Raw genomic sequence first — 60,948 nt, forward strand, 5'->3', positions numbered from 1 at the left:
TTTAAAAAATCCCCTTTTCTCTCTTCCCAGCAGCTTCTGCTGTTCTTAACAATGTTGTTTACTGATCATAGAATCATAGAATCATAGAGTTGGAAGAGACCACAAGGGCCATCGAGTCCAACCCCCTGCCAAGCAGGAAACACCATCAGAGCACTCCTGACATATGGTTGTCAAGCCTCTGCTTAAAGACCTCCAAAGGAGGAGACTCCACCACACTCCTTGGCAGCAAATTCCACTGTCAAACAGCTCTTACTGTCAGGAAGTTCTTCCTAATGTTTAGGTGGAATCTTCTTTCTTGTAGTTTGGATCCATTGCTCCGTGTACGCTTGTCTGGAGCAGCAGAAAACAACCTTTCTCCCTCCTCTAGGTGACATCCTTTTCTATATTGAACATGGCTATCATATCACCCCTTAACCTCCTCTTCTCCAGGCTAAACATGCCCAGCTCCCTTAGCCGTTCCTCATAAGGCATCGTTTCCAGGCCTTTGACCATTTTGGTTGCCCTCCTCTGGACACGTTCACTGATTATAGCTCGGCTTTTAATACCATTCTTCTGGACATTCTTATCAAAAAGCTGATGGAACTAGACCTTTCTTCTACCATCTGTGACTGGATTAAAGACTTTCTGAGGGATCGGACACAAACAGTGAGGATTGAGCCTGTAACATCTACCTCCCTGAAGCTCAGCACTGGCGCCCCACAGGGATGTGCGCTGAGTCCCTGCCTGTACTCGTTGTATACATATGGCTGTATTTCATCTGATCCATCCACTGCAATTATTAAGTTTGCAAAGGATACTACCATAATGGGACTAATTAGAGGTGGAAATGAATCAGTGTACAGGGGGGAGGTTCAAAAAGTATCTACACGGTGCTTAGAGAATAACTTGCACCTAAATATTAGCAAGACAAAGGTTGGACTTTCAGAGGAAGAGAGGGGAACTAGCCCCATTATATGGGGGGAGGGGGTTGTGTGGGGAGAGTCTCTTCCTTTAAATTCCTGGGAGTTTACCTTAGGGAAGACCTCACTCTGAAAAACAGTATAACTCAGGTGGTAGAGACTCCATTTCCTCAGGGTCTTGCGAAAGAACAATGCTAAACAACAATTGATGACCTCCTTTTACTGGTCCACACTAGAAAGTGTCCTTTCATATTGTATCACAGTGTGGTACATTGGCTTGACAGCCACAGACAGAAAGTCTCTACAGAGGGTGGTGAACACAGCACATGATATCATGGGCTGTCCCCTGAGCCCGCTAGATGACATCACAAGGGATCGTGGCCTTAGGAGAGCAAGAAAAATTCTCAGGGACGATTCTCACCCTGGCCAGCACCTCTTTAATCTTCTATCCTCGGGCAGGAGATACAGAAGTAGAATCAGTCATAGGTAAAGGTAAAGGGACCCCTGACCATTAGGTCCAGTCGTGGCTGACTCTGGGGTTGTGGCGCTCATCTCGCTTTACTGGCTGAGGAAACCGGCGTACAGCTTCCGGGTCATGTGGCCAGCAGGACTAAGCCGCTTCTGGCAAACCAGAGCAGCGCACGGAAACGCCGTCGACCTTCCCGCCGGAGCGGTACCTATTTATCTACTTGCACTTTGACGTGCTTTTGAACTGCTAGATTGGCAGGAGCAGGGACTGAGCAACAGGAGCTCACCCCGTCGCGGGGATTCGAACCGCCGACCTTCTGATCGGCAAGTCCTAGGCTCTGTGGTTTAACCCACAGCACCACTCGCATCCCATAATCAGACGTACCAGCAGGCTAAAAAACAGTTTCTATCCGTGGACTGTTAGGCTGCTGGACGCAAAATAATATAGTGCAACTGACTTTCGGGGTTGGTGTGTTGTGCGACAAGTGCACAGAGTGCAATGAGATTGAGTGTTTGTGTGGTGGGGAGGGAGGCTCGGTTAATTTCATTGTACACAAGTTGCACATTGGCAATAAGGGTATTATTATTATTATTATTATTATTATTATTATTATTAAAGTTGTGGTTTGGGAAAGGCTCCTAGGGCTGGATGGTGGGGCAAGGCAACTGGAAAAAGCCATTGCCTGATGAGCAGCACAAAGTCTCTCTCCCCTCACAGTTCTTCCTCTGGAAACAGCTCCCTTGGGAAGCCTCCTAGGGCTGGAAGGTGGGGCTTCTGAATCCTAGTTTCTGAAAGCTACAGGAGAGGAGAGGGCCACTCTTGGGCTCAGATCCTGTTGGGAATTTGACAACATGCAATTCTGTGCAGCTGCACACAGAGTCAATTAAGAGTTGGCCAACAGCCAAGGATGACTGAGCAGAAAGGAGAATTTCTGCCTGGAGAGATAGGAGCCTGGAAACAGCTCTACCGTTGGTCAAGGTCTCACACAGGCATAATGATTTATGACCTACTGACTGGAAGGTGTTTGTGAACTCTGCGCATGCTCTGCTAAGGTCCTGCAACAGGTCAAAGTTGCAGAACACCAACAGATCCTGCTTGGGGGCTTCTCCACTGGGGCATCTGGTTGGCCATTGTGAGGATTCTGGACCAGATGGGCCACTGGCCTCATCCAGCAGGCTATTCTTAGGTTCTTATTTTTAATGCCCATTTCCTGGGCAGTCACTGCCACTTCAGACCCCATTACTCCCCATGTAAAGTTAGAATTTCCGCCCCCAATATGCATCATTTTACACTTCCTCATGCTGAACTGCATTTTTATTTTAGCCAGGCCAAACATTTCTCTCTCTCAGCAGCAAATTTGGCTACTTCGCCGCTCACTGTTCACTCTGAACCATTTATGAACAAGTTTAAAAGGAAAAATTTCAAAGTTGCTGCCCAAGGGACCATCTGGAAAACTCCCCATTCATTCCCACTCGCTGCTTCTTGCCATGTGGCCGAGTTCTGATCCATCGGGGGACCTCTCTCCTCTTACTACATGACTGCTAAATTTATCCGAGTCTCTCTCTTATAAAGCCACCCCAAGGAGTTTCTTAGATCAAGAGCAACTAACAATGACCATCGCCTCAAAGGCTGTGGGCCATCACTGCCTCCAGAGGAAGGGAGTCCCACAGTTTAACTATGTGTTTCATGAAGAAGGGTTTCCTTTCATGCGTCCTGAACCTTCCAGCATTCAGCTTCAGGATGTCTGTGAGTTCTGGTGTCAGGAGAGAGGGAGAAAACCTTTCTCCTTTGCCGCTGCCTGTCATATCAAACCCAGAAGCCCCTCAGCGCCTTCTCCTGACTGCGTTTCCCTTGGCAAATCAGTGCTGGGGTTTCCAGCAATTGCTTTTCAGAAGCATTGCCAGTATCTTATTGGGGGGGGGGGACACAGAAGGATATTGTGCAAATATTCTCTTTTGCACTCTTTCTTTGAACAACGAGGATTCCCTAAGCAAGAACGATTCCGTTTCTGCCTGGAATGATTCTGGAATGGAAATGCGGGGAAGGAGAATTTCTGCAAGCACCAACCTTGTTCGCCCCACCCACCCGAAAAGCAGAATCAGCACTCACCCTGTGCCCTGTGCTTCATCATTTTGGCAGAACTGGGCTCCACTTGGAAGGCCAAGAGCCCCAGAAGGAGGAGAACGGCAAGGTGGGCTCTCATGGCTGGAGCTGGCAGTGCCTCTGCCAGGGTGGGCGAGGCTGGAATATAAACCCCCCAGGCTGGACCTGACTGTTCTGCTTGTGACACACACAGCTACCTGCCCACCTCTTGGTCAGCTGGTGACAATTCCCAGAATCCTGTGTGCGGGTCACTCTGCCAGGGTGTGTCAACAGCCTTATCTAGTGGCCCAGCAAATCTGCTTGGGGCAGGTCAGCATGACTCTGGCAGGAAGGCAAATGTTGTGAGCTTTGCAAAAACTGCCTGCTTGGGTCTTTCACCTCGCCACCCTTAGCAGCCACCCGGCCAGCCTGGCTGACTCTGGTCTGCAGGGCCCCATGAAGGTGGCCTCACCCCTTGAGAAGCATCTTTTCAGCCACCACCCGGAGGTGGCTCCGTCTCAGATGGGCCGACAGCAGCACATCCCAAGCTGGACCTTCCTTGGGCCACACATGGACATTTGCCTGATGCTATGCATCTTCTGCTTCTTGGGAGAAAAGCAACGACAAACCTAGACAGCATCTTAAAAAGCAGAGACATCACCTTGCCAACAAAGTTCTGTATAATTAAAGCTATGGTTTTCCCAGTAGTGATGTATGGAAGTGAGAGCTGGACCATAAAGAAGGCTGATCGCCGAAGAATTGATGCTTTTGAATTATGGTGCTGGAGGAGACTCTTGAGAGTCCCATGGACTGCAAGAAGATCAAACCTATTCACTCTTAAGCAAATCAGCCCTGAGTGCTCACTGGAAGGACAGATCCTGAAGCTGAGGCTCCAATACTTTGGCCACCTCATGAGAAGACTCCCTGTAAAAGACCCTGATGTTGGGAAAGATGGAGGGCACAAGGAGAAGGGGATGACAGAGGACGAGATGGTTGGATAGTGTTCTCGAAGCTACCAGCATGAGTTTGACCAAACTGTGGGAGGCAGTGGAAGACAGGAGTGCCTGGCGTGCTCTGGTCCAGGGGGTCACGAAGAGGCGGACACGACTCAATGACTAAACAGCAACAAACATGCATCTTCCAAGCCCTCTCCAGGATCCTGGAGCAGTTGGACCCAAAGACATTGCACAACCGGAGTTTCTGCTCCTCTGTTCCCCCTTGCAGAAGTTACTTTATACAATAAGGAACATTTCCATGATAAGATTCTGGCCTCATTTATTCCGAAGGGAAGAAGAGCTCGGAATCGCATTCAAGCCAGCCTCACAGTCAGACTGCAGCATGAATCAAGACAGTCAAGTTTCACACAGGCAAAATGAGGCCTGGGTTACCCGCGGCACCAATCCAGTTTTGTCCTATATATACTGGGCTATTTTCCAAATAGCTGGTGTAGCAGCAGCGCTTAATCCTAGCTCTGACTCCAGTTAATTCTACATTTCCAGGTTTTGCTGTTCTTTATTGCATTAAAAGAACAACAACCACACATGATATTAAATATTGAACTTTATTTGTTCCCTTCAGTTTCAGCATAACAGTGTCAACAGTTAAAATAAGAGTGTTAGGTTCCAGGTGAAATATTTACTTCATTTTAAGCAGCCTATGGGTTCTACTGGTTATTTATGAACACTGTAGACAGAGGCCTTCTTGGTCATCACACCTGTAAAAGATAATGCACACAAGTGACAGGTGAATAGGAAATTTTTAGTGAATCATAGCCTCAGACACATTAAGGCTGGGATTTCTGGGCCAATGCCTCCTTAGTTCCATAATCTCATCCCCAATTTTTGCAGAACTGGAAGGGGCACAAAGGGTAATCTAGTCCAACCCCTTGCAACACCTGTGAAACAGCTTGTGAGCCAAGAGCTTGGCCCTCTTCCCATTATGGCCTTTCATTATTATTATTTTTAAAATGGGTAAAACATTCTTTTCAACGCTGCTTCACTTTACTGCAAACTTTTTCTTAACACGGAGTTCATAACCGTGTAAGTAGAAAATGGCTTGAAAATTATGACCACCTATTTTGTCCTGGTTACACATATTTAGAAATGGCTCTACAAGACTGCAGCATCTTCTGATTCATCAAATGCTTTTTTTAGAGTCGAAACAAAATAAAAAAATTCTTTCCAGTAGCACCTTAGAGACCAGCTAAGTTTGTTATTGGTATGAGCTTTCATGTGCATGCACACTTCTTCAGAGACACTTTGCATTCACACTTCTTCAGATAGTGCATGCACACGAAAGCTCATACCAATAACAAACTTAGTTGGTCTCTAAGGTGCTACTGGAAGGAATTTATTATTATTATTATTATTTTGTTTCGACCACAGCAGACCAACACGGCTAACTACCTGTAACTTTTTTTGGAGTGTGTGGGTAATCAGAAAAGGACAGTATTGTCAGCTGGCTGAGCAGATTGTGCTAAATATGGTCTTGCCACAATTCACCATGGGAAGACCCCAGACTGCTGACCTCAGGTTCAAGACTGATGCAGGAGCCCACAGGTGAAGTTGGTGCTTCAGAACTATGGATAGCTCCAAGCGAGCCACTTGCTCCCAAAAATGATGAGCGCAGATTGATGTTTTTGAAACCTCTATCTCCTGACCCCCTATTCTAGACTCCACCCCCTTGCAGAGACTTCTCTAGATTCATACAGGACCAATACTGCAGGAAATGCAGCTCACTGGGTTTAAGCAGCTTGGAAGTTTCCTAGACCTTCTCATGTATAAAAAAAGGATATGGACAAGCTGGATGGGGTACAGAGGAGGGCAGCCAAGACAATCAAGGGTCTGGAAACCAAGCCTTAGGAGGAACAGTTGAGGGAGTTGGGAATGTTTAGCCAGAAGAAGAGGAGACTGAGAAGCGATAGGATAGCCATCTTCAAATACAGTGGTGCCTCGCAAGACGAAAAGAATCCGTTCTGTGATTCTCTTCGTCTAGCGGTTTTTTCGTCTTGCGAAGCAAGCCCATTGATGGATTAGCTGATTAGCGCTATTAGCGGCTTTTAGCGGCTTATCTGCTGATCGGATCAGCTGATAAGCGGCTTAGCGGCTTAGAAAAAGGGGGGGAGGGAAAAAACCCAGCAGGAACTCGCAAGACATTGTCGTCTTGCGAAGCAAGCCCATAGGAGATTCGTTTTGCGAAGCACCTCCAAAACGGAAAACTCTTTCGTCTAGCGAGTTTTCCGTCTTGCGAGGCATTCGTCTTGCGGGGCACCACTGTATCTGAAGTCACCTGGATGAGGAAGCAAGCTTGCTTTCTGACGCTCCAGAGGGGAGGACTCAAACCCATGGATTTGAATGATAAGAAAGGAGATTCTGACTCAAAATTAGGAAGAACCTTTTGATGGCAAGAGCTGCCTGATGATGGGAAAGACCACCTTGGAAGGTGGTGGACTCTCCTTCAATGATGGTTTTTAAACAGAGGTTAAATAGCCCCCCCGCCCCCCGTTTGATTTGATTTATTGTGTTTCCTTGCTGCTTTTCATTGAAATGAATCTTAAAGCAGCTTACAAACATTAAATAACAATAATGTAATAAAACAGAATGGAAAAAACACCCATGATTTAACTGGGTCACTCGTTTCATGATCCTGGAGGACCAGGGGACCCGTGTTGCATTTGGGTGAGCTGTCTTAACAACGGGCATTATGAGTATTTTATGTGTAGTGAACTGAATAGAAAGATTATGAATCACGGGGGGCATGGAGAGAGTGCATATGAACTTAACAATGCTCAGCTTATTTTTTTAGTTGCTGTTTTGTTAATGCTCTTTTATAGATTATAGAGTGGCTGGGGAAACTCAGCCAGATGGGCAGGGTATAAATAAAGTATTATTATTATTATTATTATTATTATTATTATTATTATTATTATTGCCATATCAATCTTATAGAGCGAATCATGTGAGCGAATCATGTGAGCGAATCATGTGATACGCCTTTTGCTGTAATTGTGATGTTTGGCTTATTTTTTTTAGTTGCTGCTGTGTTAATAGCGTTTTATAGATTGCGGTTGTTTCATGCATGCTATTAAATAGCCATTTGTTGGGGATTTTGATGCTGTGATGCCACCACTGCAGGGGGTTGGACTAGATGACCCCCCCCGGGGGGCCCCTTCCATTTCTGCAGTTCTATGATTCTATGAATTCTGGCCTCCACAATCCCTTTGGTGCGTTGCAACTCATCACGGTGAAGAGCATTTTGTCCAGAGCAGCTGGAATTGTGGGTGTTGAGCAAAGGCTCCTGTTGCAAAGGGATAAAGCTGAGTGACCTCCTCTTGCCAGGCAGAAGGTGGGGGGTGGGGGGGGTCTGACTGCCCTTACCTGGCTCCACACACTTCCAGGAGCAGCCACTCAGGCAGCACTTCATGGTCCCACTGCAGCTGCTGTCGCTCTTGCATTCATGGGTGAGCATGGTCTTCCCACACTTGTATGCTGACTCCCTGCAATGGCCTGGTTTTCCTGTGCAAACAGAAAGACACCTGAGAAAGAATCATAGAATCATAGAATAGAATCATAGAATCCTAGAGTTGGAAGAGACCACAAGGGCCATCGAGTCCAACCCCCTGCCAAGCAGGAAACACCATCAGAGCACTCCTGACATATGGTTGTCAAGCCTCTGCTTAAAGACCTCCAAAGTAGGAGACTCCACCACACTCCTTGGCAGCAAATTCCACTGTCCAACAGCTCTTACTGTCAGGAAGTTCTTCCTAATGTTTAGGTGGAATCTTCTTTCTTGTAGTTTGGATCCATTGCTCCGTGTCCACTTCTCTGGAGCAGCAGAAAACAACCTTTCTCCCTCCTCTATGTGACATCCTTTTATATATTTGAACATGGCTAACATATCACCCCTTAACCTCCTCTTCTCCAGGCTAAACATGCCCAGCTCCCTTAGCCGTTCCTCATAAGGCATCGTTTCCAGGCCTTTGACCATTTTGGTTGCCCTCCTCTGGACACGTTCCAGTTTGTCAGTGTCCTTCTTGAACTGTGGTGCCCAGAACTGGACACACAATGGAAAGGCTTGAGTCCCCTGGCCAAAAGCTCTGGGCTCAGGCTGACTCCACATTGCCTCAGATGCTGGGATGGGAGCCTCTGGCGTGGGAGAAGCAGAAATTACACCCCCCCACACACACACCCAATGTTCTCCCCCAATGCCTTCCTCAGCACAGTTGATTGGGCTGGGGCTGCTGGGAGTTGTATATACTTATATTCAGGTCATTTATGAACCGCTACGTCTTTCTTTCTTTCTTTCTTTCTTTCTTTCTTTCTTTCTTTCTTTCTTTCTTTCTTTCTTTCTTTTTTTTTCATTGTTCGTGCTCAATGTTTTTTATTTTTATCCTACCTGTTTCTCCAAGGAGATCCAAGTGGCATTTAAAAAAAAAATCAATGCAAAATTACAACAAAAATTACAAACATTGAATCCAAAACAAAACAGTACTAACAAGCAAAAAGAAAAAAACAAAACACAAAAGAAAAAAAAGAAAAACCCCCAAAAAACATAAAGCAAAAACACACATCTACAAATAAAACCATAGCATCATTTTAATCTAGTCATTACCTACATATACACATGTTGACTTCCTTCCTTTGTTCTAAGACCTCGAAATTTTTACTCTTTCTAAGTTGTTGTGTCTAATGTAGATTACCTCTATCTTTATACTTTTCGCACCATTTTTCTCTTTCTTTAACCCTGCAAAGCATCATTCTAATGAATGAACTGCTACATATTTCAAGGAAAATCTCCTAAGCGTTTACAACATCCTAAAAAATATTATAGATAGAAGTCCAATACAACAAGTACAGTTTTTTAAAATAAATAAATAAACCACATTTTAGAGCAGCTTAGATAACAGGCAAGAGATCGTTAATCATCAACATGAACTGAAACAACTAGCATGCGGGGACTAGAATGAGTATTAGGAGATCAAAAATTGAGAAATACAGGGAAGAAAAACAATCCCATCCGCCAGTTAAATGACTTTATAGGTGGAAGAAGCACTCTCGCTTCTGATGTTTTAAGGAACTCAAAAATCTGCATTTTTGAAGAGCGGGGCACTTCTCAAAACCTGATTTTCCAAAAACTGGACCTACAAATCATTTGTTGCCAGGATTATCTGGTGTAGGGAGACCTCGTTGGTCTATTGCTTAATGGTTTTCTGCAAGTGGATGGTTTTATATTTCACTGATCTTTATATGAAGAATGCATGAAGTTTCACTTTTGGGGGGGCAGCAGGTGAAGGTCCTTCAGCAAGGTTGTGCCTTTCTAACCCCCCCCCCCCGAGACGAGAGCTACCTGAGCAACCAGCTATGGCCCCTTATTGGTCAGAAAAGGTTGCAGTCCATCATGTCTAGCTGGTGCCACGTTGGTGAAGGCTCTCCTCTCCTCTCGTCCTCCTTACCTGCTGATATCGGTGACTCTGTTGGCTTCTCTGTTTTCCTCAGAAGAGGCGTCAGAGTTGGAGTCCCTGGGGAAAAGCACCATGAAAGAAACAAGAAGCTGTAGATGGGCACCTTAACCCTTGATATTTAATTGGTTCTTGGAATTTGGGCAATTTTCTGGGTGTACCGGACTGCCTCTCTCTAGCAAGAAATACCAACAATAGAAGATTGGCAGATGAAGATGTTGGGTTTTTTGGAGCTGGCTGACCTGACTGGAAGAATCCGCGACCAGAAAGAAGAGGAGACACAAGAGGATTGGAAGAAATTTAAAGAATATTTAAAGAATATTTGTAATATAAGATTAAATAGAAAATTCTTGGAAGTAACAAATAGGCTTAGGGGTAGAATAAGAATATGTGGTAGTAAATATTAATGATTGGAATAATAATAAAGGAGAAGAGATTAGTCAATGAAAGGAGCTAATATTATTAGAAATATGAAATTGGAGAACTGTTATACAGGTGATAAAATGAAATTCAGATAGAGGGGATTTGAGGAAGTCAGTTACCAATGTTAAGAGATTTAGGTATTTGAAGTAATAATTTTATTTTGTGTTTATTGTCTTTGTTGTGTGTTTTGTCATGTTTTTGTCATGTGTGAAAAATCTGGAAAATAAAATAATTTTTTTTGGGGGAAAAGACTGCCTCTCTTTAAAGAGTCTCCAATGGCAGAGTTTCTGACAGAAGAGGGAAGGGTTTCAGTGGGAAGGGATAAAAGCTGGCATGGTGTGATGGTCAGAGAGTCAAACTAGGACCTGGGAGAGAGCAGGGTTCAAATCTCCCCCTCAGCCATGAAGTTCCCTGGGTGACCGTCTCTCAGCCTTGCCTTCCTCCCAAGGTTGTGGTGGGGTTTCCTTGAGGAAGCAGGGAAGGATGTACGTTACCTTGAGGTCCTTGGAGGAAAAGGTGGGGTATAAAGGTGAGAATAAAATGGGACCCTTGATATCCTGGGCACATAGGGGTCCTTTTATAAGTCCACAGGGGGAGAGAAAAGGACCAGCCCCCTCCCCTCTTCCTTCTGTTCCTTCTCTCTACCAACCTGTGGCTCCAAGTTCCGTCTGGGCTTCAGCGCTGAATGTCGGCAGTTCCATAGCTGGACTATCTAAGAGAAGAGCATTATCAACAGCTTGGCATTAATGTTGCCTGGAGGCAGCAATGGGCCACAGGAAAGCGAACCAATGGCAGCTTAATCCAGACCAGACAAAGGTGCCCCTCATCATCATCATCATCATCATCATTTATTACTTAAACCCCACCCATCTAGCTGAGTTTCCCCAGCGGCTTCCAACCGAGTGTTAAAAACAATACAGCATTGAACATCCATCATAACATGGATCCAGCCTGTTTTGGATGGGTATAATAATAATAATAATAATAATATCTTTATTGTCATTGCCCCCTCTCGGGGACAACGAAATTACTTGGCTGCTCCATCCACCCAGGTAGGGCACTCCACACAAAATCAAATCAACTATAAAAACACTAATTAAAACAATACAGTATAAAACAGCAAGGAAGATTAGATGACTTTCAAAGTCCAGGCTTCCCATTCAGGGCCGAGATCACTCTGGGGAAGAAGCTGTTCTTAAGACGGCTCCCATTCAGTGGTACAGATTACAGTCTAGGGGTGTTCCTGGACTTAACCTCATTCATTCATTCATTCATTCATTCATTCATTCATTCATTCATTCCCTATACCACCCTTCACCAGCAGTTCACAGGGTGGTTCATAATATATATAAAAAACAAAAATACATACCATAATAGCAAACAAAAACAAGAACCATACCATTTAAAAAGCCATAGATTGATTAATCAGCCAAAGTTCTTGTTATAGAGAAACCCCTGGCGTTTAATAATAATAATAATAATAATAATAATAATAATAATAATAATTTTTATTTATACCTCACCCTCCTTGGCCAAAGCCAGGCTCGGGGCAGCTAACACCAGTAAAATTACAATGGAAACATAATGGGGGGAGGACCCCAATTTAAAATACAGGTTAAAATGCAATTTAAAAAGCAGCCTCATTTTAAAAGTAGCCCATAAATCAAAACCGTAAGGGGAATAATTAGTGGAGGTGCCACCCCCAAATGGGCAAAGGAACCTCCAGTCTTCAGCCCTGACTCCAGGATGTGCCCAGTTCATGTGCCACCCCCCCCCCGAGTATCTTCTGCCCTCCCCAGCCAATCCTCAGCCTCACCTGTGACAGCCAGGCAGACCCACCCGCAACTCAGCCAGCAGCACTTCTCGTTGGGCCCGGAGCAGTCGTTGTCTCTGACGCAGAAGGTCAAGGTGGAGCAGTCCGGCTCTTGGCTCTTTGCAGCTTGGAGGGGGCAGGTCCCAGGGCGCACTAAGGGGGGGGGGGAATCAGAGGGGAGGAGGGAGAAATTGGGGCCAGAGGGGGTGGCTGCAGTGGGCAGCCCCAGGACTCTCTTTTCTTGGCATGAACAGCGGATTTACTTCCAAAACGTGGCCAGAATTTGAATCTATACATATAAATTAGCATATGCAAGTTTTGTGCAAATTTGGGCCATAGGACTGCAAAACGAATCTCTTTAGGGCCTATAGCAATGCACCCAACTGTCCGGGCTCCCACCCAAAACACAATGGCAGAGGCTCTTACTTGTAGGTAAGAGTAGTAGAATTGCAAAGTTGGACAGGAACCTGGGGGTCATCTAGTCCAAACCCCCCAAATGCAGGAATCACAGTTGAAGATTCCCTGACAGATGGCCATCCAACCTATGTTTGAAAACCTCCACGGAAGAAGATTCCACGATCCTCCAAGGGAGTCAGTTCCGTTGTCAATCAGATTTTACCCTTTGGAAGTTCCTCCTAATGTTTAGGCAGAATCTCGTTTCTTGCAATTTGGAGCCATTGGTTCAGATCCTAGCTTCAGGAGGAGGGGAAAACGAGCTTGTTCCATCTGCCATGTGACAGCCCTTCAGATATTTGAAGATAGGACTGCCAATCGTCCATCAGAAATAGTGTCATGGCAGAATTTCTGAACATTCCCTCTTAAAAAATAGCTCAAAAAGGTGGTGCATTTTTGTCTTGTTTTTTGAGATTTTGCAAAAAAGCTCCACAACTTTGTCCAAAAAAGCTCCAGATGTTCACTTATTGAAATATGGCAACGCTATCTGAAGATTGCTCTCATATCTCCTCTCTCTCTCTCTCTCTCCAGGCCCTTTGTCATCTTGACCCCGTCCTCTGTGCACGCAAGGAAAATATCTTTTTTAAAGCAGAGTAATAGACTCAGCGGATGTAACCTTTGGTGAAAATGTAATCATACTTGGTGACACCGTATAGCAATCTGAATGCAGTACTTTATGGAAACGACCATAAAGAGTCAGGAGAGGAAGAAAATATAGACTAGAGCAGATCCCAGGGTTAAATGTGGCAGAGTTTGTTTAAGCCTTGAGCAGGACGCAGCCCTGTGGATCACCCAGTCTCTTTCCGCTCAGCTCCCCATTAACCTCCGTCTCCAAACTTGCTGGCCGCCCAGTGTGTGTTTCTGTGCAGACTCAGCTGTGGCCACCAAGAGCCCTCCTAGCCAGGCCCAGGAACTGGAAGGGAGGGGAAGAGACAGGATGGGTGTGTGTGGCCCCCAGAGCCTGGGGAGAAGCCGGGCAGCCTTACCTTCTTCCGCCTCCTTGCAGACATTGGTGCAGCTGATGGAGCAGCATTTCTTGGTGCCCTCGCAGTCAAAGTCATGGCTGCAGTTCTTCAGGGACGGTTCTGGGCAAGGCCCCATGGAGCCCCTGAGCTGCAAAGGACACGCTCCGGGCTTCACTGCAACACACAAAACCCATGGACCTCTGAGGCACAAAGGCAATGGTGGTGAGGATCCCACCAGAGCAGGCTGGAGAAGGGCCAGGGGACGAATGAAGCAGGAAAGCTTTCCAGCGTCCATCTGGCTGGACAGTGCAATTCCCAGAGAGAAGGAGCTGGGAGATGGTGACCAGGAGATAACCTAGGAAGCTACCATTGGATCATCTCACTCAGTAATGTCAGGGCCGTCTTCACCCACAAGGGGTGTGGGGCACCCGGGCACTGAATTCTGGGAGGCGCCAGGTGCGCGCTGCTGAAGCCCCTAAGCTCTTAACTATCTACCTATTATGAAATAATAAATAATTTTGATGAAGCTAGAAAAACAAAATACATATATAGCTAGGTATTACCGAAATGTATACCTACTGTTTCACTAAAGAACCTTTGACTTTGTGCGCTCATTTACCAAAGATGTGCCGCGCCAGCAGCGGCACTTGTCATTCTCAACGAAATTAACTCTTGCATCAAAATATTAAGTTACGTATTGTAATGAGCTGCTATGTGGCATCGGGGTCAGAGGCACCTTGGACACAGCTGATGTTTCTCCTAAGTAGGTGCCCAACAATACTTATAAGTTTAAGTGTGGTGTTGTATACTTAAGTACAGTGGTACCTCGGGTTAAGTACTTAATTCGTTCCAGAGGTCTGTTCTGACCTGAAACTGTTCTTAACCTGAAGCACCACTTTAGCTAATGGGGCCTCCTGCTGCCGCTGTGCCACCGGAGCACAATTTCTGTTCTCATCCTGAAGCAAAGTTCTTAACCTGAAGCACTATTTCTGGGTTAGCGGAGTCTGCAACCTGAAGCGTATGTAACCTGAAGCGTATGCAACCCGAGGTACCACTGTATAAGTGTATTGTATTGTATTAAGTATAAGTGTATTGTAAAGAAATGGGCAAATAAAAAAGTTTGTTTCTTTTTCCTCCCTTCTTTCGTAAACAAGAGATAAGGCATAAGCGTGGTGTCTGACATAAGCATAATAAATGTTAATTTGGGGGCTAAACTGAATTTGGGGGCGCTGGACACATCCTTACACCCCAGCGGTGCATATGCTCAAGACGGCCCTGAGTAATGTCCACACTGACCGGCCACAACTCTCTGGGGTTAAGGCACGGAGTCTCTCCCAGACCTACCTGAAGATCCTGGTGGGGACTGATACTAGTCAACCTCCTTGCAATGCAGGAAAAACAACTAGAGAATTTTGTGGATAGTTTTTGGGCAAGGACTACTTCTTAAATAAAGAGGAGGTTGGGGTTTGCATGCCACACTAAGCTACGGTTAATGTTAATGATGGTTTGTAAACCAACTACAAGCCTCTAGCCATACTTAATAAACCTCAAGTAAGCTCCTGAGCTGCGTTCACACACAGCAGTAAGCCACAGCTTACTGAACCATAGCTTAGCAAACCATGGTTTCGTGTTACGTGTGAACCAGGCTACTGTGGAAGATCCTGAACTAATGGACCAATGGTCTGACATTGGATAAGGCATCTCCCCATGTTTCTATGCAAAATACCATTAAGAACATCAGAATAACATCTGCTGGATGAGGCCAATGGCCCATCAAGTCCACCATCCTGTTCTCACAGTGGCTAATCAGACGCCCCAATGGAAACCTCACAAGCAGTTGTTCGGCGCGTAGCCTCCAGACTTGATTATTGTAACTCGCTCTACGTGGGGCTGCCCTTGAGACTGACCCAGAAACTCCAGCAGGTGCAGAATGCCACAGCAAGACTCCTTACGGGGTCCTCGCTGCGAGATCATATCCACCCGGTGCTATACCAGCTGCACTTGCTCCCGGTGGAGTACAGGATCAGGTTTAAGGTGCTGGTTTTAACATTTAAAGCCCTACAGGCCTAGGACCCACGTACCTACAGGACCACCTCTCCTGGTATGCCCCACAGAGGACATTATGGTCTTAGAACAAAAACATCTTGGAGGTCCCGGGCCACAGGGCGGTTAGGCTGGCCTCAACCAGAGCCAGGGCTTTTTTAGCTGTGGCCCTGATCTGGTGGAACGCTCTGTCACAAGAGACCAGGGCCCTGTGAGACTTGACATCTTTCCGCAGGGCCTGCGAGACAGAGCTGTTCCGTCTGACCTTTGGCCAAGGCACAGCCTGACCACCTCTCTCCTTCGATAATCCTCATAGCCCAATGGTTGCCATTAATTTGATTCTGAATTGATTTTAGAATGAATTGATTTTAGAATGCTGTGTTACTTTTATTGTTGTTAGCCATTCTGAGCACGGCTTCAGCTGGGGAGGGTGGGATATAAATAAAATATTATTATTATAGCCCTTTTCCACTCCTGCAGTTTCCAGCAACTGGGATTCAGAAGCATGACTGCCTCCATTCATGGAGTAATCATTGGCAGCCTCCTGCTCCTCTTCTTTCAAAGCCTGCTCAAAACCACATTAGTGCACCACAGCCGCCTCTGTTCTCGTGTGTCCTCTGAAAGCCACACTCCTCATGCGCATGATGCAGAATGAAGCATGTTTCTGCAGCATCCCTAATACCTGAAGGAGCGTCTCCACCCCCATCGTTTTGCCCGGACACTGAGGTCCAGCTCCGAGGGCCTTCTGGCAGTTCCCTTGCTGCAAGAAGCCAAGTTACAGGGAACCAGGCAGAGGGCCTTCTCGGTGGTGGCGCCCGCCCTGTGGAACGCCCTCCCACCAGATGTCAAAGAGATAAACAACTACCTGACATTTAGAAAACATCTGAAGGCAGCCCTGTATCAGGAAGTTTTTAATGTTTGATGTTTTATTGTGTTTTTACTATTCTGTTGGGAGCTGCCCAGAGTGGCTGGGGAAACCCATCCAGATGGGCGGGGTACAAATAGTAAATTATTATTATTATATTATTATACCTGACCTGTAACCCCCTCCAAGAGGCAACTTACCCAGGAGAGGCACCAAACAGACGCGGGCACAGCCATTCCAGCAACACTTCCTTGCTCCGGGGCACTCGCTGTCAGCCCTACACCCCTGCCAGCACCACCGTGGGGTATTTGGGGGCACGACAGGACAGGCTCCAGGCCGCTCTGCCTCTGACAGGAGAGGGAAGCAGAGGGGGAGAGTTTAGGAATTCCATTTGTTTCCACGATTAAAACTTATTCATTGGTTACCCCATAAATGCCCACTTTGCCTTTCTCTGTGTTTGACCGCTTTGAACACCAGAACAGGCACTGTTAGTGGTGCTGCACAAAACCCCTTCTGCATTTCTAAGACATTGATGTTCCAGCACCTGCACTTTGGAACTGCCTGCCTCTTGATATCAAGCGGCCGCCTTTACCTGCGCCGGCTGAAAGCACTCTTGTTTAATAAGCAAGCAAATTCTTATTAGGAATTTTAGGACAAGATTTGCCAAAAGATAAGAAGAATCTATTTATGTATACGACAACAGCAGCCAGAATTTTATTAGCTCAAAGATGGAAAAGTGATGAAATGCCATTGAAAGAATAATGGCAAGAAAAGTTGGTGGAATACGCTGAAATGGCAAAATTGCCTGAAAGACTTAAAGACAAGGACAGTGATGACTTCAGTAAAGACTGGGAAGCTTTTATGATGTATATACAGAAACAATGTACTGAAATGGACTCACTTGCAGGATTTGACTAAGGCACTTACAATTAACAAATAGAAAAAATGTACCGTATTTTTCGCCCTATAAGACACACTTTTCCCCCTCCAAAAATGAAGGGGAAATGTGTGTGCGTCCTATGGGGCGAATGCAGGCTTTCGCTGAAGCCTGGAGAGTGAGAGGGGTTGGTGCGCACCGACCCCTCTCGCTCTCCAGGCTTCAGGAAGACATCCGCAAGCTGTGAGAGAGCTGCGTGAAGTCGCTCTCCCACGGCTAGCGGATAGCAGCCTGTTCTGGTGCTAGGTGCGTCCTATGGGCTGGTGCGCCCTATGGGGCGAAAAATACGGTAATTATGTGGATAAAATGTTGAAAATAGAAAATGGATCAATAATGTATAACTTTAATCTTAGAAAATAAGGTGTATATCATAAGCAGAAGAAATAAATATGTGATAAGGAAAGGGAAGTTGGGAGAAGTCATGGGGGGGGTGTAATTATGAAATGTAAAATGTAATTTGAATTCTTGATTATGTTAAAATTTGCTGCAAATTTGTAATAAAAAAGAAGAGAAAAGAGAAAAGAAAGCATTCTTGTTTAGACCAGCCAGCACAGACGCATTGGGTGCCTGCTGGAGCACATTTAATCTGTATTTAGTTTATTGCAGAACTTATTTTTTGAATGTTTTCAAGAGTGGCTTTCAATGACCATTTTATTGTTTCATTCTCTTTGTGAACCACTTTGAGGGTTGTTTCTGGGGGTTTTCAACCATGAAACGGTGCACAGATTTCAAGACCCAACTGGCACAAAATACTCCGCACCCCCTCCTCCCCGCTCCAAGGGCTCAGAAAGAGGGAAGGACCTTGTTGCCATAGCTACATGCCTGAGTGAGGATTGGCTGAGCAGTGCAATAAGCTGACCAAGGAGGAGGAGGAGGAGGAGGAGGGGAAACTGGCAGAGATGCCCCTCTATGGGTTCCTTCACTGGTGCCTCACCCAGAGAGCATGGCAGTCTGGAGAAACCTCATTGTCCCCTGGGGAAAACCACTCTCTAGTGCTCAACGGGAGCAAGCAGGAATTTTCTCCGGGTGGCCATGGTTTCTAGGCTAGGCAAGGCACAAGAGAATTGCGAATGAGCCCCTACAAGGGATCTAAAAGGTGTGGGGAACAGGAAAGGTGTGTGGCTCTGAGATTTTGAGGAGGGTTTTTGGGGGAGGGGAAAGATTCTTGAGTTTTCATGGGAGGGCTGTGCCCTTGTAGCCCCAGTACTCCCTCCAGTTACTCACCTGCAGGTGGGGGGGTCAGGATGGGGCCCTTGCCCGGCTGGCCAGGTGCAGAAACGGTGGCTGAGGTGGGTCCCACGAGTCTTGGCACCGCTGTGTTTGTTTTGGTTGCAGCTGGGGGGGGGGGAATGGGGCAGAATCAAGAGCAAGAGAAGCGCTTCCCATTAAGACCAACTAGAACAGGGATGTCCAACCGGTCGATCGCAATCAACCGGTCGATCGCGGGGCCTTCCTGGTTGATTGTGTGATCCTGATTGATCGCCGCCGCCCCCCAAAAAAGCTCAACAACTTTGCTGAAGTCTCCCCAGAAGAAGCTGAACAACTGTGGGGGTTCCTCCCCCAAAAAACTCAACAAGCTCAACAGCTTGGCTCAATCCATTGGGCAGATCACTGCCAGTGTTTTCATAGTGGGAGTAGATCACAGTCTCCTGGGAGTTGGACATCCCTGAACTAGAACAATAGATCTAGTTACAGTCAGGTAGCAGTGTTGGTCTGCCATAGTCGAAAAAAAAAATAAAATAAAAAAATTCCTTCCAGTAGCACCTTAGAGACCAACTAAGTTTGTTATATGCCTGTTGTCTTTGTCCATGGAGTTTTCTTGGCAGGGATACTGGAGTGGCTTGCCAGTTCCTGCTAGACAGCATCTTAAAGAGCAGAGACATCACATCACTAAATGACGAAGGTCCGTATAGTTAAAGCTATGGTTCTCCCAGTAGTGATGTATGGAAGTGAGAGCTGGACCATAAAGAAGGCCAATCACCAAAGAATCAATGCTTTTGAATTATGGTGCTGGAGGAGACTCTTGAGAGTCCCATGGACTGCAAGAAGATGAAACCGATCCATTCTGAAGGAAATCAGTCCTGAGTGCTCACTGGAAGGACAGATCGTGAAGCTGAAGCTCCAAGACTTTGGCCACCTCATGAGAAGAGAAGACTCCCTGGAAAAGATCCTGATGTTGGGAAAGATGGAGGGCACAAGGAGAAGGGGACGACAGAGGGGGAGATGGCTGGACAGTGTTCTTGAAGCTACGGACATGAGTTTGACCAAACTGCGGGAGGCAGTGGAAGACAGGAGGGCCTGGTGTGCTCTGGTCCATGGGGTCATGAAGAGTCGGACATGACTAAACAACTAAACAACAAGTTTGTTATTGGTATGAGCTGTCATGTGCATGCAGGTATCTGAAGAAGTGTTCATGCACACGAAAGCTCATACCAATAACAAACTTAGTTGGTCTCTAAGGTGCTACTGGAAGGAATTTATTTTCGTTTATACTGGGTGTGTGTGTGTGTCACCTGACAGACTCCAGCCTTCCTGCGGTGGCTTGAGAAAGAAGTTGACCTTTCAGGAGTGCCACTAGGGGAAGACAAGGTACCTGGGTGAAGCGCTGAACACTTGAAGCCGCAGTCCGTGGAGATGCACTTCTCGCCTGCTGGGCAGTCAAAGTTATCCCTGCAGAAATCAATGCAGCTCTTTGGAGTGGTTTCGGCTGGTGCCTCTGAACACGGAGTGGGAGTTTCTGGGGGGGGGGGAGAGGGTTGTTCACAATCACAATCTTGCTCACTGCCTCCTGCAGGAGGGAGTTCCACAATTTAACCCTGCACCGCATGACGAGACCCCTGTCTTTTATCTGCCCAGAACGCAGCTTCATTTGATGCCCACAAGTTTTAATGTCCTTCGTTTATTTTATTTTTTAATCTGTGTATCAGGGCACTTCACAACATAAAAATACAAGGTAAAAACACACATAAGTAGTTAAAACTAAAACAACGAAACAATAGCACCCCCAGCTAAAAACAGAGTGCTTTTTCCCCCTTAAAAAATGCTTAGGGGTTACTCTCATTTTGACTCAAGAAAACCACCTTTTTATAGTTCAAATCGGGAAAAACACTGTAAATTGACAAAAGTACAAAGATTCACAAAATGTTTGGGGTATGTGTCCCCCCAGAGAAAAGCACTGTAAAATCACATTTGAAAAGCTGTAGAATATTAATCAGCCAAAGGCCTGGTTGTAGAGGAAAATATTTTAATTATGGATTTTGATATTTTAATGACTGTATACAGGGTTTCTATGCTTGGAAACTGCACGATAAGTAATAATAAGAGTTGGTTTAGCATTTTAAATCAAAAGGAAGAGAAGCATTAAAACCTGAGAGAAAGGGTCTGGCAACCCTTTAAATTGCACAAATAAATCACTGTACCAAAAAATACATTTGATTTGTCCCATGTCCCATTTGTCCCACGTGCCACATTTACTGTGTGATTAAAGAGACACATGTGCACAGGTGACCTGCCAGGGACTGCTTTTCTTTCAGGTCACACAAGCCCACGTATTTAAAACTTTTCCAATGATGTCTTTGGGTTGCTGTTTTCTCTGCTGCTTTTATTTCACTGTGTTTTATGTCATTGCGAACTGCCCTGGATAAATATTTCCTAAGTAAACATGATGGCAGAAAGTGAGGAGGAATTAAAAAACCTCTTTATGAGGGTGAAAGAGGAAAGAGCAAAACATGGTCTGAAGCTCAACATCAAAAAAACGAAGATCATGGCCACTGGTCCCATCACCTCCTGGCAATGTGGGAAGACCTGGGTGCACTTCTTCCAAATCCTTCATATTTTAACCCTATGCTTAAAGACACCCCTGTCCAGGAACAACCCTCTCCCACTCTCCAGGCTCCCTGGCCCACAGCCTCTCTGAGCTCAGCCCTATTCCTGGGAGACAGTTGGGAAAGGCAGAGGTTTGTTGTGTGAAGAGGCCTGAACTGGCTGCGGAGGATTTTCTCAGAGCCTTGGGAAACTGGCTCCTGGCCACCTTCTCTTAGATCCAGCAGCGAGTTTGGCAAACAAAACCTGCTGGTGCATTTCATTGAGCAAATAAGGTTAGCAGGAGGGTCACTGGCACAAAACTCCCTCCTCTCTCTGCTCTCTCCTACAACTGTTTTCCAGGTATCGCTGCCCCTCCTTCATCCCTGCCTTGTCATGTGACACAGATAACTGTAAGTGTCTGTGGGTCCATTTAGTTTAGCATTGCCCGCACGGACTGGCAGCAGCTCTCCAGGATTCCAGGCAGGGATTTCTCCCAGCCCTACCTGGAGAAGCTGCCAGTGGGGATTGAAGCTTGCATGCAAACCAGGCGCACTGCCACTGATCTGCGGCCCTGCTCTAGGGCTGCTTCATTCCAAACTTGCTTTCTGTGGGGACCAGAAACCAGGAAGGACATCGCCTGTCCAGGACTTTTCTGCCCAGGAAAGGGTATCCAGGTTGGAGAGTCTGTGAGTTTCCCTCTTTTCTCTTCTGGTACGATGTGGCTGGGCTTGCTTGCTTGAGCCACCTGCAACTATTTGCACTGTAAGCAGCTGACTGCTAAGGTCTGGGTGGCCGGGCTTGATCTATGAGAGGCCGGCTGGCTAGCAAGTTTGGTGTCATGGTGAAGAATCAGACGGGATGGCCATGCCTGCGTTTGCAACCTTTGGTTGGATGCACCTGAGAATTTAGAATCACAGAATGATAGAATTGTAGAGTTTGAAGGGACACGAGGGTCATCTAGTCCAACCCCCTGTGACGCAGAAAAGTGAAGCACCCGGAAACTCCCCACCCCCATGCTTTGTGCCCCAGAGATGCTCATGAGACGGCTCTGGTACCTGCAGAGAGGTTCAGGCATTCAAGGCCACAGCCAGCAAAGCAGCACTTCTGGTCCTCAGGGCAGTCTCTGTCATCTTCGCATTGGTTCTGGCAGGGGGTGCCATTCGGCCATGCCATCCTCCGTGGGCAAATGCCAGGCCTAACTGGGGCAGAAAGAAGCACAACGCCATTCAGTCGAAGCCTTTGTTCTCCTGCTCCAAGGTTGCTGCCCAAGAGCCTTTCAGTATGACATATATTGCAGTGTCTACACTTTGGGTTAGACCCAGAATGCAGATTTCTCAGAGGCCGGGGGTGCCCATACCTCCCCCTCCTCAGAAGCGACATTCCTGTCCTCTGGTGCTAGTTATGCAAGTTTATTGATTTGGAGTGTTTATTTTGCTCCCCGATCTCGGGACCGCCAGGCCTCTTCCTGCCTCTGCCCATCAACGCTGCCATTAATCTTCTGTCCCAGTGACCTGTTTCAGTCTGTTCCCTAAACATGAACACCATGATTTAGAAGAGGCAACACGGAGGGCACCTACCGTTTTCGCAGGCAGAGAGTGCCAGAATGTTGTCATTGTTGCCACCTGGAAAGCTCAACCCCTCGCAAGCGGAGAAGGAACGTTATGTGCCCATTACGGAGGTCAAAGCGGTTGGCGGGAGACTTAGATTGCGGGGGAAGGCGATTCTTGGACTGAACTGACTCTGAGCTCTGGAGGGCTTTATCTACTCAAAGGGAAGCCTTTGAATTTGGCCAGGTAACAAATTGGCAGCCAGGGCAGATCTTTGAAGAGGGAGGATTTCTTCATTCAGCACATCTGGGAATTAAGCCAGGTGCAAATAAATAATGTCTGGTATCAGCAGTGCTCCCCCCCCCCTAGAAAAATAGGTGCTGGCCATGAAGTTGTTGCAGTAAGTGCCACACTTTTTAACAACAACAAAAAGAGGTGCCAGACTACATACCCTTGAGTGCCCCCTGAAAAAAAGAACTGGGTATAAGCAACCTCACAATGCCTGCTTGAAATCACGGAGAGCTGCTACCAGTTTGTGTAAGCAGTGCTAAGCTAGGAGGCAGCAGCTGCTTGTGTTCCTAGGACCAGCTCTCAATTGCCTTCATTTGCTTCATGAATTTGTCCGATCCTCTTTTGTTGTTGTTGTTTAGTCGTTCAGTCATGTCCGACTCTTCGTGACCCCCTGGACCAGAGCATGCCAGGCCCTCCTGTCTTCCACTGCCTCCCGCAGTTTGGTCGAACTCATGCTGGTCGCTTCGAGAACACTGTCCCACCATCTCATCCTCTGTCTTCCCCTTCTCCTTGTGCCCTCCTTGTGACTCTCAAGAGTCTCCTCCAGCACCAGAATTCAAAAGCATCAGTTCGGCGATCAGCCTTCTTTATGGTTCAACTCTCACTTCCATGATCCTCTTTCAAAGCCATCTAAATGAATGGCCATCACTGTACCAGGTGGGAGCAAATTCCATAGTTTAGCTGCATGCAGAGTGAAGGATTCCTTCCTTTAGTGACTGGTCTGAATCTCCCATTTTCTGCTTCGTCTTATGCATGTGGCATAAGGTCTATTCTACCCTGGGTCCAGTTCTGGACAACAGAGAATGAGAACGACAGAGGATGAGAAGGTTGGACAGTGTTCTTGAAGCTACCAACATGAGGGAGGCAGTGGAAGACAGGAGTGCCTGGCGCACTCTGGTCCAGGGGGTCACGAAGAGTCGGACACAACTGAATGACTAAACAACAAAGCCTGGAAAAGAGGAGTCTGAGAGGAGATATGAAAGTCATCTTCAAATATCTCAAGGGCTGTCACATGGAACAGAGAGCAAGCATGTTCTCTCCTGCTCTGGAGGGTAGGACTCAACCAATGGATTCATGTTACAAGAAAGGAGATTATGACTAAGCATCAGGAAGAACATTTGGACAGTAAGAGTTGTTTGACAGTGGAACACACTTCCCTCAAAGGGTGTGTCTCTCCTTGGAGAGGTTGGAAGGCCACCTGTCAGGGCTTCTTCAGCTCTGATTCCTGCCTTGTAGTGGGTTGGGGATTCTTTCTGAATCTGCAGTTCTGTGATTCTTTGGTTAGGAAGACAGCCAAGAGCTTCCCTCTCCCAAGCTGAGATCTGCCAGCTCAAAGACCTCCGCTTACCTGGGGCAGCTGCCACACAGCGCATGTGGCAATCGTCAGGGCAGCACTTCTCCCCGGGGCCACACCAGGTGTCATCCAGACAGCTCACTTGGCAGGCCTCCTTCAGTCCAGAGCAGAGCTTCGGACAGTAGCCTGGGCTCACTGGGGAAGAAGAGGGATGGGGGCCAAAATCATTTCCAAACTCAAGTTCAGTTCCCCATATTGCCATGGATTTTCTTCATGAAAATTCACCATATGAACATAGAAGAGCTCTGCTGGATTAGACCAGTGGCCTATCTAGTCCTGCCTCCAGTTCTCCCAGTGGACAGCCAGGTGCTTCAACAGGAAACCCACAAGCCGGATCTGAGGGCAAGGTCACTTTCCCCTCCTGTGGTTTCTAGAAACTGGAATCTGGAAACATTTACTGTGTCTGACATGGAGGCAGAGTATAACCGTCATGGCTTGTCACCATTGGCAGACTCTTCTCCATGAAAATATACATGCTTGTCTATGCAGTTTGGCTGAACATATTAGTTTCACGTATGCATGCATTTTTATGCACACACTCCCCTGTTATTTGCACTCTTGTACACATTTCTCATACATATTTTTTTAAGTATTATTTTTTTATTTATTATTTTCAGTTATATACATTTCAATAATTTTACAATCATTCTCACATTTCAAAAACCGACTTCCTTCCTTCTCTTTCTGCGGTTCCTTAAATTATTATTATTATTATTTTACATTTCCTGCATATTCTAACTTATTAACTTATTCTTTCATCAGATTTCTCATGTGGGAAACTACGCTGTGCTGGAGAAGTGCAAAATTTGGAGGATGCCTGCATTTTTGGAAGGAGCAAATCGGGCAGGTTTGTCTGGAAGTGTGACCTGAACGGAATTTCACCCCATTGGCGAAGACTGCAGCGAGAGGCGAGTTTCTTCCAGAAATGTTCTTGATTTGAGGCCAAGCCAGGTGGGAGCAGGTCAGGGACTGAGTCAGCAGAGAGTGAGGAGGTCTTGTGGGTCTGTCCCAGCCAGGAGGAGACAGACCAGAAGGGATGCTATGTTCCCACAGCAGAAACCCCTTTGGCCAGGGAGCCTGTCCCTCAGAGTGGCCTCAGGACTTGTGCTGGTGACTCAGCGCTGAGGGAAGATTCATCCTGACCTTCTCCTCCCAACTCCAGCTTGATAGATAAAAAGTTGTGGTTGATTCACCTGCAGGAGGCATCAAAGTTCTGGACTGGATTCAGGAAGATCGGACGACTCAGGAGAGGTCAAAGAAAGAACACAATGCATAGATAAACTATGGAACTCCCTGCCACAGGAGACAGTGATGACCACCATCACTCACCATTAGAGGGCATAATAATAATAATAATAATAATAATAATAATAATAATAATAATAATAATAATAAATTATTTATAACCCCCCCCCCCATCTGGCTGGGTGGCTTCCAACAAAGTATTAAAATACAGTAGTCTGTTAAACTTTAAAAGCTTCCCTAAAGAGGGCTGCTTTCAGATGTCTTCTAAAAGTCTGGAAGTTGTTCTTCTCTTTGACATCTGGTGGGAGGCGTTCCACAGGGCGGGTGCCACCACCGAGAAGGCCCTCTGCCTGGTTCCCTGTAACTTGGCTTCTCGCAGGGAGGGAACCGCCAGAAGGCCCTTGGAGCTGGACCTCAGTGTCTGGGCGGAACGATGGAGGTGGAGACGCTCCTTTGGGTATACTGGGCCTTTGAGGCCGTTTAGGGCTTTAAAGGTCAGCACCAACACTTTGAACTGTGCTCAGAAAAATACTGGGAGCCAATGTAGGTCTTTCAGGACCACTGTTATGCGGCCTTGGCAGCCGCTCCCAGTCACCAGTCTAGCTGCCACGTTCTGGATTAGTTGTAGTTTCTGGGTCACCTTCAAAGGTAGCCCTACATAGAGTGCATTGCAGTAGTCCAAGCGGGAGATAACCAGAGCATGCACCACTCTGGTGAGACAGTCCGCGGGCAGGGAGGGTCTCAGCCTGCGTACCAGATGGAGCTGGTAAACAGCTGCCCTGGACACAGAATTGACCTGAGCCTCCATGGACAGCTGGGAGTCCAGAATGACTTTAAGAGAATTGGGCAGATTCATGGAGGAGGAAAGGACTATGGATGGCAGGGTGGCTCTGCTGTGCCTCAACAGATGGAGGCAGCAGTGCTTCTGAATCTCAGTGGCTGGAAAGCAAAGGAAGGGAGAAGGTTCTTGTGCTCAGGTCCTGCTGGAGGTTTTTCCACAAGAGGCATCTGATCAACCCTTGCGAGAAGAGGATGCTGGCCTGGATGGGGCCCCTTTGGCCTGATCCAGCTGCTACTGCAGGTCTTTGCTGAGGTTATTCCTGGAGCTGATTCTTTCACCCTGGTTTGACAGTCATCTTGCCAAGAAACCAAGCTAAATGAAAATCATGGCACCCTTACCACTGAAATTTTTTCTCTAAAATTTATGTACAACAGAAATAATGGTGCCTATCTACCGACTTCAATGTATGTGATTTTTGCATTGAAGAGAGTTGGATTAGATGAGTCCCTTCCATCTCTACAAATCTATGATTCTATGAAGGTTTGCTGCTGGAAAGGCAGAATCAGGAGGGATGTTTCAATATCTCTTTCCTGTTCACGGAATATAAGCATTTTATCTCTGAGCCACTTTTTGTTAGCATTTCAGAACAAAGTCTTTCCCCTCAAAACACTCAGAGTGTTTTTGAATATTCATGGCAGAAAGTTGGCTGAGCCAATGGCCAGGGGGGAGGGGAGGCTTGAGAAGATAAGAGGAGCCCTGGTGAATCAGGGCAATGCCCATCTAGTCAGAGAAGCATAGAAGCATAGAATTGTCGAGTTGGAAGGGGAGCCGAGGGTCATCTAGTCCAACCCCTGCAATGCAGGAGTCTCAGCTAAAACATCCATGAAAGGTGGCCACAGGCCCAGAATGGGGGGGGGGACATATGGCCCACTTCGCGTGAGCCTCAGATTCCATAGGGGGCCTCGGTCAGCATATTCACAAAACGAATTAAGTCTTTCTTTCGATCAACAATGGCTCAAGAATGCCTAAATGGTTTAGCAATGATAAACATAAACCACGATAAGGCGAAGTTGCTTGATTTTTCCTGCTTAATTCAAGAATTTGCAGAAAAGGAAGCTAGGAAAGCATTTTTAAATGTAGATACTTAAAATAATCCTTTTCCCTGTGTATTTTTAAAAAGCACTATTGTATATCTATATTTTCCATTTTGTCTTTATATGCAGATACAGTTCAAGCCTTGAAATAAAATTATTTGTCAGCATAACTTTTGTGAAAATTATTTATATACTTACTTATTTATAAGATAAGACCCCAGTTATCCCCAGGGTAAAAAAAAGGGGGGGCAGATTATCTACCTGGCCTGGGCCTCTGCCTGGCTCTGCAAGGCCCTGGATGGCCATCCAACCTCTGATTAAAAACCTCCAGTGATGGAGAGTCCACGACCTCCCGAGGGAGACCAGCATCCTGTTCTCACAGTGGCTCACCAGACACCCACTATGGGAAACCTGCCATCAGGACCTGAGGGCAAGAGCGACTCGCCCCTCCTGTATCTTCCAGCAGCTGGAGTTCAGAAGCAGAGCCATCCTGGTTACTAGCCACTGATATTCATCTCCTCCATGAACTTGCCTAATTCTCTTTTCAGGGCATCCAGACTGGTGGACATCACCTGCCTCTTGCGGGAGAGAGTTCCATAGTTTAACTCTGTGCTTCTAGAAAGTCAAACCATTTGGCCTCCCCTAAGCAGGTGGTTCTCACCACCGCTGCTCCCATCCTCTGTCTGCCCCACTTACCCATTGCAGGATGTGAACAGATCCTCAGAGTCCCCACATTGCAGCACTTCTCACTGCCAGGACAGGAAGCGTCGGAGAGGCAGAAGACCTTGGAGGGTTGGGCATCCGGATTCCTCCCTGGTGGGCACAGGCCAGCTTTCTCCAGGGTAGAGGCAGGAGTTGAGGGCACTGGGCTTCCCTTTCCAGCACCTGCTGTGGAAAAGAAGAGACCATTTGGGCAGCAGAGCCTCTCAGGGAAAAGTCACAGCCTCCCAGCCTCCTCTTGGTTGGCTGGCCTTTCCTGTGAATTCCTCTGCTCCAGAGGAAGGAGAGAAGGTGTTTTTCTGGAAAGGAATGTCTTCAGAAAAGCTGCCAGTGGGGGCTGCTGATCCCTCAGTGCCAGAGCAGCTGCCTTGCAAGCAGAAGGTCCCAATCCCCAAAGGCATCTGCAGGCAGGGCTGGCAGAGAGTCCTGCCTGGAGCTCTGGAGAGCCATTGTAGGCAACACTGGACTAGGTGGACCAACAGTCTGATTCAGGAGAAGACAGCCTCCTAGTGCGAGCCAGTACAGTGTAGCGGTTAGGGTGTCAGAGTAGGACCTGGGAGAGGCCAGGGTTCAAATCCAGCCCTGGCTATGAAGCTCACTGGGTGTGACCGTGGGGGGGGGGGAGATGGTGCCTCTTAGCCTAGCCTACCTCACAGGAGTGGGGATTAAATGAGGAAGGGGGGGGAACCACATACGCCACTTTGAGCTCCTGGGAGAGAAAAAGGTGAGATATAAATGCAATTAGTAAAATAAAAAATCAATAGTCCCTGAGCTGCAAATGCCTTCGTAGCAGCTCCTGGAGAGGAGAGGAGAGGAACTCCCTGCTTGTGCAGGAGAAGAGTCACATCTCTTTCTTGCGACTTGTACAAGATTATGATTCTAGCTGGAATGGCAGTGATTGCTCTGGGATGGAAAGAAAAGGCCAAATGGAATGTGGAAAAATAGATTGGTTATGTTTTTGAACACGTACAATCAGAAATATTCGCACAGATAGTGGCAGAGGATAGATGGGAAAATAAATGCCAAAGAATCACAAATAAATACACATTTTACAGGAACTGGATAGAAAGAGGGGAAGCCAACCCTAACATACAAGCTCGAATGAACAGACTGTGTACATGGATAAAAAGCCCTTTTTCAGAAACCATATATATTAATGCTATGTAGTTATGCATTGTAGCATGAATGAATGTTGTTTTGTATTCTTTGTTTTATAGACTATATATAATAATGTTATGTTACTAAGCAAATTTAATAAAATTAGAAAAAAAGAGAGATCTCTTTCTTGCAAACCCAAACACACACACACACAAACTCACACACGCGTTTCTGTTTGGCTCAGCTTGCACACCCTTCTCCACTAACCTCCCAGCCCTGGCTTGGCCACTGAGACGATCAGCCCCGCGAGAAGGCAGAGGGATGGGAGCTGCATGGCGCTGCATGGAAGCGTCTGGCCTGCCCAGAGTTGGACCGCCTTGGGCTATATATATACATTGGCCTGGCGGCCCTCCCTCCCTCGCCGCCTTCCCAGGAGAACAGGGGGCGCTTGCACGGGAGTTTCCCATCTGAGCCGGTGGTGGGTCCCTGCCAGCATGAAAGCAGCCTCTGCCCTCCTTCTCCAGGGTTTGGTTATCCTGGTTCCCGGCAAGCCACGATTTCTCATCTGCAGCTGTCACCATGACATGAGCAGAGCTGCTGGGTCAAGGCCTTGGAGCAGCGGAACACAGACCCAGGGAGGCCTGAGCACTGAGCCGTGGAAACACAAGAAGCGCTGGAGGAGATGACTCTGCCGTGCTTCTGAATTCCAGCTGCAGGAAACCGCAGGATGGAAGAGAGTTGCTCTTGTGCTCAGATTCTTCTTGCTGGTTTCTCATAATGGGCATCTGGTTGGCCACTGGGAGAACTGGACGCTGGACTCAGTCGGACTGGGAATCTCCCCTACCTAAGCCTGAAATGTTGCTGTCAGCCAGTGCAGACAATACCGAGGTGGATGGACCAACCCTCCAATTCAGTATAAAGCAGCTTCCTATGTATGTTTCTACACAGTAATACTAGAAATATGGCAAAAATGTAGAGTTCTGTTTTGTTGTAAACAAAATCTGCCCTTTTTCCCTTATGGGGTATCCAAGAGCCCATATAGAGTCCTTACGTAGGTTCCCTATTGGTAGGAAAAAATAACAGAGGCCAACCAGAGAATATTGAGAAGCAAAGCAGCTAGTTAGCCTCATCTTTATTGATCTGTTGCAACAGGGTGCTCCCCTCACATGCAGGAACGGAGGAGGACACAGAACCAAGGTGTGCCCGCCCTTATAGAGACATTTTAAATTCCCTGCCCTGGAGCTCCAGACCACCCCTCCATACATCATATCTGCATCACAGAAGGGATGTAACCCAAGACCACCCCCCACAAGCATCATACCTACATCACAGAAAAGGTGGTCTACAACAGAAATTTGAATGTTGTTGTTTTTGCTGTCTGCCAGGTTATCTGATAATACCTTACCTGATTGCCTTTCCTGGTAGTCTGCCTATTCCTTTGAGATGGTGATTTCCCAGTTCCTGAGACAATGGGAAGGTTCCCTCACCCCCTCCATCTTTGTAGAGAAACACTTGGTCAGCTTGGGAGTCAAAATGGTTTCCGGTTGGTCTTCCTGTGCTGATCTATGTCAGTGCTTGGTTGGTACATTTATGAACATTTATTATATATAAGACCTTAAAATTCTTATAACAGTTTCATTGGAGTTAAGCTGTCTTTGTTGACAGGAACTGGTGGTAAGGGGATGCAGTTAAAATTGAAGTGATTGGGAGGGTGAAGTGATTGCAAGAGATATTTTTCTGCTGCGCTGCTGCCTGGCTGTGTCCATTTGTCACCAGTTGCCTGTCCATTGTTCTCTGCAGTCAGTGAGGGGAGGACAAGGGGAATCAGAGTCGGGTTACGTTGCCAAGGACTGGGGGAGTCCAGAAGCAACAGAGGTTTCCTGCTTTGCCCATTGAATTCCAGGACAATGCAGCTCTGCTCCTCCAGCCAGAGGCCACAGAAGCACCTTGCCAAGTTTGCACAGCTGTTGCTCCTACAGTCATAGACTTGAATGATTAAGGCCTTAAATAATAATTTTAGTTTATATGTTAGTGACTAAGTTTTAATTTATATATTTTTTAACTGTTGCTATATCTGTAGTGTCCCTGTCACACCTAACTGCAAATTCAAATGTATCCCTATTGTGTTTTATGATTTCCTTGATATTGTAGGTGGGCTGGAACTGGTCTGTGACCGAAATAATAAATTCTTCTTCTTCATAGAATTGAAGAGTTGAAAGGGACCCGCAAGGGTCATCTAGTCCAACCCCCCTTCTGCAATGCAGGAAACACAGCTAGAAGCTTCCTGGCAGTTGGCCATCCAACCTCTGATGGAAAACCTCCAGTTAAGAGAGTCCAGCACCTTCTGAGGTGATCAGCTCTACTATCAAGCAGTTCTCGCTGTCAGAAGGTCTAGTTGGAAGCTTAATTCTCCTTTCTTGTTGTTGGAATCCATTGCTTTGGGTCTTCTGCTCCGGAGCAGCAGAAAACAAGCTTGCTCCATCTTCTGCAGGTCTGCCATTTCCTAATGAAGGGCTCTGGGCCTCTTGGGTGCCAGTCAGAGAGGCCGGCGAGGAGGAGATGGACTCAGATGCAACTATGGCAGAGTCCTCTGACACCTCATAGAATTGTAGAGTTGGAAGGGACCCTCGAGGTCGCGAGGAAGGAGATTCCAGCTGGACATCAGGAAGAACTTTCTGAAAGTGAGATCTGTTGGGCAGAGGAACCAACTCCCCTGGAAGGTGGCGGATCAAGTATTTTCCAAAGACTGGAGTAAAATTGTCATTTATTTAGAAGACCACTGTAAACAGTTAAAACCTTTGGCAGGGATGGAAGGACGCTTGTAATGTGGAATTGTTGTAATGGTAATTATGGTTATAGAATAGCTAGATAAGGGTAAAAAATGCAGTAAATTTAATCTTAAAGATGGAAGCCATGGAGGGAGAGAAGGAGGTCTAAGGGTTCAAAAGAACTCTGCATTTTGATGTTTGAAATGGCTTTGGTTTATATGCATCCCCCCCCCCAAAAATAATAATTTAAAAATTATATTAAAAAGGAAGGTGGTGGTCGATGCTCCTTCCTTGGAGGTTTGTAAACAGAGGTCGGATGTCCAACTGCCAGGAATTCCTTAGTTGTGAATCCTGCCTTGCAGAGGGTTGGACTAGATGACCCTCAGGGCTCCCTCCTGACTCTACAATTCTACGATTCTGTGATTCCTCTGGAAGGGCTATTTGTATTCAGAAGAATCCACCTTTGGGCACGTACCCTCCGCACCCCACACCAGCTGATACCATTTGTGCATTTTCAAATAAATAAAAAACCTTTCCCATACAATGCCCTGGGTCTGGTTTGACGCTCAGATTGTCAGCTTGCAGGCTGGGCCTGTTCCTTGTAATATGATTAATCTGCAGCATTGAACTGTTCCTCTAGAAGCAGCAGGAGTTATTCATCTTTTTAATTTACTCATGGATTTTTAAAAACCCTCCTCCTCCTCCTTCAAAAAAAGGCACTTTTCCTTTTATTGAAACCATCAGTAAAAAGAGATCAGCAGGATATGCCTTTTCTCTGGCTCATTTTATTTTATTTTTAATATCTTTATTGATTTAAAATGCAAACATACAACGAAGATAAGTATAGAAACGAAAAAGAAATAAGTTTGAAAAGATCAAGAAAAAAAGAGAAGAAAAGAAAAGAAAACCAAGGATTTATACAACATCATATCTATCAAATAAAAATTCTCTGGCTCATTTTAACGGATCAGGGCATCATTCCATCAGGACTCATAATACAAAAATCTGGGACCTTCTTGGCCCATTTGTGACATTGAGCTGCCACCACAGTGTTCCTGGCTCCAGAGACTGGAAGGAGGAGCACCTTGAGAAACTGGCGGCCAGAGAAAACCTGTTGATGCATCTCCACGGCCATGAATAACTCCAAAGAAATGCCGATGCCCACTTTTTTGGCTCGCTTGATGACACCTCGTAATTCATAAGATAAAGCTTGTTTTTCTCAGATGCAGGAATTTGCCCTCTTCACCTCATGTAGGCATGGCTCCTTATAACCATTTATGTGATGGTGTTTGTAGAATTTGTACTGTGAAAACAGGAAAGGGGTCAAACCACCGCAAGAGGTGCTGAAATTTTGGGAGGTTGGATAGTTACAATGGAATGGTCTCGGGGGTGGGGCACACATTTCTATTCTTATTTATTTTTTATTCTTTTTTATTATGGAAGTGAAAGCTGGACCATAATGAAGGCTGATTGCCGAAGGATGGATGCTTTTGAATTCTGGTGCTGGAGGAGACTCTTGAGAGTCCCATGGACAGCAAGAAGATCAAACCTCTCCATTCTGAAGGAAACCAGCCCTGAGTGCTCACTGGAAGGACAGATCCTGAAGCTGAGGCTCCAAGACTTTGGCCACCTCATGAGAAGAGAAGACTCCCTGGAAAAGACCCTGATGTTGGGAAAGATGGAGGGCACAAGGAGAAGGGGACGACACAGGACAAGATGGTGGGACAGTGTTCTCGAAGCTACAAACATGAGTCTGACCAAACTGCGGGAGGCAGTGGAAGACAGGAGGGCCTGGTGTGCCCTGGTCCATGGGGTCGCGAAGAGGCGGACACGACTAAATGACTCAACAACAACAACAATTTTTTATTATTACGTTGTCAAAATAAAATATATATATATAAAATAATTATTGATGATGATGGTGATGGTGATCATAATCATTTATTATTTATACCCCGACCATCTGAATGGGTTTCCCCAGCCACTCTGGATGGCTTTCAACAGAGCATTAAAAACAGAATAAAACTTCAAACATTAAAAACTTCCCTGAACAGGGACATGGCATGAAATGTTTTGAAGAATTTCTTCAACTCCATAATTAGCAGGAAACACAGGGCACAGGGGGCACATGCGCAGAACAGAACAACAAACCCTTAATTCTACTGTATATGATAAGAAGCACCTTTAATGCATTTGCTTGTGGTATATGATCTACATGGCTGCTTTCTTGGCTTGGCTTTCATTCTGAGCCAGGAGGGAGGGACAGGAAGTGGGACCCCAAATCCAAAAGGGAGGTCCTACAGCTTCCGGTACTGTCAGGTGTTGTGTGCATGCACAGAGCGACGGGCGCAGGTGGTCTGGAGGACAGAGCAAGCAGTGGTGACTAAGCCATATGAACTGAGGGCTACTGTGCAAAGGGAGAAAGTGGGTGAGGGACTCCAATGAACATGGCGAAGGTGAAGAGGAGACCAAGTGCCAAGAGATGAGGGAGGCCAGTGGTTGTCATGGCTCTGGGGTCGGGGTCTGTGGAGGGTCCCCCACCTCAGGTGTTCCATGGGGTCTCGGCTTCTGGATCTGCAGAGGGAAGATGAGAGAGGGATTAGTGAGCATAACTTTGCTGGAGGTGTGCAACACACTGTATGCGCGGTCTATCCAGAAGATATTTGTGTTTCGAGGAGTTAAGTGATCCGTCAAACCTAGACAGCATCTTAGACAAACCTAGACAAACCTAAACAGCATCTTAAAAAGCAGAGACATCACCCTGCCGAGAAAGGTCCGTATAGTTAAAGCTATGGTTTTCCCAGTAGTGATGTGTAGAAGTGAGAGCTGGACCATAAAGAAGGTTGATCGCCGAAAAATTGATTCTTTTGAATTATGGTGCTGGAGGAGACTCTTGATAGTCCCATGGACTGCAAGAAGATCAGACCTCTCCATTCTTAAGGAAATCAGTCCTGAAGCTGAGGTTCCAATACTTTGGCCACCTCATGAGAAGAGAAGACTCCCTGGAAAAGATCCTGATGTTGGGAAAGATGGAGGGCACAAGGAGAGGGGGGTGGCAGAGGACAAGATGGTGGGACAGTGTTCTCGAAGCTACCAGCATGAGTCTGAACTGCGGGAGGCAGTGGAAGACAGGAGGGCCTGGCATGCTCTGGTCCAGGGGGTCACAAAGAGTTGGACACGACTAAACGACTCAACAACAACAACAACAAGTGATCTGTCATGGTTACCCTTCCTGCCCCCTGTTCCTTTCCCCTTCCCTATCTAGAATCATAGAATCCTAGAGTTGGAAGAGACCACAAGGGCCATCGAGTCCAACCCCCTGCCAAGCAGGAGACACCACCAGAGCACTCCTGACATATGGTTGTCAAGCCTCTGCTTAAAGACCTCCAAAGGAGGAGGCTCCACCACACTCCTTGGCAGCAAATTCCACTGTCAAACAGCTCTTACTGTCAGGAAGTTCTTCCTAATGTTTAGGTGGAATCTTCTTTCTTGTAGTTTGGATCCATTGCTCCGTGTCCGCTTCTCTGGAGCAGCAGAAAACAACCTTTCTCCCTCCTCTATGTGACATCCTTTTATATATTTGAACATGGCTATCATATCACCCCTTAACCTCCTTGTTAAGCTCTTTGATGGCTGAGAAACAGCCTTTAATGTCTTAATCTTTTGGAAGGAAGTGATAGTGCTGGGTACCTTCTTTGATGTCGGACATTGTTTGGAGAAAGTGAGGCGCTGGGAGAGGTGGCTAATGAATTATCTGCACGTAGCCAGTCAAGCAACCCACGCAGGCTAACAGGCTAGTTAGCTATAAACTGGATGGTTTGGGGCATAGTTTCTGAGAAGCTCATGCACAGACTGATAGCTGTGGGGCTGTGCAAACTGAGGCTACCTGGGGGAGCCACTTCGCCACTTCTTGAGGGCTTCCCAGTGGCAGACTGAGGCGCTTCCTTGGCATGTATGTATTGCTTGCTGTTTCAAACCAAATCTTCAATCTTTTCACTCACTTGTGTTTTGTGTCACTTCTGAATCTCATTTTAAAAGAACCGCCTTGCATTTGGCAAGACACACAGCACCATCTCTGTAGATGGTGTTTGTAATGTGCCTGTCCCAAAGGCTGTGCCATTTACAAGGTAGAGACACCTGACAGGAAGGGGACAGAAATGCAAGTGAAAGGGGGAAGGACATGGGATGATTTCAGTTATGTATACAGTGCAATAGCATCTTATGCATGTTTAACTTGAGCAATTTTAACTGTATGCGGTTGAAGGTAGGATGGTTGAAACTGCACAAGTTAAACCCAAGCAAAGCGGAGAAGCTCATTTCTTGCCAGGTCTGCTTGGGTGCATAGAGAACTTTTAAACTCTCTGCTTTGCTGGGGGGCGGGGGCAACATCTGCTCAGCATGCTGCATCTGTGAAGCTCAGAAATGATCTTGCAAGTGCCATATGATTTTCTATGAGATCTCGCACGACCATCCCTAGCCTTATTCAGCATGAATATAGCTTTTAAGCTCTCTACTTTGCTTGTCGGGCAAGGTCTACTCAGTGGACTAGGGTGGAATCTACACACATGTAAAAATAATGGTGTGAAAATGCTTTTTTTTAAATGTTTTTTTTAAAAATATATATACATTGAATTTGCCATAGCTCACTTTCGCCACCTAGTGTCACAATTGTATATTGCGATTTGCAACACACTTAAAACGTTTTATTTGCAGCTGTGTAGCTGAGTCCTGGGAACTCTCTGTCTTTGCTTCACCTGCTAGCTGCGAAGGAGCCTCCATCAGATTGCAAAAGTGTGCATCTCGGGCAAAATCACATTCAAAGGTGTTCATATTAGGAGAAACATGAGATCAGCTAAATGAAAAACCAGCAGCAATCAATACTGACAGGTTCACGGAGACCTTCATCTGAAGACCCACAACACAGAGATGATGTTGCTCTTCTGCCACTCACTTACCTTGCTCTCTGGGAGGGACACAGTTCCATTTCTTGCAGCCGCTCATGCAGCACTTCCTGTCGCTGGGACAATCGGAGTCCTCTCTGCACTGATCCCTGCAGATGCCCAGCAGTGAGATGATAGGGGGATCCGGAGGGCAGAACCCAGGTTTATCTGCATGGGGAGAGAGGGAGAGCACCAGATTCCTAATCTCAAGGTCGTGGGTTCAAGACCCAAGTTGGGCAATAATAATAATAATAATAATCCTGCATTGCAGGGGGTTGGACTGGATGACCCTCGGGGTCCCTTCCAATGCTACTGTTTGCAGGCATTGCCTGGAGAGACCGGACATCCATCCATGCTGTCTTGGCAGAATTTCAGACGGGTTTCAGGCCAGCTCCTGCACAGCTTCCCCTCCCTCATCCTACAGAATGAGTGGAATTCAGATTGTGCTCCTTGCAGGAATGCTTCACCCATCAGGAGTTGCTTGCTGCAGCCCACTCATCTCTCTGGCACCTCGCCAGCAAACACTGTTAGCCCAAGTTACAATCTGAGCATTGGGCACGCTTTTCCTGGACACTCTCCTGTGTGGAGGGGCCCCTGCCTGGAGACGGTGCCACTGCTGGGCCCCTGGCACAATGGGCAACTTGCCTCCCAGCACAGCTATCCCCCCATGTTGCATCCGGCACCTTAAAGTGCGACTCCTGCAGCGCAGGATTGGGCCCCTTCCAGCTCTACAGTTCTATGAACTTGGCATTGAGGCCCACCTGAGACTGGGTCCTGGGGGCAGGAGAATTGCAGGGGGCAAAGGAGGGCAAGTGTTACCGTTTGGGAGACGGCAAGAGGCCCCGCAGCCCGTCCAGCAGCATTTCTCTGTCCCCGCACAGCTGGCATCCGACTGGCACTCTTCTGTGCAGTTTCCACGGGCCGTCACCAGCGTTGCATTGGGGCACGTGCCAGCTTTCTCTGCAGCAACTGGAAAAGGCAAAGAGAAGTAGACATTATGAAGAACTTTCAGGCTTTAAAAGCTGTTTGGCCGTGGAACTGCCTCCCTCAAGATTTTCCTTCCTTGGAGGTTTTGAAGCAGAGGTTGGATGGCCATCTGTCATGGGTGCTTTGGCTGAGATTCCTGCATAGCAAGGGATTGGACTAGATGACATTCTGGGGTCCCTTCCAACTCTACAGTTCTATGATACCCACCTTCAAATATCTAAATGATATGGGAGATGGAACAAGCTTGTTTTCTGCTGCTCCAGAGGGTAAGATCTGAACCAACGACTTCAAGTTATAGGGAAGGGGTTTCCGGCTAAACATCAGGGAGAGGTTTCTGAGGCTGAGAGCTGTTGGTTGGTGGACTGGCAGCAGGCCTCCAAGATTCCAGGTAGAGGTAGCTTCCAGTTCTACCTGGAAATGAACCAGGGATTGAGAAGGTGGGTCTTTCTGTCGGCAAGGCAGACACTCCCCCCACTGAGCTTTGGCCCTTCTGCTCCTTTGTCCAGCTGGGCCAGGCTGGAGACAAGGGCTTTCATGGAATCATAGAGTTGGAATAGACCACAAGGGCCATCGAGTCCAACCCCCTGCCAAGCAGGAAACACCATCAGAGCACTCCTGACATATGATTGTCAAGCCTCTGCTTAAAGACCTCCAAAGTAGGAGACTCCACCACACTCCTTGGCAGCAAATTCCACTGTCGAACAGCTCTTACTGTCAGGAAGTTCTTCCTAATGTTTAGGTGGAATCTTCTTTCTTGTAGTTTGGATCCATTGCTCCGTGTCCGCTTCTCTGGAGCAGCAGAAAACAACCTTTCTCCCTCCTCTATGTGACATCCTTTTCTATATTTGAACATGGCTATCATATCACCCCTTAACCTCCTCTTCTCCAGGCTAAACATGCCCAGCTCCCTTAGCCGTTCCTCATAAGGCATCGTTTCCAGGCCTTTGACCATTTTGGTTGCTTTTCTCTCCTTCTCTCCTAGGGACTGCCACCCGCTCACACCCACCTGTAACGTTCTGCCCAGGTGTGTCTATCAGGTGAGCTGAGGCTGTGAGAAGCCCCACCAGGGAGACGAGGAGAAGGTGGTGGAAGCAGCTGCTATTCCTGGGCGTCATGGTGATGCTGCTTGCAGAGAAGATGTTGTGGTCTCTGGCTGTTGCCAGCCAAGCTTTAAGCTCTCTCAGGTGTGGCTGGAGGAGGGGGAGGGAGGCAGGGAGGTGGGGAGGGCAGAGAGAGGCTCCTGGGCGATGACTGGAGAACAAGGTGAGCCCAGCTCCCTCCTCCTTCCATTGCACAATCGGATCAGGTAACACCCCTGGCTCTGGTGCGAACCAGGAAGCTGGAGGCTCAGAGAGCAGGCTCAGACTCGGGGGCTGATCTTTCCTGAGAAGCACAGCCCAGGCCAGGTGGTTTGCCATCAGCAACCTGGAAGCCCAAGGAATGGCTCTTACCTGTGTTGCCCAGCGGTTAAGGGCTTCCCACAAATCCTGTGCTTGCATCTGAGCTGTGAGGGGTTCTCGGGGTGCAGCCTGAGGACCCTTGCAACTTCCATGCAGCTTCTTCTGGGGTGGGACATATCTAATGGTGCAGCAGGAAAGAATTAGTAGCCACAGCAGTGCTTCTGAATACTGAGATAGGAATTTTGAGGTCTTAATGGTAAAGGTAAAGGGGCCCCTGACCATTAGGTCCAGTCGTGGCCGACTCTGGGGTTGTGGCGCTCATCTCGCTTTAATGGCCAAGGGAGCCAGCGTACAGCTTCCGGGTCATGTGGCCAGCATGACTAAGCTGCTTCTGGAGAACCAGAGCAGTGCACGGAAACGCCATTTACCTTCCCGCTGGAGCGGTACCTATTTATCTACTTGCACTTTGAGGTGCTTTCGAACTGCCAGGTTGGCAGGAGCAGGGACCGAGCAATGGGAGCTTACCCTGTCATGGGGATTTGAACCGCCGACCTTCTGATCGGTGAGTCCTAGGCTCTGAGGTTTAACCCACAGTGCCACCCGCATCCCTTTGAGGTCTTAGATATATGTTAAATGTTCATAAGTGTACCAACCAAGCAGGTACATAGATCAGCACAGGAAGACCGACCTGAAACCATTTTTGATTTCCAAACTGATTTCTCTGCAAGGTCAAAGGAAAATGGAAAAGCCTTCCCATTGTCTTTTCCTTCACACATCCTGTCTTAAGGGCACATTTAAGATATGAATAGGGTGTGAGCCTGACCTGGCTCAGGAAGTAAGTATTTATCATTACAAAAGACTGGCCAGGCTCCCCAGGCAGTCCAATCAAGTGACCATTAAACAGGTAACCTGAAAAAGTACTCAGATTTCTGCTGTAGGCCACCCTTTCTGTGATGTAGGTATGATGTATCTGGGGTGGTGGTCTTGAGCTACACCCCTTCTGTGATGTAGGTATGATGTTTCTGGGGGTGGTCTTGATCTACAGAGTGGCAATTTAAAATGTCTATATAAGGGCGGACACACCTGGGTTCTGGGTCCTCCTCCTTTCCTGCGTGTGAGGGGAGCACCCTGTTGCAACAGATCAATAAAGATCAGGCTTCCTAGCTGCTTTGCTTCTCAATATTCTCTGGTTGGCCTCTGTCATTTTCTCCTACCGATAGAGGACCTACGTAAGGACTCTGTATGGGCTCTTGGGTCCCCCATAAGAGAAAAGGGCAGGGTTTTTTTTACAACAATGCCAGCTGTCAGGTGACACAGGAGGGGAGAATGTTCCTCTTGTTCTGCTTGTGGGTTTCCCAGTCAGACACCTGGTCGGCCCCTGGGAGAACAGGATGCTGGACTAGGTGGACCATTGGCCTGATCCAGCAGGATCTCCTGATGTTCTTACGAAGGAGGGAGCCTAGACTTGGTGGCTGCTGGTGCTACGGAAGAGGAAATGCCCCACAAGGGTGGTCTTTAAGGTGCCAGTAGAGACATTCCTCTGCCCTCTTTCAGGACATATCCAGAACTTCAGCCCTGTAAAGCTGCAAGGCAGCCTTTTTGCCCCCCCCCCCGAGTTATTGGGGGTGAGGAAAAGCAGAGTTTCAGAGTGGGCACCAGTATTGGCTGAAGAATAATGCGCCAAATTCAAGCTTATTTGAAATGGTTGTTGAGTGATTTTTGGACCTGCTTAGTGTCGGTTGTTAGAGAGCACTCTCTCTCTCTCTCTGCTGTCCCACCCCCTGCCCAGACCATGAGAATGGAGGCTCTTACTTAAGAGTAAAGGAGAGATTGAGCAGGACGATCAGGGCTGGGAGCAGCAGCCCACGTTGAAGGAGTCCACAAACAGGGCAAGGAGCTCAGAACTCCAGGGAAGCAAACTAGGTGGCCTCCTAGGAAGGGCAAGGCACATTTCCTCATAGAATCAGAGAATCGTAGAGTTGGAAGGGACCCTCAAGGGTCATCCAGTCCAACCCCCTGCAGCACAGGGATCACAGCTCAGGTGTCCCTCACAGGTGGCCACCCAAACTCTGCCTGAAAATCTCCAATGAAGGAGAGTCCATCACCTTCTGAAACCATCCATTCCACCATGGCCAGACAGCCGTCAGAAAGTCCTTCCTAATGTTGAGTTGGAATCTCCTTCCTTGCCATTTTAATCCATTGGTTCGGATCTTCCCCTCTGGAGCAGCAGCAGAAAGCAAGCTTGCTCCATCTTCCATGTGGCAGCGCTTCAGAGACTTGAAGTTGGCTAACGTATCGCTTCTCTCTATTGGTTCTTAGGTGGAAAGCCCTATAGGGCCTGGAGAAGCCAGATGGACCTTCCTGGGTCACTGAGGTCCAGCTACGTGTCTCTGCTATGGATGCCTACTGCACTGGGTCTGTATCATCTCCAGACATTGACCACCAAGGATAGCTCAGCTGGTTTGAATGTGGTGCTGATAACACCAAGGCTGCAGGTTCAATCCCCATGAGAGACAGCTGCATATTTTTGCTTGCAGGGGGTTGGACTATATGACCCTCAGGGTCCCCTTCCAACCTTGCATCTATATTTCCATGAACAGCAAAACCTTCCCTGCAGTTGAAGACTTTGTGGCCGCTTGGAAAACTCCAGAGGTGTGACCCTGGCCTGTTGAGGCAGGTGAGTCACACTTTCCTTTTTATGAGAAGGTTTCGCCTCTTCAATGTCACATAGCTGGGTTGTGTTTGCAGCTAATTTGCAGACGGCCCCCGGCCACAGTCCCCTATGCAGCACCTCTGAAGCTTAGGTGAGCCACTGCTGCTGCCAGTCAGTGTTGGTGACATGGACGGTCCGAGGCAGCTTCCAGCATTCCTACCATATTGATGTAGATTTGGTCTGTTGCTTCCTCTGGATATCTTAGCATATACCAGTGGCACTGCTCCTTCTCTTGATCTGGATACTATACTTCTGGATCAAAAGTAGCATCCAGGTCAAGGGAAGTGATAGTACTGCTCTGATCTGCCTTGGTCAGACCACATCTGGAATATTACGTCCAGTTCTGGGCACCACAATTTAAGGAGGATATTAACAAGCTGCAAGGTAAGCAGAGGAGGGTGGCCAGGATGACCAAGGGTCTGGAAACCAAGCCTTATGAAGAATGGTCGAAGGAGTTGGGTTTGTCTGGCCTGTATAAGAGAAGAAGAAGAGTTTGGATTTGATATCCCGCTTTATCACTACCAGAAGGAGTCTCAAAGCGGCTAACATTCTCTTTTCCCTTCCTCCCCCACAACAACCACTCTGTGAGGTGAGTGGGACTGAGAGACTTCAGAGAAGTGTGACTGGCCCAAGGTCACCCAGCAGCTGCAGGTGGAGGAGCGGGGACACGAACCCGGTTCCCCAGATTACGAGTCCACTGCTCTTCACCACTACACCACACTGGTGTAGGAGGAGACTGAGAGGAGATATGATGGTCCTCTTCAAATATCTCAAGGGCTTTCACATGTGAGAGGGAGCAAACTTGTTTTCTTCTGCTCTGGAGGGCAGGACTCAAACCAATGGCTTCAAGTGAGATGAAAGGAGATTCTGACTAAAGCTTGGGAAGAACTTTCTGGTGGTAAGAGCTGTTCAACGGTGGAATGGATGACCTTGGAAGGTGGTGGACTCTCCCTATTGGGAGGTTTTTTAACAGAGGGGATTATAAATCCTCAAGCAAATGACCTCCATCCCAAACCTGGGTCCCTTTTTACTTACGCAAGCTTCACTTCTTCATTTCCCTAGTGCCGGAAGAGCAGCAAGGGAACAGCTCTGCCCCTTTAGGAAATGGGCAGCCTCCACAGTGCAGCCACCTAGTGGCAGGAAACGGACATTGCCTGAAATGTACTTCATCTGCACAGCTGGTAGTCACTTGGGTTATTTCCGTTTTGCAGAAGAGTGACTGGAGGCGTGTCAGTTAGTGCAATGACAAGCAAAGTGATATTGGCCAGAAACTGTGGCTCAGCTTTCAGAGGAAGGCAGGGTCTGCTGTCCTGCAAGCACTTGCCCTAACTGGTATTGGACTGGGAATTTTGGGTCTAAGGAAGACAGAAGCAAAGTGAAAATGGCTTTGCAAAGTTTCCTGGGCTGCAGGTGAATCCTGTTCCATGATACGGTTTGCAATAAGACTCACTGCTGGGCCTCCTCCACGAGAGGCCAGGAGGGTGCTGGCTGTGACGCCCCACTTTGCATGGGGGGTAGGAAGTGGATCTTGCTGTTGGGAAGGGTTGCCATAATAATAATAATAATAATAATAATAATAATAATAATAATAATTTATTATTTATACCCTGCCCATCTGATTGGGTTTCCCCAGCCACTCTGGGCGGCTTCCAACAGAATATTAAAATACAATAACCTATTAAACAGTAAAATCTTCCCTAAACAGGGCTGCCTTTAGATGTCTTCTAAAAGTCTGATAGTTGTTGACATCTGGTGGGAGGGCGTTCCACAGGGAGGGCACCACCACCGAGAAGGCCCTGTGCCTGGTTCCCTGTAACCTGGCTTCTCGCACTGAGGGAACCGCCAGAAGGCCCTTGGCGCTGGACCTCAGTGTCTGGGCAGAACGATGGGGGTGGAGACGCTCCTTCAGGTATACAGGACCTAGGCCGTTTAGGGCTTTAAAGGGCTTGCCGTAACTTGAAGAGCAAAAAAGAGGACTGACCAAGCTGCTGCCAGTCCAAGCTGGGGAAAAGGCATGCGGGGCCGCCACTGCCATGCCCTTTTCCCTGGTTCAGGTTGGCAGCGGCAGTGGTGTGTAGAGGAGCCCAAGTCCAATCCACCCATGTCTGAGCCTGAGCCGCCCAAGCCCAAGAAAACACTAAATAACTAACTAAATCAATCAATCAATCCCCAAACCTGGACATTTCCCTTAAAATGTAAAAATCCCCCCAGATGGGCATGTTGGACCCCCAAAAGAGGACATGTCTGGGATTTCCCAGATGTATGGCAACCCTACTTCTGGGGGAGCACCATCTTCTCCTTGCTCTGCACTTCCCCTCTGAGAGTGACCAGGCTGACCATGCAAGTGGGAACAAATGTGCAGAAAGTCATGCGCAAGGCAGGGGAAGAAGAAAGGTCCAGCAAGCCCCCCAGGAGGTTGGCAACCTGTTGGAAGTTTGAGTGCTGAGACAGATATGGACCTCCAGATTCTCAGACTATCCTTCTACCTTTATTTCTATGCTGACCTCTCTCATTGTCTCTTTGTTGGTTAGGCTGATACCTCTCCGGTTGCATTGTGCTTTCGGCTTCCTCTGCCTTCTCACGCTCCTCTCTCAGACCTCGAGAGGTCATGCTGGAACGTTCCTCCAGGAGATCACAGGAGCAGCCAGCGTATTGAATAAAATAACATCACGGGCTAGTCAGTTAGACTAGAACCAGGAACATTTCTATCCAAGTATGTAGGTACGGCAATAAACGGCTTTGTGATTTTCCTACCTGCAAGCATCTCCCTGTTTGTGTGATTGCTGGTTGCCACAAGTAAAAGTCTTCTCTCTAACTGGGATCCACTCCCTTAGTGCTTCCTTGCTGGGTTTCAGCCAGTGACCCAGTGAAGCCCAGCACACTTGCAAGGAACTGCTCATTCTACCACCTGCATGCTCCAAATGAGTCCCTGTGCGCACACTCGAAGCAGCCCCAGAGAAACATTCCACGAGAGAATGAAATCAGGCCTGCATTTTCAGGAGGAGACACTCAGCCCTAAAGTCTTCCTTTTTGCTTTGAAATTTGGCCCTCCAATTCTGTTTCATGTTGCCTCATTTGCACATAAAGTGAACTGTGGCTTATTAGATGAGGCTTAGACCTGGCCAGGGGCTTAACTATGGGTTGTTTCCTGCCAACAAGCAACTGCCTGAAGCCATGGTTTATTATTTGTGGCTTGACAGGCCATCTAGCAGCAGGTTCTTGCCAGGAGATAAAGGCAGGAGGAAAGAAGAGACGGAAAGCAAACTTTGGAAATACAAGCCATGGGCTGTTTGCTTATCCTGATTTATTTATTTTTTAATGTGTTTGTGGGAGGGGCTGCTATTGTTTTGCTTTTGCTTTTATTATGTTTTCCATGTTTTGATCTTGTATCTTTATGCTGTGAACCAACCTGACATCTACGGATGAAAGGAAGCATGCAAGTTTAATAAATAAAATAAGTAAATATTCAGGCACAGATTGTGGTTAAGTCTTGCATTGTCAAACAAAGCGAGTAATTGTCAAGTAATTTAAGCTTTGCAAAAACTGAGCTATTTGGTTAGAGCGTGGTGCTGATGCCAAGGTTGTCCCCATCTGGGGCAGCTGCGTATTGGACGAGATCCTCAGGGTCCCTCCCAATGCTATGATTCTTTGAGAGCAACCAAAGAAAAGCACTTTGCACGACACCTTTGCTAAACCCGGCAGCTCTTGCTTTGAATAATTTCCCTAATCCCATAACTAGCAGGTGTGATAGGATTTATAGCATCATAGAATCATAGAGTTGGAAGAGACCACAAGGGCCATGGAGTCCAACCCCCTGCCAAGCAGGAAACGCCATCAGAGCACTCCTGACATATGGTTGTCAAGCCTGACATATGGTTGTCAATTTTGAAGTCTTAGATATATGTTAAATGTTCATAAGTGTACCAACCAAGCACGTACATGGATCAGCACAGGAAGACCGACCTGGAACCATTTTTGATTCCCAAACTGTCCCAAACTGACCAAATGTTTTCTCTGCAAGGTCAAAGGAAAATGGAAAAGCCTCCCCATTGTCTTTTCCTTCACAAATCCTGTCTTAAGGATATGTCTGTGTATGAATAGGGTGAGCCTGTGACCTGGCTCAAGAACTAAGTATTTATCATTACGAAAGACTGGCCAGGCTCCCCAGGGTATCCAATCAAGTGAGCATTAACAGGTAATCTGCTATACAGGAGATAAACAATGCACTCAGATTTCTTTTGTAGACGGCCCCTTCTGTGATGTAGGTATGATGTATCTGGGGTGGTGGTCTTGAGCTACAGGGTGGCAATTTAAAATGTCTATATAAGGCCTTGCACACCATTGTTCTGGGTTCCTCTTCCTCTCCTGCGTGTGAGGGGAGTACCCTGTTGCAACAGATCAATAAAGATCAAGCTTCCTAGCTGCTTTGCTTCTCAATATTCCCTGGTTGGCCTCTGTTATTTTCTCCTACCAATCGGGAACCTACATAACGACTCTATATGGTCTCTTGGATACCCCATAAGGGAAAAGGGGCAGATTTTTGTTTACAACACAGGAAACACAGGGCATGTGTTACTGTGCAGTCTGCATTTCGGCACACGATCTCTGTGGCTCTTTTCTTGGCTTGGCTTTCACTGTGAGCCAGGAGGGAGGAATGACAGATGGGAGGAATGGGAGGTGGGCCTCTCCCGGGGTGGGGGGGGGGAGGTGCTCCATCTCCCACTTCCTGGTGTGTCCCCCAGAGCAAGGGAGGCGGGTGGTTCAAAGGGCAGAGCAAGCGGCAGCAACAAAGCCACAGGAAGCAGGGACTGCTGTGCAAAGTGATTTACTGCAAAAGTGGGTGAGGGGGTCCAGCAAACATGGCGGAGGTGGGGAGGCGACCAGGTACTGAGAGCAGAGCATCAGGGAGACGGTGGTTGTCACTGCCCTCAGGTCGGGGTCTGTGGAGGGTCCCCCACTGCTGCTGCTCCACAAGGTCCGGGACGCTGCATCTGGAGAGGGAAGATGAGAGAGGGAGAGGGTGAGTCCAGCCTCGGTGCAGGCGGGTGCCTTTGCAATTATTACCATTTATTAAATTTAGACTCTGCCCTCCATCTGAAGATCTCAGGGCAGTTCACAACATAAAGGTGGGAAAAGGCGCTGTTGCAAGGCCTGTGCTCTGCAGGCACTCCAGAGCTGGGCTGGCAGAATCCAGCCCACGACACTCACCACCCCAGCATCCTAAATGTCCCACAGAAATCCTGCTAGTAGGTCGATACCGTGATGCCTAAGTAAACCCTGTGGGGAGCTCATGGCAGGTTATGGGATTTGTGGGATGTGAAACACAAGAGCAGTCAAGTACAACATTAGAGTGAACATGTTTACAGATGGGGCGGAAAGTTTGTCCAGCCAGCAGGTAAACTTCCTGTTTCCTTCTGGGCTGGGACAGACTTCCTCTGCATGTGACTAGAGGTGGGTGTGGCCTCACCTGTGCAGGTAACGACAAAAGCAGAGGGCAGGGCAGCCATCTCTCTCTCTTTGACTACATGCATTGAAGAAGCTTAGCCAGAGATGCCCTCTTGGCTTCCAAGAGAGGACAAAGGGACTGTCTTCTTATGAGATAGTTTCTAGGTATATGTTACTTTTGTAAGCTAAGTCTGCCTTCTGGCATCCTATTGTGAACAGAATGATGTGTGAGTAAACCTTTTTATACTTTTATAGAAGACTGTGTCGTGTCTTATCTTTTATGAGGGAATAAGGGGAAAATACCAGAACAGTTATTATAGAGGCTTTAGCGAGCCTGAGCTAACACATCCGCTGTGAGTTTTAAAAGGGGAATGTTACTCTGCTAAATTGTGAGCTTGTTAACACAAGTTGGAAAAAGATATAATCAGACAATATATCCTCTCCTGCATCCCTGAACATTCCCACAACAGGGTCACCTCAGAATTCAGGAGTGGAACAGGCCAATTTGCCGCAGCCGTTCTGGCAGCATTTCTTGTCCCCTGGGCAGTTCGAATCCACTTCACACGCATTGTGGCAGGCGCCCAGCATGGAGATCCCGATGGAAAGGCTGGGGCAAGTGCCTGGCTTATCTGCAAGGGGAGAAGAGCAGAGAGTGAGCAGGCAGAGACGTCTGGAGCCACAGGGAATAAAGGAAGGCAAGCGCAGAGGCAGCCTCTGCCACCCATCTGACAGTGGGTCTTCTCCTCCAGGGCAGCCCAGGCTTTTCACTGCTCGTGGACAGGCGGGTGAAGGCGAGGGAGAGCAGGCTTGGAGTGGAATCACAGAAGGATCCTGCAAAGCAGAAGACCAAGGAAGGGTGGAAGGAAGGGGAGGAAGAAGGAGATGGTGCTTCAGAGTCACAAAGAACACCAGAAGAGCCTGACGGCTGGATCAGGCCAGTGACCCTTCTAGTCCAGTGGAAAACCAGATGCCTATTGTGGGGAACCAGTAAGAAGTGGAAGCAGCAGCAGTTGCCTTAAAGGGGAGGCCTCTGCTGCAGACAGACGGCTGCCACCCCAAGCACACTTTCTAGGACTGGACAAGACTTACCTCTGAGGTTGGACACAGGAAGCCTTTGAAGCTCACACCACTTCCTTTTCCACACTGTACTTTTCATGGAGTTGTAGAGTTGAAAGGGACCCCCAAGGGTCATCTAGTCCAACCCCCTATAACAGAGGTTCTCAACCTGTGGGTCCCCAGATGTTGTTGGACTACAACTCCCATCAACCCTGAGCTCTGGCCTTGCTAGCTAGGGAGTTGTAGATGGGAGTTGTAGTTCAACAACATCTGGGGACCCACAGGTTGAGAAAGGCTGCCCTATATTGTAGGATTCTCAACTAGATCATAGATCATTTGTACAAATAAGTATGCAATTGGACACACAATAACATTGTCTAAAGCAGCAGCTATAATAATAATAATAATAATAATAATAATAATAATAATAATACCCTGCCCACCCAGGCCAAAGCCGGGCTCAGGGCAGCTAACACCAATAAAATCACAGTAAAAACATAATAGGGGAAAAAGAGAGAGAGGAGGGGGACACCCAATTTAAAATACAGGTTAAAATGCAATTTAAAATGCAGCTTCATTTTAAAATAGCCGATAAATCAAGACCATAAGGGGAGGGAAACATAAGGGTCAGGCCGAGTCCAAACCAAAGTCCAGGCGGAACAGCTCTGTCTTGCAGGCCCTGCGGAAAGATGTCAAGTCCCGCAGGGCCCTAGTCTCTTGGGACAGAGCGTTCCACCAAGTTGGGGCCAGTACTGAAAAGGCCCTGGCCCTAGCTGAAACCAATCTAACCTCCTTGAGGCTTGGGACCTCCAAAGTGTTGTTATTTGTGGACCTTAAGGCCCTCTGCGGGGCAGACCAGGAGAGGCAGTCCCGTCCTAGCTACTGCTAGTCCTAGCTACTCTCTGTGTTGTCCGTGCACACAGGTGGGCACCCTTACAAACTAGTGTGCACCAGTGTTCTGTGTTCCCCTCCCCTCAATCACTGTTTCCGTTAACTTTTTATTTTAATGGTGGGTGTTCCAAGGGTTCTGCATATAGATACCCAAACCCTTGGGGCCCAGCCCAAGACTTTTGGGCACACGGGTTGAACCATCAAACGGTGCCCCCTGCCAGGGAAAAAAGGCTGAGTGAAGATCTACATTGGAAACAAGAGTGTGGGGTTGGTGGGGGTCAAATCAACCTTCAATCTGGGAATCAAAGGCTGCTGCAAGGAGGGGGGGGGGAAGGCCCACTGAAAGATGCTGGGCGGTGCAAACCCCAGGAGGCGCCAGAAGGCAGCCCCCGCCCTCTCCTCCCTAGGGGTGGGGGAGAGTGTCAGTGCCACCTATTCACCCAAAGGCCACTGTAGAGGCAGAACGGGGGGGGGGGGGGGCACCTGAGGAGGGTGACAGCCTTCCTTCCAAGAAGTGCACCAGGAGTGCAACACAGCTGTTGCTGTCACTCCAGGATCAAGAGCAGGCGCCGGCGGTGATGCATTCATCGGAGGCTAGATCTCCTGCCACGTGGATCATGCTGCCTGAGATACTGGTACTTGCCTCACATTGCCTCACAGTAGATGCAAAGATAGATAGATAGACAGACAGACAGATAGATAGATAGATAGATAGATAGATAGATAGATAGATAGATAGATAGCTTTTTCTGGGGGACGCGAGGGTATGCATGTCAGGAGGTCCATTCTGCAGCTTAGTTTAAGCTGGAACACCCTTTTACTGTCCTTATCAGACTGCTATAAATCAAGCCTTCTTCTGCTGGCCTTTCTGAAAAGGCTTGCCTCGTGCTGCCAGTTCCAGGAGACTCCAACTGGGACAAAAACAGCCCCGGTTCTTCCTCTGCTGGCATTGGGTGTGTGGCCCCAATCCCTGGGCCCATAACCATTGTCAGGAGCTTGACCTGCACTTGAGTAGGACCCTGGCAGAGACACATGCCCGACTGGCATGTTCTTTCCCTCTTGGTCGATCAAAAGCTTTCTTTTGCCCGAACATCACAGCGACTGATGCCAACAGACATCGGCACACTTAGGGATCCACAGAGTCTTCGCAGCTTGCGTGACAGACCTCAGCAACTCAGCATTTTGGCTAATCTACTTTATTTACATATAAACACACACGGAGCACTGCAACATGGCACCCTCTCTCTCTAGCATCAGACAACAAAGAGAAAAAGAACAAAGGACAATAGTCCTATTTCACGGAACACAGGAACACAAACATCCAGTCTCCATCACTTCCCACTCTGGAGGCAAAACATACACCGTCATATGATAGACAACAATCACATGACTGCAATCACGGAGCAGGAATCCTAATATCGCATACACCTAAACATTTTGTGAATCTAAGTTTGGCTTCATTGAGGGGAAGTATTTCAATATAAGTAGGAAAATGAGAGTACTCCTGTCAGGGAACTGCCATCGGAGCTAGAGGCGGAGGGAAGGCTCCAGAGGGATGCCGGAGAGGGTCCCAGTAGGGAGAGAGGCAGCCCATCTGCTGGGGAAGGAAATCAGTGTAACACTAGTGGAGAAGGGGGGCAGATGGGGGAATCGGAGAGGAGGCTCCAAGACTCCTCGCTGGAGACCAGCAGAGAGAGTACGGGTACTCCGTTGCCCACACCCTCCCTGCGCAGAAGACTTCCGCGCAGGGAGAGTAGGAGGAGACTTGGTATCAAACAACTTTTATGCTGGAAAAGGTTCAAGAAACGCCCACTGACGGATTCTGCCAGTGACTGAGACAGTCACGATGCTGGAGGCTGTTCAGTCAGAAAGGGTTTAACCAGGTAACCTCGCCAGCAGTGGCGGCAACTTACGCACGAGCAACCCCTAAATCCATTACAACTCCTAAACATTTTTTTTTGGGGGGGGGCGGGAAGCACTGGATGGATGGATAGATAGATGATAGATAGAGATAAAGATGATAGATAGATATCAGTCTACAGAGTTGGCAAGGTTGCTGCCCTGCTATCCTGCCTATTTTATACAGTTGGAAGGGACCCCCCCCCTCAAATCCCGTGATCATAGCTAAAGCATTTCATTCATAGACATGTTAAACACGGGAAGCGGAAAGCAAAGTTCGTCAGTCTGCTGCAGTCGAAGGTGACCTCAGAAAGCTCCATGCGGGCCATGAGCTCTTGAGAAGGGCCTTCTTGGGACAAAATGAGTTAAATAGTGCAGACCCTTGGGGTCCCTTCCAAATTACTATTCTATGATTCTAAGGACAACATGGGGATGATGTTGCAGGCACAGGACCCCAAAACGGCACCTGCACCCATCAGTGGGTGCACCTGATCGTACGGTTTGTACACGCCCTGAGTCAACACTAAGTTCTTGCCTGTATGAGACGCTCATTAAAGGATTTCAACAGGGAAAGAAGCACTACCGGTATATTAAGCACTATATTAAGTATTTCCTGGAACTGCAGCTGGTTGCGAAAGAGAAATGCCTCGGCGACGAGGCAGGAGTACCTTCTCCGAATGGGGAACGTCGGCCTCGCAGAGACGAAAAGGAGATTCTCTTAAGAAGCAAAGTTCTCCGCATCTCTATCAGCCTAGATGGGGCACCATCTCACCTCCGAAGGCCAGCCCAGCCCACGGGGTTGGCAGGCTTAGCCTGGCATTTAACAGCATCATGAAAGCGCAGAACTGAAAGTGCCCAAACAGAGGAATCCCCACTACTTTGTGGAGAAGCTCGGCTGAAGACTTGGGCAACTTTCCAAGGGGAGCCTGGAAGTGTTTTGGGGCTACCCAGGGGATCCCTGCACGAGCTCTTCTTGCCGTTTCTCACTTCTCCAATGCCACCGCTTGTGCCTCCTGCCCGCCCCATCCTGCTCCCCACCAGAGAACCAAGAAAAATCCACAGCCACTTCTCCTGTGGTGGAGGAAGCCTCTGCCACAATCATACGACCCCAGCAAGCCAGGCTTCAGAAGGGGTGGGGTGCACTTGGAACCTGAACATTTTGCCTCAGGCAGCAAAATGGGCCGTCCCAGAGCCTAGGACTTGCCGATCACAAGGTCAGCGGTTCAAATCCCTGTGATGGGGTGAGCTCCCGTTACTCAGTCCCTGCTCCTGCCAACCTAGCAGTTCAAAAGCACGTCAAAGTGCAAGTGGATAAATAGGTACCGCTCCGGCGGGAAGGTAAACGCCGCTTCCGTGTGCTGCTCTGGTTCGCCAGAAGCGGCTTAGTCATGCTGGCCACATGACCCGGAAGCTGTACGCCGGCTCCCTTGGCCAATAAAGCGAGATGAGCGCCGCAACCCCAGAGTCGGCCATTACTGGACCTAATGCTCAGGGGTCCCTTTACCTTTTCCTTACTTCCAAAAAGCCACCAGGAATTCCCGTGAAGGCCTCCCTAACCGGAGGAGGGCAGAGGGTGAGCAGGCACCTTTGTACCCCATCCTGCCCCACTAGCGCATGGGGCTCCAGTCACTTAAGGAACGTGGTTACTCTTTGCAGACTGGAGTGGCAGGACATTTCTGCCCTGCAGGGCGCTGGGCCAGATGGCGGGAATGGGGCATCCAAACTGCTATGCAAGGGTTAATGCCGTAGCACAGAATCCTATGATATTAACACCACTGTTGGGTCAGTGGTCAAGGGCAGAGAGTGAGTTTTAATTGTGAGAGCGGCAGGTGTTGTTTTTATGCTGCTGTGTGTCTGTAAATATTTGCCAGTCTCATATATGAATTCATGTAAATATGTTTCAGAATACCAAGTAAAAGTAAAGTGTTATTTTCAAACAAAGTGTCTTGGTAGCCTTTTCTAGGAGAGAAAAAGAGAACTATTAAATAGGGCCAAATGACCCCAGGCAATTTCCGCATAACTGTGTTCAATTACCACACCGATGACCCCCGGGGTCCCTTCCAGCCCTCCCAGCTCTGCAATTCTATCATTCCACAAAGAAGATGCTTGTCTCCTGGTTGTCACAGAGAGGCTTCAGGCTGGATCCTGCACAGCTCTCTCACCCTCCTACCAAGAAGCTTAGAATCACAGAACCATAAAGTCGGGACCCCTGAAGGTCCTCTAGTCCAACCCCCTGCAGTGCAGGAACCTCAGCTAAATCATCCAACCCCTGTTTAAATGCCACCTCCCCCCTTTATGCCAAAATCCCAAACGCTGCTCTTTGCAAATCTGCTCCACACATCAGGAGACCCCAGGCCTCACCTGCATACCTTGTATGACCTGACCATTCTGCATCCATTCAGAGGGGCCAGGGCATGGTGCCACTGACTGCTGGAAAGATGGGGCAGGGGCTTCCATAACAGGCAGCCCACCCCCCACTCATAACATCTGGCACCATGGTGTTGAAGCTGAGGCCTAAGATTATAAGTGGCCCCGCCTGGATCAGGCCATTGGCTCATGGAATCCAGCCTTCAGTTCTCACAGTGGCCCATGGAAAATTTGCAAGCAGGATCTGGGCACCAGAGCCCTCTCCCCTCTGTGGAGATAGAGCGGAAGCATCCTGGTTAGTAGCCACGGATAGCCCTCTCCTCTGCTGAGTTATCCAAACCTATTTTTAAAGCCTTCCAAGTGGGTGACCATCAGGGTCCCCTGTGGCAGTGAGTTCCACAGTTCAACCTTGTGCTGCCTAGCTGAGACTGGCTCCTGGGGGGGCAGGAGGATTGCAGTGGGGGCGCAGGAGGGTCAGCGTTACCATTTGGGAGGTGGCAAGAGGCCCCGCAGCCCGTCTGGCAGCACTTCTCGACGCCCTCGCAGCTGGCATCAGACTGGCACTCTTCCGTGCAGTTACTGCTGGCACTCTCCATCTCTGTATCTGGGCATGTGCCCCCTTTGACTGCGGCAACTAGAAAATGCAAAGAGAAGACAGTGTTGCCTTGAGGGGTGCCAGCTGGCCTCTTCTTGGGGGCCCTTGATGTGGCTGCAGGGAGTTCTCCTGCCCTTGGGGTGGCAAGCTGGCATCAATGCCCATGGCGGGCATTGCAGCAAAAGCCTTTTCTGGGAGGGTGGAGAGCAGCTGCCCTGGGCTCCCTCCCAGGTACCCACTGCAGTTAAGAGAGGCAAGAGAGTTTCCTTGCCGGGCCGGGCCTCTTCATCCAACTGGGCCAGGAGACAAGGGCTTTTCTCTTCTTCTCGTCTCACACCCACCTGTAATGTTCTGTTTGAGCAGCTCTATCCGCAGAATCGAGGCTGTGAGAAGCCCCACCAGGGAGACGAGGATGAAGAGGTGGAAGCAGCTGCTATTCCTGGGCGTCATGGTGCTGTTCCTCTCAGAGAAGATGTTGTGGTCTCTGGCTGCTGCAGGCCAAGCTTTAAGCTCTCTCAGCTGTGGCTGGAGGAGGGGGAGGGAGGTGGGGAGGGGGAAGAGAGGCTCCTGGGCGATGGACAGAGAACAAGTGGAGCCCAGCTCCCTCCTCCTTCCATTGCACAATCCGATCAGATCAAGTAACGCAGCTGGCCCTGGTGTGAACCAGGAAGCGGCAGGCTCAGGGAGCCATAAGAGAAGATTCTGAGAGTCTTTGCTCCGCTGGCTAGGGACCCCTCTGTCTCTCCACCAACTCCTGGTCTCCTTGCAGCATGCAGGTGCTGAAGATGCGCAAACAAGCCCCTGTTCTTCCCAGAGGAGAAGTGCAGGTTGGACCAGCATCCTGAAGGCCAAGGGCATTGGGCCATCGAGCAAAAGCCCTCCACCAAAATCTCATTTCCCCATCTGAGCCTGCAAGGGGCTCTCAGGAGACCTGCCAGGGCAGGTGGAGCTTGCCATCGAATGTGGTGCCACAGGGAAAGGTTCGGAGGAAGAGAGGCTGGCTGCTGGCACTGCAAAGGTCCAGGAGCACATGAGGCAGAGTGGCAGAGACCAGGGCAATTACTCTGCCCTTTTTCAGGGTGTACCCAGATCTTCTTGTAGTGCCTCCTTTGCCACCTGAATTGTGGTCGATGGTAAAGGAGGATGCAATGTTTGATGATAAGAAGAGCCTGCTGGTCTGGTCAGTGGCACACCTGGCACAGCACCCTGTTCTCACAGTGGCCGAAGTCTTCGGTGTTGCTTGACTTAATTGCTTGAGTCCTCAAGAGCTACTGGCTCTCTCAGTCCATCTCTAGCAGAGTGATGCCCCGCTTTGCACAACCAGCCCTTGAGCAGGAGAGAGAAGAGGCAAGCCTGTCATCTGAGGTACCAGGCTGGCTGTCCAGGTCTCAAGTTCCATGTTAGCCCGGCTGCGGGGCCACCCAGGTCCCTTTGCACCCTCCCTGCTGGGGTCACAGGGCACCTGGCAGCCTCCCTCCTTGTGTGTGTTCTCACGCCAGTTAAATCTCTGCTGTCAACAATGAGGCAAGGTTTTGGGAATGCTGGAGCTGATGCTTTGTTTGCAGTTGCAGGCACCACGCCTGATCGAGGGACACAGATGTCCGCTTACGTAATGGGGGTTTAACTCTCCCAGCTTCCAGGGCAAGCAATACTATCACTGACCATTGTGGCCCAAGCCTAAGAGGATAGCACAAGAGGGTGGGCTACGAAGGTGCCATGAGCTCTGATGGAAAATGGACTGGTTGACAAGGAGGGGCGTTTGGCTTCTGCCCGGGCATCATAATCTCAGGTGAGCACTTCCTGGCTGAAGCGTTCCTTCACAAGAACATAAGGAGGTCCTTTTGGACCAGGCCAATGGCCCATCTAGTCCAGCATTCTCTTCTCATAGCAGCCCAGGAATCGTGAATGCTTCTTAGAACCTCAAAAGATTCTCTCATGTTGACGGTCCGAATCCATTCTTTTCACACTCACTCTGATAATGGCAGGCGGGTCCTTGGAGGCAGCAAATCTGTCCAGAGTGGGCTCCCGGCAGCTGTGTGTGCAGAGGAGCCAAGGAGCCTGGGGGCAGCAGCAGCTCTGATTTCTTTACACAGGGAAGGGTGACTGGCGGGCCAAGGGGCAGATCCGGATCTTCTTTCCATATTTGCAAATCTGCAATCGAAGCACAATCGAATCGGGACATGGGTGGCGCTGTGGTCTAAACCACAGACGGGGTGAGCTCCTGTTGCTCAGTCCCAGCTCCTGCCCACCTAGCAGTCTGAAAGCATGTCAGTGCAAGTAGATAAATAGGTACTGCTCTGGCGGGAAGGTAAACAGTGTTTCAGTGCGCTGCTCTGGTTCACCAGAAGCGGCTTAGTCATGCTGGCCACATGACCCGGAAGCTGTACACCGGCTCCCTCGGACAATAAAGCGAGAAGTGCGCCGCAGCCCAAGAGTCAGTCACAACTGGACCTAATGGTCAGGGGTCCCTTTACCTTTACCTAATTGAAGCACAAAGTAAGGAGGAGAGGAGAGTGACCGAGCTCTGGAGAGGAGCACACCTCCTTTTCTGTTGAGGGATTCCTAATCTTTGGGACACATTAACAGCCCACAACCACATTTGCCCACATTATCCAGAAATATTTGCAAGAGCCTGCTGGATCAGGCCGATGGAACACCTGGTCCAGTATCCTTGTTTCTTGTTTCTTGCTTCTTGCTTTGGAGTTTATTGCATTATTATTTTCCTTGGTGGGTCCTGCAAACCACTATCCTGAACGATGCTTTTTATAGGTAGGGCAGGCAGCACAAGAGTTGAGTTTATGAAACCAAGGGGGTGGCCCCCCCCAAAAGTTTGGGAACCACTGGCTCAGAGGGACCGATGGCCTGGCTTGTTGGCTTCTGATGTTCCTCAGCCCTCCCAGACTTTTCTTTCTTCTTATGCCATTTGCTTTGGTCCCTGCTGGCTTATCTAATCTCTCCCTTTGCACCGATCAGCTGTGTAATTGTTCCTAGCTTTACATTTTGGCTTAGGAGGCAAGGCAGAAAGAACCGACAAAGGAGGAAGATGTGGTTAGAAAAGGATCTGTTTGCAAATGGCAGGGAGGCATCCCCACCTGCTCTCTTTGTCCTTCTCTTCAGTGAACCATGTTTTCATGGCACAGCTGACTCTGGTGTATTGCCCTGGCTCCTTCTGAAAGTTTGCCATGCTCAGGAGAACAGCGAGATCTGTTTCCTGCTTCCCTAATAAGCTCTGGCTAGCTGAAGGGGAAACAGGGAGAATGTCCTTAGCAGCACCTTGAAGCAGGTCATCCTGGTGCTTGGCACAGCACTGAGGGACTCATCCAGGCTTCCTTCTGTGCCATATTCCTAGGCACAGGTCTGTGCTTTAAAGCACTTTTATTTTGGCCCTGGCACTTTCCCCAGGAAAACCTGCTGTTTACTGCTGGATCAACGTAACGTCAATCAGCAGAAATCCCAAATTGCCGTTTGTTCCAATGGAGCTTTAAAGAGTGGCTTTTGTGGGGAAAGCACTGGGGCAAAAAGAAAAAGGTGCTCAGACACAGTGCTTTGAAGTATGGACTTGGACCTAGCAAGTGTGGGGTACGTGTGGATGAGCCAGAGGTCAGCACAATCATCTGCTGATGTTCTTGCAGAGCAGGCAGTCATTCTGGCTGAGCTGCAGAGTCTGATGTGAAATGCTGGCAATTCTGTTTGCCTTGTGTGCTCCAGAATTCACAGGACAGAACTAAGCCTGAGAGTTTGTGAAACATTTCCAGAATTGAGACACTCTTGTGTTGCATAGGGGTTTGTGGGCAGAGGGCATTATTAGTTTGTCTTGTTTGAGTTCTTGTTTTCATCTTGGATTTTTATGCTGGGAAACCACCCTGAGCTGCACAAATGAAGATAAATAAAATAATGGGAGACCAGGGCTCTATTGTTCCCCCACCACCACCATAACTGCTACAATGGGGATATTTGCCCCCCTTTCCAGGGCCAGGGACCTCCCTGGTCATCCTTGGCTGCCACATGGTCAGAGCATGCAGGAACCATGCATTGCAGGGCTCTGAGCCAGATGACCCTTTGTTCTATGGTTCTGTAGGGAGCAGGGGTCTAGGACGGTGCTCTATTGCTTGGAAGAAATCATATAGGCCGAAGCAAAAGCAACCCTCCCTCCCTTGGTCAACGTTTTGTGCAAAACTGCCCTACAATCCACACCAGATCCATTTTCACCTGAGAACAATCCAGCCTGTGTCCTTTGAGCCGCATTTTGAGAAGAGCATTTGGGCATGTTGTGTGCCAAAGATGAGCTCCTGGGCAGAACTCTTCTCGCAGCCATGGCGGCAGGGACTTGGAAGGTGGTCAAATTCAGGGAGAGAGAGAGAGAGAGAGAGAGAGAGAGAGAGAGAGAGAGAGAGAGAGAGAGAAAGCGAGAACTACATTTCTAGCCAGCTTCTTTGGGCCAGTCAGCAGTTTGTAACCTGAGTTGTCGTGTGTTACATAAAGGATTAATTGGTACTTACCTTGCAGATGATAACTAGGAGGGTGAAAGCAACAGTGGCAAAGGGGGGGGGGAGCAGGGGGGGTGGCCATTGCATTCTAGGACTTGTTTGCTGCCTGATGTATTTGTGTTTGCCCAGCCTGAGGATCTGCTCTGCCTTTCAGTAACCTCTCTAACTGCTGCCAAATTGCAAGCAGCTGCTTATTTTGTGCCCCAGCCTTGAGGGCAATACCATCCCCATCCTGGCATGCTTGGGTCGCTTTCTCTGCCACAGCCATGCATTTGTGCATTTGGGTGTGTGGTGCATGCATAAAAGATTGCTTCTTAAAGACGTTGCACAAAACTTCTGGAGTCATGACATTGGGAAACTCCCGGCTTGGAGGTACGGCCTTCTTATCCTAACAGGTCACAGTTCACTGTGTACTTGACCGCCTCTAGCAGTCTGCTGCAAGGACCAAAGGCAGAAGGCCCAGGGCAGCAGGGCCTGGAGGAGTCTGAAGCCGAGCAGGGCTGGGGATGCTCAGTGCCTGGATGGGAGAACTTTGGCCATCATGTTGGAAAAGATGCAGCATGTAAATAGGAGAAAATCAAGAGATTCCTGCATTGCACGGGGGGTGGACTAGATGGCCCTTGGGGTGTCTTCCAGCTCCACAGTTCTATGATTCATTGCGCTTCTCACCTTGAGGATGGGGCCAGGGTCTGGAAGGGAGTGGGCAGGAGGGCAGGTGGACCTGATTGGCTGGCCAGTTGGCCGGCCCAGAAGACCTCCCCCTCCAAGTCTCTGTCCGGTCTGGACTCTGTCCAGATTAATGAGATTAGATGTGGACTCGATGTATCCAAAGATTGACTTTCGCCATGACGTCTGCATTCCTGCTCCAGAGGACAAAAGGCTCCCTTGCCACAGAAAGCCCTGCCCTTGTTTGCTTTCTAGGCTCAGAGCAGCAAGTTTGGGAGGAACTTGCTGGTTCCCAGGTGAGCAGTTGGGGTCCGGTGGCAAGAAGATGAGCGGGGATAGGGGCGGGGGTGCAGCGGGAGGATTGGGGGTGGGAGGGAGTTTTCTCTGCTCTTTCTTAGAGGTCAAGAAACCTGGAGCCACCCAAGGAAACTGAGAAGCCACCTAGCTCAAGATGAACAAAGTAAGAGAGCTAAGAGAGGAGAAGGAGCCCATGGATTTCACTGCAAATTTCTATGGCCCCTGGAGTTGTCTTTGAGTTGGTGACTAGTTCTAGCCATGATAGAATCACAGAATAGTAGACTTTCAAGGGACCCCCAAGCATCATCTAGGGGTGACCCACACTTACCTTTCCTCTGCTGTTTCCAGGCACAGTCCCTGCTTTAAAGCTCTTTGTCTGAGAACTCTTTTATTTTTGCTCAAAAACTTGCTCTCTAAAGCTAAACTGCAGCCAACATCAATATCTGGATTGCTCCAGTTCAGCTTTAAAGAATGAGAAGATTGCAATACAAGTAAGGAGAATACACCAATTAACAAAGCTTCCACAACAACCCTGCAGGGTAGGACACTGTCACCCCCATCTTCAGATGGGGAAGCCACATGCTCAAGGTTGTGCAACAAGTTAATAGAATCATAGAACTGAATATAATAATAATAATAATTTATTATTTATACCCCGCCCATCTGGCTGGGCTTCCCCAGCCACTCTGGGCGGCTTCCAAAAGAATATTAAAATACAATGATACATCAAACATTAAAAGCTTCCCGAAACAGGGAAGAAGAGTTGGAAGGGACCCACGAGGGTCATCTATTCAACCCTCTGCAATGAAAGAATCTCAGTCAAAATTCCGGTGCTGTAAGGAGCTGATCAAGATCCCTTAGACCCGAGCCACGAGCTCTGGCCACTGGACCACTGTGTCTCTCAGGGCATCAATGGAAGGGTACTCTTGTCCACAGACGATTCTCCCAGAATAAAAGTGCTAGCCTTTAGTGTTCCACATGCAGCTAATCTTGCAGCAGACTAACACATGTGCTGGAAACGGCTCTAGTCTCTGGCTCCCAGCACACATTTTGGCGCAGACATAACTTTGGGTTCTGCAGGTTGCCTCCGGGTTTGC

The 60,948-nt window shown here is 48.2% G+C and overlaps 4 protein-coding genes across 5 annotated transcripts in view; all 4 read right to left on the minus strand.

The window, feature by feature from the left end:
• The window catches only part of LOC310709792 (uncharacterized protein), a gene marked incomplete at its 3' end in the record, with an annotated part of 13,069 nt that extends 11,381 nt beyond the window's left edge, over positions 1-1,688 (minus strand). Inside the window, exon 1 of the mRNA XM_083509832.1 lies at positions 1,011-1,688. The remainder of the gene's footprint in view (positions 1-1,010) is intronic.
• Positions 1,689-4,997: 3,309 nt separating this feature from the next.
• On the minus strand, positions 4,998-29,804 carry LOC310708755 (uncharacterized protein). 2 transcript variants are annotated; one of them, XM_083507532.1, is made up of 13 exons: positions 29,608-29,804; positions 28,219-28,407; positions 24,397-24,537; positions 22,266-22,409; positions 20,000-20,143; positions 18,631-18,741; positions 16,670-16,816; positions 13,583-13,735; positions 12,147-12,296; positions 10,980-11,042; positions 9,902-9,967; positions 7,827-7,964; positions 4,998-5,164 (listed from the first exon to the last, which is right to left on the minus strand). In XM_083507532.1, exons 1-13 carry the CDS (start codon positions 29,672-29,674, stop codon positions 5,121-5,123), a joined length of 1,557 nt encoding a protein of 518 aa, XP_083363658.1. In that variant the 5' UTR covers positions 29,675-29,804; the 3' UTR covers positions 4,998-5,120. The 2 variants fall into 2 exon arrangements, with proteins under 2 accessions (XP_083363658.1, XP_083363657.1); XM_083507531.1 differs by having other exon boundaries at positions 28,219-28,410; positions 29,608-29,802.
• A 4,147-nt stretch (positions 29,805-33,951) lies between these two features.
• Positions 33,952-39,239, minus strand: LOC310708839 (waprin-Phi1-like). Its single transcript, XM_083507717.1, has 4 exons — positions 39,042-39,239; positions 37,868-38,017; positions 37,064-37,216; positions 33,952-34,682 (listed from the first exon to the last, which is right to left on the minus strand). The coding sequence occupies exons 1-4, from the start codon at positions 39,148-39,150 to the stop codon at positions 34,651-34,653; spliced, it is 444 nt and encodes a 147-aa protein (XP_083363843.1). The 5' UTR covers positions 39,151-39,239; the 3' UTR covers positions 33,952-34,650.
• Positions 39,240-46,957: 7,718 nt separating this feature from the next.
• On the minus strand, positions 46,958-54,933 carry LOC310708841 (WAP four-disulfide core domain protein 2-like). The gene is made up of 4 exons (XM_083507719.1): positions 54,743-54,933; positions 54,291-54,440; positions 48,070-48,222; positions 46,958-47,139 (listed from the first exon to the last, which is right to left on the minus strand). Exons 1-3 carry the CDS (start codon positions 54,849-54,851, stop codon positions 48,071-48,073), a joined length of 411 nt encoding a protein of 136 aa, XP_083363845.1. The 5' UTR covers positions 54,852-54,933; the 3' UTR covers positions 46,958-47,139; position 48,070.
• Between the last annotated feature and the right edge of the window lie 6,015 nt (positions 54,934-60,948).

This window comes from Podarcis liolepis, assembly GCF_965112155.1.
Source record: "Podarcis liolepis genome assembly, chromosome: 6".
NCBI classification, from domain to species: domain Eukaryota; kingdom Metazoa; phylum Chordata; class Lepidosauria; order Squamata; family Lacertidae; genus Podarcis; species Podarcis liolepis.

Bases quoted from the DNA above. Each gene is read 5' to 3' on its own strand.
- LOC310708755 (XM_083507531.1), bottom strand. From the start codon at position 29,674: ATGCAGCTCCCATCCCTCTGCCTTCTCGCGGGGCTGATCGTCTCAGTG. The intron at 11,043-12,146 runs GTGAGGCTGAGG...CTCTTCTCTTAG, and splicing joins GGTCTGCCTGGCTGTCACAG to ATAGTCCAGCTATGGAACTG. The intron at 5,165-7,826 runs GTAAGGGCAGTC...TATCTTTTACAG, and splicing joins CTGGAAGTGTGTGGAGCCAG to GTGTGATGACCAAGAAGGCC.
- LOC310708841 (XM_083507719.1), bottom strand. From the start codon at position 54,851: ATGACGCCCAGGAATAGCAGCTGCTTCCACCTCTTCATCCTCGTCTCC. The intron at 54,441-54,742 runs GTGGGTGTGAGA...TGCATTTTCTAG, and splicing joins GCTCAAACAGAACATTACAG to TTGCCGCAGTCAAAGGGGGC. The intron at 48,223-54,290 runs GTAACGCTGACC...CTCCCCTTGCAG, and splicing joins CTCTTGCCACCTCCCAAATG to ATAAGCCAGGCACTTGCCCC.
- LOC310708839 (XM_083507717.1), bottom strand. From the start codon at position 39,150: ATGACGCCCAGGAATAGCAGCTGCTTCCACCACCTTCTCCTCGTCTCC. The intron at 38,018-39,041 runs GTGGGTGTGAGC...TGCCTTTTCCAG, and splicing joins ACCTGGGCAGAACGTTACAG to TTGCTGCAGAGAAAGCTGGC. The intron at 37,217-37,867 runs GTAACACTTGCC...CTCCCCATGCAG, and splicing joins CTCTTGCCGTCTCCCAAACG to ATAAACCTGGGTTCTGCCCT.